This window comes from Arachis hypogaea, chromosome 12 (assembly GCF_003086295.3).
Source record: "Arachis hypogaea cultivar Tifrunner chromosome 12, arahy.Tifrunner.gnm2.J5K5, whole genome shotgun sequence".
NCBI classification, from domain to species: domain Eukaryota; kingdom Viridiplantae; phylum Streptophyta; class Magnoliopsida; order Fabales; family Fabaceae; genus Arachis; species Arachis hypogaea.
Window position 1 is genome coordinate 37,526,177 of NC_092047.1, and position 72,089 is coordinate 37,598,265.

At 39.2% G+C, this 72,089-nt stretch overlaps 2 non-coding genes across 2 annotated transcripts; one reads left to right on the forward strand and one right to left on the reverse strand.

Moving 5' to 3' along the window:
• Nucleotides 1–13,269: 13,269 nt before the first annotated feature.
• On the reverse strand, nucleotides 13,270–13,377 carry LOC112731614 (small nucleolar RNA R71). Its single transcript, XR_003167386.1, has one exon. It is a non-coding gene; the product is annotated as a small nucleolar RNA R71 (small nucleolar RNA).
• Nucleotides 13,378–28,706: 15,329 nt separating this feature from the next.
• LOC112731570 (small nucleolar RNA R71) lies at nucleotides 28,707–28,814 on the forward strand. The gene has a single exon (XR_003167343.1). It is a non-coding gene; the product is annotated as a small nucleolar RNA R71 (small nucleolar RNA).
• The last annotated feature ends 43,275 nt before the right edge of the window (nucleotides 28,815–72,089 follow it).

Here is a 72,089-nt window from a genome sequence, read left to right on the forward strand (position 1 = left end):
TGGTTTGTCTTTCATGTCGTTTGTTGGTTTGTCATTCATCAAAACCTACGAATACAAACTTCGCATACAAGCAACATGATTTACACTATCCGTGCCTTTACGGCGTCCCAATCAAACTGCATCTGGCCCATGTCCTCCTCAGCCTGTGCAAAACCATCTGGCTGATCGGACTTGGCTGGGAGCTGGAGAATGGTCTCTATGGCCTCCTCAGTGACCATAATTTGCTTTCCCCTCAGGTTCACTGCATCTAGGGTAGTAAGGTAGTAGTTGCAATAGAATTCCCGGACCCAAGATGCATTGACCTCTGTCAGTGGTCTCTCCAGAAAGAACCAGCCCCGTTGCTTGATTTGCTCAGTAGTGTATTGCTGGAGGGCTTCTGGAATCTTCAAGGTACGTTCCAGGTATAGATTTCTGGAGTTTGCAAAAGTCGGGTACTTCAGCTCACAGTACCGGTTTGCAAATTTTATAGGATCAGTCGAAGGAAGCAGCTGGTCAGCTTTTTCCTGCTGTGTAAAGTTCTTCTCCCGCCATGAGGAATCGTGCATTAGAGCAATGATAGACTGGGAGGAATCTCCTCTCTTGCGCTTGCCAGTAGCCTTGCCTTTGCCTTTCCTCTATGAGGCAGACATCCTGAAAAATAGAAAACCAAGAATGGATAAAAAAAATAGGAAAGCAAATAGGCAATTAAACAAAGGAAACTCAAAGCGGTAAGGGAGAAATAGAATAAGGAAAATGAGCAATTGAAATGTGATTGAATTAATGTTAAATAGAAAGAAAATAAGCAATATGCCATGGTTAAAAAGTTAGAGGAAAGTGAAAATAATCAGAAAAGAGATCAAAAGGGTTAGTATGGTTAGGATTTGAAAAAGAAATTAGTAAATTAAAATCAGTGAGTTAGTAAAGTATGGGTTAAAGTAAGTGGCATAGAGAAAAAATTCCATATAACAAGGATTCACAGGTAATAATAGAAGTACTCATAATCGAATAAAGAAAACAGGGTGATGCTGATTCGAATCGAAATAAAGAAATCAAAAATTGGAATTAGTGAATCACAAATGCAGGTTATGAACCAGGAAATCAAGGAGCATAAGAAAGTCTGCCATAGCATTCATGTAATGGTTTGGGTAAAGCAGAGTAAAACAGATTTCATAAATGCCAAACCAAAACATGAATGAAAACAAATTTAAAAAAATTTGGGCAGCATTCCGGCTAAAATTGGATTGTCCCGGAAAATAAACAGCAATCATATCAGTTCATATAAATTAAAAAAATCAAGCTGCATGTACATAGATATAAAATAAACATAAAAACTCAATGTAAACAGCAGCAACATACAAGAAAGCAGCATATGAATCAAGATTATAGCAGCAACAGATTTGCATATAGGATAAAACAGAAGTAAGAACAGTGCAAGTAAACAGACCTAGATCCACTAACCACAGCCTAAGCTACCTAACAACCTAAAAATTCACTACAACATGCAAGTCTAGCTATCCTAATCGTGAACATAAACGGGATAAAAAATACAGAAAAGTGACGAATGGATAAAAAAGATTGCGTGTTGCGGAACCTGGTAAGTGGAAGGGGTGGAACAGGGAAGAAGGTGGCTGCGGCGGCATCCGGCGCGGTGGTGGTGCACGGTGTCTCGGTGGCGGTTGAGGGGGGGCAGTGGCGGAGAGAGGTATTAGGGTTAGTGAGAGAGGAAAAGGATAGGGGAAGGGAGGGCGGTGGTTGTTGCTGGCTGAAGAGGGTGGGTGGTGGAGAGGGGGGCGCGGCTGGATGGCCGGCGGTGGAGGGCGGTGGTTGCGGTTAGCAGTGGTGGAGAGGGGGGGAGAGGAAGAAGGAAGAAGAGAGAAGGGGAGGGGGTGGTACGGCGGTGGCGTCTGGGCGACGGTGGCGTCGGGGTGGTGGCGTGGTGGCTGGCCGGCGGTGGCTGGGGGAAGAAGAATATAGAAGGAGAAGAGGGTTGGGGGTGAAGGGGGGCTCGCGACTGATAGGGTTCGCGGGCTGGGGGGTTATATTTTCAAATCCACGCGGCCGCGTGGGGCACGCGGTCGCGTGGTTGGGGTGAAAATGGGGGAGACGCGATCGCGTGGGTCGCGCGATCGCATGAGAGGGGGGAAAGAGGGGTGACGCGATCGCGTGGGTCGCGCGATCGCGTCGCTGGAATTCGTGCTAAACGCACGACTCCAGCGCCGTTTCAGTGCAACTCTCTGTCTTCTTTTGGGGTGATATGCAATCCATGCGACGCGATCGCGTCGCTCACGCGGTCGCGTGGGATTGGTAATTGTGCAAGTGACACGGTCGCATGGGGCATGCGATCGCGTGGGCCAATTTGTGTGAAACGTACAGGGCAGCACGATTCCAGCCTAACTTTCTGTTCGTTGGATCCTTACGCCGATATATATATCACGCGGCCGCGTGGGTCACGCGGTCGCATGGGTGGTGTTTTTCGAGATATGACGCGATCGCATGGGGCATGCGGTCGCGTCGTGCAACCTTTTTTTTTTAACTGAAAAATGCAGGATGCAGTGATTAACATGAATGCTATGCATGATTCCAGGTTAATGTTAAAATAAAAAAATAAATTGAAAACAATAAACAAGAAATAGATTGAGAAAGAAGCGACCATACCATGGTGGGTTGTCTCCCACCTAGAACTTTTAGTTGAAGTCTTTAAGTTGGACATTGGAAGAGTATCCTATTATGGTGGCTTATGTTTAAATTCGTCTAAAAATTTCCACCAGTGCTTGGAATGCCAATAACCTCCGGGGTCCCAAACTAGGCATGTAAAGCTTCTGAGCAGCTTCAAACAGATATTCAGCCTCCCGGGATGACGAATGTCAGAATATAATCCAGGATCCCAAGCTGTGTTTTTAGATCCGCCTCCGTTTTGATTTGTAAGTTTCCATTCGGGCGGGTTAAAAAGTAGAATCTCACCGTGGTGACCAAATGTTTTCCGTGATGCATGCAATTGAGCATGATACCAATCCGTGTACTTCGAGGTGAAGCGTGGAACCTTATTGAACCTGGTGCACCAGCTCTGAGTACGAGCCAATTCCTTCTTACTCTTAAAGCCGCAGAGAGCTCTAAGTTGGCCATCTATTTCAAGCAAACCATATTCAAGTGAATAAGTAAAATTATAAGTTAAGGATTGTACCCACTTGAAGCTTGTATTAGGTGGTAATGGCCTTGGGATAGGTGTTTTTGGTGGTTCTGCGAGTTCCTTTTCCTTGTGCTCTTCTGTGAATTCTTCCACTTCCTTGCAAAGGTCTTCAATTGTATCTGTATCCTGGTCAAAGTCTTCTATGTCTTCCTCATCACTCGAGTCATAGATTGGAGGTTGAGAGAAATCTACCTCCGCATCATCTTCATATTCACTTGGGGAAAATTCTTCGATCTCAGAGAATTCACTTGCGGACGCAAGCTCATCACTAGGAGAACTAGACTTGCGGCTATCATCATCAAGGAAATTTGCTTCTTGGATTATTCTGTATGATTCTTCGTAAACGACTTGCCTTGGAGATTGTACGGTATCCTCCTTAGCATCAACTGTAGCATCTTGGACGGAGTTTTCCTCAATTCTGGATTCCCAAGGAAGTTCAGCATCTCCTAGATCTTCAACCAACTCTTCTTCTTGGACAATGACAGCTTCTTCCACTTGTTCTAGTACGAATTCATTCTCTGTCTTGTCCACTGGAGTCTCTAGTATTTCTTTCATGCTACGGTCTTCATCGGGCTGTCCACATGGAGCTGTGGTTGATCCTTGTATATTTGAGCGCCTAGTGGCCCATTGAATTAGTGCTTGCTCCAGTTGTTGAATGGTTGTTTGAAATTTAATTACTGTTTCTTTTAGGCGATCCTTTGCTTCGCGGTTTGCCGGACTTGGACATGATACAAAGGAAAGTGGTGATGATTGGGAACGATTGGATTGGTATTGGGGTAAGGAAGGATCATATGATGGCGAATGGTGAAGAGAAGCTTGTGAGTGTGGTGGTTCGAGGTTATGTTGAAAGGATGGTTCATATGCACGGGGTGGGGCCTGTTGGTAGTTACAAGGTTGTCCACCATGTCTTTCAGCTGGGTATGCACAGTAGAATGGTCTTTGTCCAAGATATCTCGGAGGGTTGCTGCCAAAAGGGTTGATTAGATCCTCTTGGTTCCATCCATCCTTGATTGGTCTGACCTTGATGCACATTCCTGCTGTAACTTCTATTTCCTTTAACAATATTAAAACCAAACTCAAAGCGAGAGGGGTGAGAGTTCATAGTAGCAAATAAAGATAAAAAGGAAAAAACAAAAATAAATAAACAAGAAAAAGAAAAATATTTACAATAACCAATAATAAGGCACACGTTAGCAGTTCCCCGGCAACGGCGCCATTTTGACGTTGGGATCTTTGCCAGTAAAGAATGTCATAAAAATAGTCGCGTTGTAGATATAGTCTCTAAACTGACAAAAATCCCTTCGTACAAACATTTTGGGTGTCACAAGTAACAAACCCCTTAAAAATTGTTAACCAAGTATTCAAACCTCCGGTCGTCTTCTCAAGGAACTGCGAGGAAGTATGTTCTTATTATTGGTTATAAAGGTTGTAATCGGGGTTTAGAAAGTGAGAAGCAAGTAATTTAAATGACGAGTGAATTAAATGGCAATTAAAAATAAATAATAATGGTGAAACAACTTTTGGCAAGATAAGGGAAATTAGAAGTCCAACTTAGTTATCTCTCTCAACAATAATGAAAGTTGTATCTTAATTCCACTTGGTCAACCTTTACCGGGGCAAAGAAAAGTTAAGGGACTAATTAAATTGACCTTTGAATCCTAATTATTTCCTAAGAAAAGGTTGAGATTATTTAAGTTCAGCTCAATTAGCAAGATAACGATTATCAGTTATGTTGAGTTTAATAACTATTGAGTTACTGAATTCTTAACCAGGACCAAAAGGGGAAAAAGTAAAATTGCTAGAATAATAAAAATGTCATTAGATGGGAAGCAATGATAACTTAAATCAAAGAGAACAATCATGAACTGAAAATACCTCAATTATCATAAATTCAAATAGCAATCTGTGACATGGAATAATTCATAAATCAAATTATAATAATCAATTCAAATGTTGGAATAAATAAATGTAGAACTAAAATAAAAGAACATTAAAACCTGGATCCAGAGTTACTCCCAAAACAAGAAGAAGTCCAAAATCCTAAGAGAGAGAGAGAGAATCTCTCTCTAAACTAAATCTAAATCATGAAAACTAGAAATTGGCGAGCTCTCTTTTGAATGGGTGCATTCCCACACTTTATAACATCTAGTCTATGCTGTCTGTACTTGGATCTGGGCCAAAAAGGGCTTCAGAATTTGCTGGGGGCGTATTCTGTAAATTCTGATACGTGGCCTCTGTCACGCGTCCGCGTGGGTCACGCGGTCGCGTCATCTGGAGCTTTTCCTTGCCATGCGGTCGCGTCAGTCATGCGACCGTGTCATGTGCGTTCTGCTTAAGGTGCGCGGTCGCGTCAGTCGTGCGGCCGCGTCGCTACTGATTCGTGCTTGGCACGCGATCGCGTCATCCATGCGATCGCGTGAATACCAGTTTTCTTCAAAGCTCCGTTTTGCTTTCTCCTTCTATTTTTGTATGTTTCCTTTTCCATCCTTTAAGTCATTCTGCCTTAGAAAATCTGAAACTACTCAACACACTAATCACGGCATCGAATGGAAATAAAGGTAATTAAAATAATTAATTTTTAAAGCTTAGGAAACATGTTTTTCACAATATGACATAATAAGGAAGGGAAAGCAAAACCATGCAATTAATGTGAATAAGTAGGTGAAGAGTTGAATAAATCACTCTAATTAAGCACAAAAGAACTCATGAAATATGGGTTTATCAGAGATCCTTAACCCTGTTACTGGGAGCGATCTGCACCTTGGTCCTTTTTGTAAGGACAGCGTCTAGAGATATGTCCTGACAATCCGCAGCTGTAACATCCACTGAACCCAGCCATGCATGACTTTTCTGGATGGTATCTTCTACATCTCGAGCACCTTAACTCCTCTTGTTGAGCCCACGCCTGCTTACCTGCTCCTCTCTCCCTGTGATACTTGTCATGGTTAGTCTTTTCGATATGCCCTTGCCCTTGGAGTCGCTGAGGGGCACTTCTACCCATCTTGAAATTCCGGCCTCTTGATGGAACATACTTCCCATGAACTTTACCACTAGTACCGCCACGAACATCTCTCTCTAAAGTCGCCTCCTTGGCATAATCTTCAACAATCGTTGCCTTGTCCACTAATTCAGAGAATTTCCCAATCTCCAATGGAGCCACATCACACATGATATCTTTCCTCAACCCTACCTCATATTTGACACATTTTCATCCCTCATAGGACTTAGGAGTACCCTGACTTATTCTCGAGGACCTACAGAGTTCTTTAAACTTGTTACTGTATTCAGCTATAGTCATGGACCCTTACTTCAACTGTAAGAGCTCCAAATCTCTGGCCTCCCTTAATGATTCATGCCAGTACTTTTTATAGAAAGCTTCCTAGAATAATGTCCATGTAATGTCCACCTTCTGTAGGTGTAGCAGTCAGCACTCTCCTTGCCACCATTGTTGAGCTTCTCCCACTAGTTGATAAGCTGCATATTCCACGAACTGATTACTCGAGACTTGTTGAGTCTGTAATGCACCCTCCACAGTTTTGAACCAGTTGTCTGCTTCAGCAGGATTTATCGTTCCATTGAAAACTAGCGGGTCAGCTTTCAGAAAAACAGCTATAGTTCTCGAAACACTAACTAAGTTGTCCTCAGCACCTTCTTCATTTTCGCTTCCGGCTGATTTCCTTGTTTACCACAAAGCATGAGTAGCCATAACAGTGCCCACTTGAATAATGTTAGCTAAATTAATCATTGCCGCCATAACTTCAGCGTGATCATCTGTCGACGGGTTACCCTCATAATCTCTCTGTATACGTTACCGACCTTGTCCACGAGTAGCCATTAGAGTTCCTGTCTACACTAAACAATCGATATCAAGGCGATCAGTCTAAATATCAAAAGTCTAGTGCTTCAATTATCCCAAACAGGCACTCACAAACAAGCATGCTATTCATATATCAAGTAGAGAACCTAATAGCATCAAAGAAAAGACACACAGAGTATGCAAAGAAGCACAATCGGTCCATCCCTCAGGCTCACGAGGACGAACCGCTCTGATACCACTAAATGTAACACCCTAATTAGCCTAAGCCTTACCTCGCATCGTAAAGCAAAGGTTAATCAGAGGTTACGACAGTTCTAAGCTCATACATACATTATATATAGAAGAAATAATATAATTTAGAAGCCCGATGAAAGATATATCTCAAAAATAGGATTTCAAAAGCGCAAAGCGTACTAACGAAGCTACTAGCTTAAGGCACAAGAAACAGATAAGATACAACAAAATATAAGTATATAATATCATAGGAACTAGCCTCGACTCGCGGAGTTTAAGCCGACTAGCCATATACAAGTATATAGAACCATATTGAAAACTGATAGTTTAAAAACAGCTTATACAAGTTGTTCCCTCAAATACAAGCCTCTAGGCTAAACAAGATACAAAAGTGAGAGACATAAAAACAAAATAAACTAAAAAGACTCCAAAAGAAACCAAGATACTCCGCTCCTGTCACCATCCAAAGCAACTCACCGAGGTGGGTTGCGACTTGCATCTGAAAAACACAACAGAGATATGGTATGAGAACCGGAGGTTCTCAGTATGGTAACAGTACCTAGTGATGTAGGATATAAGACCCCGGAACGCCAAAGGCAATCCTAAGCTCCATATCCATCACAAGTTTCAAGCTTAAAGCATTCTAAAACAAGACAAGCATAATATAAACCTTATCATAATTAAACCGAGTAATCTATCTTAAAGAATTTCTACTCTAACCAAACACCACTATCCCACAGCCTTCACCAAGCTATCCCCCATGCGATTTGATGAGCGGATAATTTATACCCTTTTTGGCATTGTTTTTACATAATTTTTAGTATGTTTTAGTTACTTTTTATTATATTTTTATTATTTTTTATTCAAAAATCACATTTCTAGACTTTACTATGAGTTTGTGTACTTTTCTATGATTTCAGGTATTTTTTGGCTAAAATTGAGGGACCTGAGCAAAAATCTGATTCAGAGGCTGAAAAAGGACTACAGATGCTCTTGGATTTTGACCCTCCTACACTCGAAGTGGATTTTCTGGAGCTACGGAAACCCAATCGGTGCGCTCTTAATTTCATTGAAAATTAGACATCTTGGGCTTTCCAGCAATAAATAATAATCCATACTTTACCCGAGATTTGATGGCCCAAAATGGCATCCAAAGCCAGCCTAAAACTTTCTGGCGTAAAATACCCAAACTGGCACCCAAGCTGGCGTTTAACTCCAAGAACAGCCTATTTATGTGAAAGCTTCAATGCTCAGCCCAAGCACACACTAAGTGGGCTCCGAAAGTGGATTTCTGCACTATCTGCACTTAGTTACTCATTTTCTGTAACCCTAGGTTACTAGTTTAGTATAAAAACTACTTTTAGAGATTTATTTTACATCTTTTGATATCTTTGGATCACTTTTGATCTTTTGATCATCTTATGTAATTTTTCACATCGGAGATCCCTTTGGAGAGGCTGGCTTCACGGCCATGCCTAGCTTATTTTCACTTATGTATTTTCTACGGTGGAGTTTCTACACCCCATAGATTAAGGTGTGGAGCTCTGCTATTCTTCATGAATTAATGCAATTACTACTATTTTTCTCTCAATTCACACCTACTTCTTCTCTAAGATACTCACTCGTACTTCAATCTGGAGAATGATATAATCTGTGACACTCATCATTATTCTCAATTCTATGAACGCGTGCCTGACAACCACTTCCGTTCTATCTGAGCTCAACGTAGTCATTGGGCGATAGCTTGAGTGCGTATCTCTTAGGTATCTAATACACGGAACGAGTCCGTGAGATTATTATCTTTGTGGTATAGGCTAGAACCATTGGCAGCATTCCTGGGAACCGGAAAGTCTAAACCTTGTCTGTGGTATTCTGATGAGCGGATAATTTATACGCTTTTTGACATTGTTTTTAGTATGTTTTTAGTAGGATCTAGTTACTTTTAGGGATGTTTTCATTAGTTTTTATGTTAAATTCACATTTCTGGACTTTACTATGAGTTTGTGTGTTTTTCTGTGATTTCAGATATTTTCTGGCTGAAATTGAGGGACTTGAGCAGAAATCAGATTCAGAGGTTGAAGAAGGACTGCTGATGCTGTTGGATTCTGACCTCCCTGCACTCAAAGTGGATTTTCTGGAGCTACAGAACTCGAAATGGCGCGCTTCCAATTGCGTTGGAAAGTAGACATCCAGGGCTTTCCATAAATATATAATAGTCCATACTTTGGCCAAGAATAAATAACGTACATTGGCGTTCAACGCCAGCTCTCTGCCCAAATCTGGCGTCCAGCGCCAGAAAAGGAGCCAAAACCAGAGTTGAATGCCCAAACTGGCACACAAACTGGCGTTCAACTCCAAGAAGGACCTCTACACATGCAACACTCAAGCTCAGCCCAAGCACACACCAAGTGGGCCCCGGAAGTGGATTTATACATCAATTACTTACTCATGTAAACCCTAGTAGCTAGTTTATTATAAATAGGACCTTTTACTATTGTATTAGGCATCTTTGATCAGTTGTATGCGATCTTAGATCACAATTGAGGGCTGGCCTCTCGGCCATGCCTGGACTTTCACTTATGTATTTTTAACGGTAGAGTTTCTACACTCCATGGATTAAGGTGTGGAGCTCTGCTGTTCCTCAAAGATTAATGCAAAGTACTACTGTTTTCTATTCAATTCATCTTATTTCGCTTCTAAGATATCCATTCGCACCCAAGAACGTGATGAAGGTGATGATTATGTGTGACGCTCATCACCATTCTCCCCTATGAACACGTGCCTGACAAACACTTCCGTTCTACATGAAATAAGCTAGAATGAATATCTCTTAGATCTCTTAATTAGAATCTTCGTGGCGTAAGCTAGAATGATGGCGGCATTCAAGAGAATCCGAAAAGTCTAAACCTTGTCTGTGGTATTCCGAGTAGGATTCAATGATTGAATGACTGTTACGAGCTTCAAACTCGCGAGTGCTGGACGTTAGTGACAAACGCAAAAGGAGGGTGAATCCTATTCCAGCATGATCGAGAACCGACAGATGATTAGCCGTGCTGTGACAGAGCATGTGAGCATATTTTTCACTGAGAGGAGGGGATGTAGCCACTGACAACGGTGATGCCCTTGCATAAAGCCAGCCATGGAAAGGAGTAAGACTGATTGGATGAAGATAGCAGGAAAGCAGAGGTTCAGAGGAACGAAAGCATCTCCATTCGCTTATCTGAAATTCCTACCAATGATTTACATAAGTACCTCTATCCCTATTCTATTATATATTATTCAAAAACACCATTATCAATTTATATCTGCCTAACTGAGATTTGCAAGGTGACCATAGCTTGCTTCATACCAACAATCTCCATGGGATTCGACCCTTACTCACGTAAGGTATTACTTGGACGACCCAGTGCACTTGCTGGTTAGTTGTATCGAAGTTGTGAACCATGGTATTGGCACCATGTTCTTGGCGCCATTGCCAGGGAAAGAAAAGAGCCATGAATTTTACATAATCAAAGTGTAATTACGATTGCGCGTACCAAGTTGCTCACGTTGCCAGGGATTGTTTGAGCCTGGACATCACAATTTCGTGCACCAAGTTTTTGGCGCCGTTGCCGGGGATTGTTTGAGTTTGGACAACTGACGGTTCATCTTGTTGCTCAGATTGGGTAACTTTCTTTTCGTTTTCTTTTCAAAAAGTTTTCAAAAATCTTTCAAAAACTCTTCTTTTGTTTTCGAAAAAAATGTTTTCAAAAATTTTATTCAAAATTTTTAAAGAATGAATTCTAGTGTTTCATGACGCATGTGAAGCCTGGCTGGCTGTAAAGCCATGTCTAAATTCTTTTGGACTGAGGCTTCCAAACCATCAGAGGTAAGTTACATACTTGATAAATGATGAGCAGCAATTTGTTATCAAGAGCAATATACTCTGGTGTTACATGCTGAAGCTTGGCTGGCCATTGGCCATGTCTAGTGTTTTGGACTGGAGCTTTCTTTGAAAGCTTGGCTGGCTAGTGAGCCATGTCTAATTCCTGGACTGAAGCTTTAGACTAAGAATGCAAGATTCCTGGAATTCATGTTAAAAATTTTGGAATCCTTACTTTTTCTTTTTCATATAATTTTCTAAAAATACCAAAAAAAAAATTAGAAAATTATAAAAAACAAAAATATTTTTGTATTTCTTGTTTGAGTCTTGAGTCATATCATAAGTTTGGTGTCAATTGCATATGCATCTTACATTTTTTCGAAAACATCATGCATTCATAGTGTTCTTCATGATCTGCAAGTTGTTCTTGGTAAGTCTTCTTGTTTGATCTTGATGATTTTTTGTTTTGTGTCTTTTGGTGTTTTTCATATGCATTCTTGAATTCTTAGTGCGTAAGCATTAAAGAATTCTAAGTTTGGTGTCTTGCATGTTTTCTTTGCATTAAAAATTTTTCAAAAATATGTTCTTGATGTTCATCTTGACATTCACGGTGTTCTTGGTGTTCATCTTGACATTCATAGCATTCTTGCATACATTCATTGTTTTGATCTAAAAATTTCATGCATTGCATCATTTTTCTTGTTTTTCTCTTGCATCATAAAAATTCAAAAAAAAAATATCTTTCCCTTTTTCTCTCATCAAATTCGAAAATTTGAGTTGACTTTTTCAAAGATTTTTAAAATCAAGTTGTTTCTTATGAGTCAAATCAAATTTTCAATTTGAAAATCTTATCTTTTTCAAAATCTTTTTCAAAAATCAAATCTTTTTCAAAATTCTTAGTTATTTTCAAAAATTCCAAAAATATTTTTCAAAAATCTTTTTCTTATTTTTATATCAAATTTTTGAAAATAACATAATCAATTAATGTTTTGATTCAAAAATTTGAAGTTTGTTACTTGCTTGTTAAGAAAGATTCAAACTTTAAGTTCTAGAATCATATCTTGTGATTTCTTATGAATCAAGTCATTAATTGAGATTTTAAAAATCAAATCTTTTTCAAAACTAATTTCTAAAATATCTTCTTATCTCACCTTTTTCAAAAAGTTGGTTTCAAAATATCTTTTCTAACCTCCTAACTTCTTATCTTTTCAAAATTTGTTTCAACTAACTAACTAACTTTTTGTTTGATTCTTAACTTTTTCAAAACTACCTAACTAACTCTCTCTCTCTAATTTTTGAAAATATCTTCCCTCTTTTTCAAAAATTTCTTTTTAATTAACTAATTATTCTTATTTTTATTTTTGATTTTAAAAAATTTTTGAAAAATACTAACACTTTTCAAAAACCATTTTCGAAAATCACTAACTCTTTTTCAAAAATATTTTTCAAAAATTCTCCCTCTCCCATCTTATTCTATTCATTTATTCATTTACTAACATCTCATCTCACATCTCAACCCTCCTCACAGTTGTGTTTCTTCCATTACATTACATCCTTTATCTCCCTCTTTTCTTCCACTCACACAGGGATCCCTATACTGTGGTATAAAGGATCTCTATTATTATTATTATTTTTCTGTACCCTCTTCTTTGTCATATGAGCAGGAGCAAGGATAAGAACATTCTTGTGGAAGCAGATCCAGAACCTGAAAGGACTATGAAAAGGAAACTAAGAGAAGCTAAAATACAACAATCCAGAGATAACCTTTCAGAAATTTTTGAACAGGAAAAGGAGATGGCAGCCGAAAATAATAATAATGTAAGGAAGATGCTTGGTGACTTTACTGCACCTAATTCCAATTTACATGGAAGAAGCATCTCCATTCCTGCCATTGGAGCAAACAACTTTGAGCTGAAACCTCAATTAGTTTCTCTGATGCAGCAGAACTGCAAGTTTCATGGACTTCGATCTGAAGATCCTTTTCAGTTCTTAACTGAATTCTTGCAGATATGTGATACTGTTAAGACTAATGGAGTAGATCCTGAAGTCTACAGGCTCATACTTTTCCCTTTTGCTGTAAGAGACAGAGCTAGATTATGGTTGGATTCTCAACCCAAAGACAGCCTGAACTCTTGGGATAAGCTGGTCACGGCTTTCTTAGCCAAGTACTTTCCTCCTCAAAAGCTGAGCAAGCTTAGAGCTGATGTTCAAACCTTCAGACAGAAAGAAGGTGAATCCCTCTATGAAGCTTGGGAAAGATACAGACAGTTGACCAAAAAGTGTCCTTCTGACATGCTTTCAGAATGGACCATCCTGGATATATTCTATGATGGTTTATCTGAGCTATCAAAGATGTCACTGGACACTTCTGCAGGTGGATCCATTCACCTAAAGAAAACACCTGCAGAAGCTCAAGAACTCATTGACATGGTTGCTAATAACCAGTTCATGTACAATTCTGAATGGAATCCTGTGAGTAATGGGACGCCTATGAAGAAGGGAGTTCTTGAAGTTAATACTCTGAATGCCATATTGGCTCAGAATAAAATATTGACTCAGCAAGTCAATATGATTTCTCAGAGTCTGCATGGAATGCAAGCTGCATCCAACAGTACTCAAGAGGCTTCTTATGCAGAAGAAGCTTATGATCCTAAGAACCCTGCAATAGCAGAGGTAAATTATTTAGGTGAACTTTATGGAAACACCTATAACTCATCATGGAGAAATCATCCAAATTTCTCATGGAAGGATCAAAAGCCTCAACAAGGCTTTAATAATGGTGGAAGAAACAGGTTTAACAATAATAAACCTTTTCCATCATCCACTCAGCAACAGACAGAGAACTCTGAATGAAATACTTCTAATTTAGCAAATCTAGTCTCTGATCTATCTAAGGCCACTGTGAGTTTCATGAATGAAACAAGATCTTCCATTAGAAATCTGGAAGCACAAGTGGGCCAGCTGAGTAAAAGGATCACTGAAATCCCTCCCAGTACTCTCCCAAGCAATACAAAAGAGAACCCAAAAGGAGAGTGCAAGGCCATTGACATAAGCACCATGGCCGAACCTACAAGGGGAGTGGAGGACGTGAATCCCAAGGAGGAAGACCTCCTGGGACGTCCTGTGACCAATAAGGAGCTTCCCTCTGAGGAACCAAAGGAATCTGAGACTCATCTAGAGACCATAGAGATTCCATTGAACCTCCTTATGCCCTTCATGAGCTCTGATAAGTATTCCTCTTCTGAAGAGAATGAGGATGTTACTGAAGAGCAAACTGCCAAGTTTCTTGGTGCAATCATAAAGCTGAATGCCAAATTATTTGGCATTGATGCTTGGGAAGTTGAACCTCCCTTGTTCATCAATGAACTAAGTGATCTGGATCAACTGACATTGCCTCAGAAGAGACAGGATCCTGGAAAGTTCATAATACCTTGTACTATAGGCACCATGATCTTTAAGGCTCTGTGTGACCTTGGTTCAGGGATAAACCTCATGCCCCTCTCTGTAATAGAGAAACTGGGAATCTATGGGGTGCAAGCTGCTAAAATCTCATTAGAGATGGCAGACAATTCAAGAAAACAGGCATATGGACAAGTAGAGGACGTGTTAGTAAAGGTTGAAGGCCTTTACATCCCTGCTGATTTCATAGTCCTGGATACTGGAAAGGAAGAGGATGAATCCATCATCCTAGGAAGGCCTTTCTTGGCCACAGCAAGAGCTGTGATTGATGTTGACAGAGGTGAAATAGTCCTTCAATGGAATGAGGACTCCCTTGTGTTTAAAACTCAAGGATCTCCCTCTGCAACCATGGAGAGGAAGCAGAAAAAGCTTCTCTCAAAGCAGAGTCAACCCAAGCCCCCACAGTTAAACTCTAAGTTTGGTGTTGGGAGGCCACAACCAAACTCTAAGTTTGGTGTTGAACTCCCATATCCAAACTCTAAGTTTGGTGTTGGAGAGTCTCAATAATGCTCTGCATATCTGTGAGGCTCCATGAGAGCCCACTGTCAAGCTATTGACATTAAAGAAGCGCTTGTTGGGAGGCAACCCAATTTTTATTTATCTAACTATATTTTTCTTAATTATATGTCTTTGTAGGTTCATGATCATGTGGAGTCACAAAATAAATATAAAAATTGAAAACGGAATCAAAAACAGCAGAAGAAAAATCACACCCTGGAGGAGCATCTGTCTGGCGTTCAGCGCCAGAACAGAGCATGGTTCTGGCGCTGAATGCCCAAAATGGGCAGCTTCTGGGCGCTGAACGCCAGAACAGGCATGGTTCTGGCGTTCAACGCCAGAAATGGCACACAGATGGGCGTTGAACGCCCAAAATGGCCACCAACCTGGCGCTGAACGCCTAGAGTTATGTGCAAAGGCATTTTTACATGCCTAATGGGTGCAGGGATGTAAATCCTTGAACACCTCAGGATCTGTGGACCCCACAGGATCCACTCAGGACCTGTGGACCCCACAGGATCCCCACCTACCTCCACTCACTTCTTCTCACCACTTTCTTTCACACAACCCAATAAACACTCTTCCCCAAAAAAAAAACCCTTCACCAATCACCTCAAACTCTCTTTCCCATCACATCTTCACCACTCACATCCATCCATTCTTCCCCATAAACCTACCTCATAAACTCCACCTACCTTCAAAAATTCAAAACCAATTTCCCACCCAAACCCACCCATATGGCCGAAACCTTTCCCCCCTCCCTTCCCTATATAAAGACCTCCATTCTTCATCAAATTCACACAACACACCCCTCTACACTCCTCTTGGCCGAAACCACATTTCCCTCTCCCTCTCCATATTTCTTCTTCTTCTTCTTCTATTCTTTTGTTTATTGCTCGAGGGCGAGCAATATTCTAAGTTTGGTGTGGTAAAAGCATAACTTTTTTTTGTTTTTCCATTACCATTGATGGCATCTAAGACCGGAGAATCCTCTAGAAGAGGGAAAGGGAAGATAAAAGCTTCCACATCCGAGTCATGGGAGATGGAAAGGTTCATCTCCAAAGCCCATCAAGACCACTTCTATGATGTTGTGGCCAAGAAGAAGGTGATCCCTGAGGTCCCTTTTAAACTCAAAAGAAATGAGTATCCGGAGATCCGACATGAAATTCAAAGAAGAGGTTGGGAAGTTCTAACAAATCCCATCCAACAAGTCGGCATCCTAATGGTTCAAGAGTTCTATGCTAATGCATGGATCACCAAGAACCATGATCAAAGTAAGAACCCGGATCCAAAGAACTATGTTACAATGGTTCGGGGGAAATACTTAGATTTTAGTCCGGAGAATGTGAGGTTGGCGTTCAACTTGCCAAACATGGAAGAGAACGCATGCCCCTACACAAGGAGAGTCAACTTTGATCAAAGGTTGGACCAAGTCCTTATGGACATATGTGTAGAAGGAGCTCAATGGAAGATTGACTCCAAAGGCAAGCCGGTTCAACTAAGAAGATTGGACCTCAAGCCTGTAGCTAGAGGATGGTTGGAGTTCATTCAATGCTCAATCATTCCCACTAGCAACCGGTCTGAAGTTACTATAGACCGGGCCATCATGATCCATAGCATCATGATTGGAGAAGAGGTGGAAGTTCATGAGATTATACCTCAAGAACTCTACAAGGTGGCTGACAAGTCCTCCACTATGGCAAGGTTAGCCTTTCCTCACCTCATCTGCCACCTATGCAATTCGGCTGGAATTGACATAGAGGGAGATATCCTCATTAAAGAGGACAAGCCCATCACTAAGAAAAAGATGGAGCAAGCAAGAGAGCCCACTCATGGAGCTCAAGAGGCGTATGAAGCTCATCACCATGAGATCCCGGAGATGCCTCAAACGCACTTTCCTCCACAAAATTTTTGGGAGCAAATCAACATCTCCCTAGGAGAATTGAGTTCCAATATGGGACAACTAAGGGTGGAACATCAAGAGCACTCCATCATGCTTCATGAAATAAGAGAAGATCAAAAAGCAATGAGGGAGGAGCAACAAAGACAAGGAAGAGACATAGAAGAGCTCAAAGACATCATTGGCTCTTCAAGAAGGAAACGCCACCATCACTAAGGTGGATTCATTCCTTGTTCTTGCTTTCTCTGTTTTTCGTTTTCTATGTTATGTGCTTATCTATGTTTGTGTCTTCATTACATGATCATTAGTAGTAGTAACTATGTCTTAAAGTTATGAATGTCCTACGAATCCATCACCTCTCTTAAATGAAAAATGTTTTAATTCAAAAGAACAAGAAGTACATGAGTTTCGAATTTATCCTTGAACTTAGCTTAATTATATTGATGTGGTGGCAATGCTTCTTGTTTTCTGAATGTATGCTTGAACAGTGCATATGTCTTTTGAAGTTGTTGTTTAAGAATGTTAAATATGTTGGCTCTTGAAAGAATGATGACTAGGAAACATGTTATTTGATAATCTGAAAAATCATAAAAATGATTCTTGAAGCAAGAAAAAGCAGCAAAGAACAAAGCTTGCAAAAAAAAAAGGCGAAAAAAAATAGAAAAAGAAAAAGCAAGCAGAAAAATCCAAAAGCTCTTAAAACCAAGAGGCAAGAGCAAAAAGCCAATAACCCGTAAAACCAAAAGGCAAGGGCAAATAAAAAGGATCCCAAGGCTTTGAGCATCAGTGGATAGGAGGGCCTAAAGGAATAAAATCCTGGTCTAAGCGGCTAAACCAAGCTGTCCCTAACCATGTGCTTGTGGCGTGTAGGTGTCAAGTGAAAACTTGAGACTGAGCAGTTAAAGTCAAGGTCTAAAGCGAAAAAAGAGTGTGCTTAAGAACCCTAGACACCTCTAATTGGGGACTTTAACAAAGCTGAGTCACAATCTGAAAAGGTTCACCCAATTATGTGTCTGTGGCATTTATGTATCTGGTGGTAATACTGGAAAACAAAGTGCTTAGGGCCACGGCCAAGACTCATAAAGAAGCTGTGTTCAAGAATCATCATACTGAACTAGGAGAATCAATAACACTATCTGAACTCTGAGTTCCTATAGATGCCAATCATTCTGAACCTCAATGGATAAAGTGAGATGCCAAAACTATCCAAGAGGCAAAAAGCTATAAGTCCCGCTCATCTGATTGAAGCTCTGTTTCATTGATAGTTTGGAATTTATAGTATATTCTCTTCTTTTTATCCTATTTGATTTTTAGTTGCTTGGGGACAAGCAACAATTTAAGTTTGGTGTTGTGATGAGCGGATAATTTATACGCTTTTTGACATTGTTTTTAGTATGTTTTTAGTAGGATCTAGTTACTTTTAGGGATGTTTTCATTAGTTTTTATGTTAAATTCACATTTCTGGACTTTACTATGAGTTTGTGTGTTTTTCTGTGATTTCAGATATTTTCTGGCTGAAATTGAGGGACTTGAGCAGAAATCAGATTCAGAGGTTGAAGAAGGACTGCTGATGCTGTTGGATTCTGACCTCCCTGCACTCAAAGTGGATTTTCTGGAGCTACAGAACTCGAAATGGCACGCTTCCAATTGCGTTGGAAAGTAGACATCCAGGGCTTTCCATAAATATATAATAGTCCATACTTTGGCCAAGAATAAATAACGTACATTGGCGTTCAACGCCAGCTCTCTGCCCAAATCTGGCGTCCAGCGCCAGAAAAGGAGCCAAAACCAGAGTTGAATGCCCAAACTGGCACACAAACTGGCGTTCAACTCCAAGAAGGACCTCTACACGTGCAACACTCAAGCTCAGCCCAAGCACACACCAAGTGGGCCCCGGAAGTGGATTTATACATCAATTACTTACTCATGTAAACCCTAGTAGCTAGTTTATTATAAATAGGACCTTTTACTATTGTATTAGGCATCTTTGATCAGTTGTATGCGATCTTAGATCACAATTGAGGGCTGGCCTCTCGGCCATGCCTGGACTTTCACTTATGTATTTTTAACGGTAGAGTTTCTACACTCCATGGATTAAGGTGTGGAGCTCTGCTGTTCCTCAAAGATTAATGCAAAGTACTACTGTTTTCTATTCAATTCATCTTATTTCGCTTCTAAGATATCCATTCGCACCCAAGAACGTGATGAAGGTGATGATTATGTGTGACGCTCATCACCATTCTCCCCTATGAACACGTGCCTGACAAACACTTCCGTTCTACATGAAATAAGCTAGAATGAATATCTCTTAGATCTCTTAATCAGAATCTTCGTGGCGTAAGCTAGAATGATGGCGGAATTCAAGAAAATCCGGAAAGTCTAAACCTTGTCTGTGGTATTCCGAGTAGGATTCAATGATTGAATGACTGTGACGAGCTTCAAACTCGCGAGTGCTGGGCGTTAGTGACAAACGCAAAAGGAGGGTGAATCCTATTCCAGCATGATCGAGAACCGACAGATGATTAGCCGTGCTGTGACAGAGCATGTGAGCATATTTTTCACTGAGAGGAGGGGATGTAGCCACTGACAACGGTGATGCCCTTGCATAAAGCCAGCCATGGAAAGGAGTAAGACTGATTGGATGAAGATAGCAGGAAAGCAGAGGTTCAGAGGAACGAAAGCATCTCCATTCGCTTATCTGAAATTCCTACCAATGATTTACATAAGTACCTCTATCCCTATTCTATTATATATTATTCAAAAACACCATTATCAATTTATATCTGCCTAACTGAGATTTGCAAGGTGACCATAGCTTGCTTCATACCAACAATCTCCATGGGATTCGACCCTTACTCACGTAAGGTATTACTTGGACGACCCAGTGCACTTGCTGGTTAGTTGTATCGAAGTTGTGAACCATGGTATTGGCACCATGTTCTTGGTGCCATTGCCAGGGAAAGAAAAGAGCCATGAATTTTACATAATCAAAGTGTAATTACGATTGCGCGTACCAAGTTGCTCACGTTGCCAGGGATTGTTTGAGCCTGGACATCACAATTTCGTTCACCATATTCCGAGTAGGATCTGGGAAGGGATGACTGTGACAAGCTTCAAACCTGCGAATGTTGGGTGCAATGACAGTGTGCAAAAGTATCAATGGATCCTATTCCGACGCTAGCGGGAACCGACAGATGACTAGCCATGCGGTAGCTGTGCCTGGTATATTTCATCCGAGACGAGAAATCCAATAGTTGATTAGCCGTGCAGAAACCATAGAGGACCATTTTCACTGAGAGGATCTTACATCTTGCCATGGAAGGGAGCACACATGGTTGGAAGAAGGCAATAGGAAAACAGAGGTTCAGAAGCAACAAAGCATCTCCAAACGCTTATCTGAAATTCCCACCAATGAATTACATAAGTAACTTTATCTTATTTTCTGTTTTATTTATCTTTTAATTATCAAAATCTTATAACCATTTGAATCCGCCTGACTGAGATTTACAAGATGACCATAGCTTGCTTCAAGCTGACAATCTCTGTGGATTCGACCCTTACTCACGTAAGGTTTATAACTTGGACGACCCAGTGCACTTGCTGGTTAGCTGTGCGGAGATGTGAAAAGTGTGAATCACGATTTCCCACACCACGATCCCATCGCCACCACCTTACGAACCTCCTCAATCCCAGTAGAAAGCACAATTAATAAACAATGCAAGTAAAACACAAGTAGAAGCATATTAGACAAATAATTCAGATATTAAGTAAGCATGTTATTCGATTAGGCAAGCCATTACAAGTAAACAAAGCATACAAGCAGATAGAAATACATATGACGAATGCCTGCCCAACTGGCTGTGATATCACATTGTCGGTTCAACTGCCAACCCGACACATCTCCATGGAGACGTCGCCCTTAGGATTTCTCATATGGGAACCCCCGAGATATAGTGCCCGAATCACTGTCCAGGTACCGGCGCCTGCTCGCCTATGGTCCGAAGGGATGCGAGCGGGATACTCTTGCCACAGACCTCACATCTCAACGCAAGGGGGAAAAACCACCGCCCTTACGCCGCCGCCGCTACCTCGACAGGCGGGATCCAACCCCGTCCCTGCCGGGCGCATAGCATCTCATATTCTCAGTAAAAACAATATTTCAGTGGTTTCCAGAAAACAATTTCAGTATACATGGATCCATCATCTCAATCCGAGTCCTCAACTCATGTCAACCACTGTCCATAATAACTCAGTTTCCAATGTCAAAATTTCATCATTCCTTATCTCATATATCACTCATCCTCCACCCAACGTCAATTCATTCTCAGCACGTCAGAAACCTAGGCCTCCGTTTTTTAATTTATCATAAAACTGTGTTCTAGAAACCTTAAGTTACATCCCATGTTCTAATACTCAAAACTAGGCCCAAAAGTCTTATAATGGTGTTTTAGAAGCTTACAACCTTGTTGGGAAGGTAGAATAATTGAAAACAAATAAAATTTTGAGAAACAGGACGTGTGCGGCCGCACAAGGGTCTGTGCGTGTGCACACTCCTGAGAGTTTTGAAATGCGTCGATACGCACAGGTAGCAATTTTTACAAGGATCTGTGCACTAGCACAACCTGTGCCAGCGCCCCCAAAAGACTGACCTTCCCGACGTGTGCGTCCGCACAGGTTGAAATTCTTCCTTAGATATACGCGCGCACAAGCTGTGCTAGCGCTGCAAACAGAACGCATTTCCCTGCCTGTGCGTGTGCACAGGTGTGTGCATCCGCACAGGTCAAAATATTTGTAGGGTGTGCGTCTGCACGAGGGTGTGCGCTCGCACATATCAGATATCATGAAATTCTGCAACTTTGCAGAATTTCGGATTTTTAACACCAACTTTGAATGATCATAACTCCCTCTACAAAATTCCAATTTTCACAAACTTCATATCAATTTAAAGGGTTTTCAAAAATATTTAATTCTAAACAAATTTCAGTTAGTTTTGAAAATCGAGGCAAAAAGTTATGATTGCACAAAGTTCATCAAAAACCAACTTTTATCTAATAACCCAATTTGCCAATTTTTCCAACTTTCACATCTCAAATCAACCAAAACACTACCAAACCAATTAAAGCCCCTCCAAGATCCATTTTTCACCAAAAACTACCCTCTTGGGTCACAAACCACAATTTATACCAATCTCTCATCATACTTCATCATTTTTAACATCAATATCATCATATTACAATTATCAATAACTTTCCACCAACACATTCACCATTCATCATTATATCAACATCAATTTTCTATCATCAAACTCATTCATGCTTCTATGCCATAAACAATAATAGTCATTCACCCCAATTTATCATACATCATAATCTCAATATCATTATTTCTCAATCATAACCATATTAATTCAACATAGAGCATTGGTGCGCAGAAATCATGACGGTTCCATTCCTTGGTAACGGCGCTAAAAACTCAATACGCACGTTCATAATCTTAGTTCTTTGTCACAACTTCGCACAACTAACCAGCAAGTGCACTGGGTCATCCAAGTAATAAACTTTACGTGAGTAAGGGTCGATCCCACAGAGATTGTCGGCTTGAAGCAAGCTATGGTCACCTTGTAAATCTCAGTCAGGCGGATTCAATTGATTATGGAGATTTAGTAATTAAAAGATAAATAAAATATAAAATAGATATAGTGATACTTATGTAATTCATTGGTGAGAATTTCAGATAAGCGTATAGAGATGCGTTCATTCCTCCTGAACCTCTGCTTTCCTATTATCTTCATCCAATCATTCATACTCCTTTCTATGGCAAGCTGTATGTTAGGCATCACCGTTGTCAATGGCTACATCCTATCCTCTCAGTGAAAATGGTCCAATGCGCTGTCACTGCATGGCTAATCATCTGTCGGTTCTCGATCATACTGGAATAGGATCCATTGATCCTTTTGCGTCTGTCACTACGCCCAGCACTCGCAAGTTTGAAGCTCGTCGTAGCCATCCCTTCCCAGATCCTACTCGAAATACCACAGACAAGGTTTAGACTTTCCAGATCTCAAGAATGGCCGTCCATGGATTCTAACTTATACCACGAAGACTCTGATTAAGGAATCCCAGAGATATTCATTCAATCTAAGGTAGAACGGAAGTGGTTGTCAGGCACGCGTTCATAGTTGGGAATGATGATGATTGTCACGATCATCACATTCATATTGAGGTGCGAATGAATATCTTAGAATCGGAATAAGCTTGAATTGAATAGAAAAACAATAGTATTTTGTATTAATTCATGAGGAACAGCAGAGCTCCACACCTTAATCTATGGTGTGTAGAAACTCTACCGTTGAAAATACATAAGTGATAAAGGTTCAGGCATGGCTGAATGGCCAGCCCCCAAACGTGATCTAAAGATGAAACTGAAGATGTAAAGACAATAGTAAAAAGTTCTATTTATACTAAACTAGTTACTAGGGTTTACAGAAATAAGTAAATGATGCAGAAATTCACTTCCGGGGCCCACTTGGTGTGTGTTTGGGCTGAGCATTGAGCTTTACACGTGTAGAGACTTCTCTTGGAGTTGAACACCAGTTTGTAACCTGTTTCTGGTGTTTAACTCCAGAATGCAGCATGGAACTGGCGTTGAACGCCAGTTTGCGTCATCTAAACTCGGGCAAAGTATGGGCTATAATATATTGCTGCAGTCCTTCTTCAACCTCTGAATCTGATTTTTGCTCAAGTCCCTCAATTTCAGCCAGAAAATACCTGAAATCACAAAAAAACACACAAACTCATAGTAAAGTCTAGAAATGTGAATTTTATTTAAAAATTAATAAAAATATGCTAAAAACTAACTGAATTATACTGAAAACTATGTAAAAACAATGCCAAAAAGTGTATAAATTATCCGCTCATCACAACACCAAACTTAAATTGTTGCTTGTCCCCAAGCAACTGAAAATCAAATAGGATAAAAAGAAGAGAATATACTATAAATTCCAAAATATCAACGAAACTTAGCTCCAATCAGATGAGCGGGACTTGTAGCTTTTTGCCTCTTGAATAGTTTTGGCATCTCACTTTATCCATTGAAGTTCAGAATGATTGGCATCTATAGGAACTCAGAGTTCAGATAGTGTTATTGATTCTCCTAGTTCAGTATGTTGATTCTTGAACACAACTACTTTATGAGTCTTGGCCGTTGCCCTAAGCACTTTGTTTTCCAGTATTACCACCGGATACATAAATGCCATAGACACACAACTGGGTGAACCTTTTCTGATTGTGACTCAGCTTTGTTAAAGTCCCCAATTAGAGGTGTCCAGGGTTCTTAAGCACACTCTTTTTTTGCTTTGGACCTTGACTTTAACCGCTCAGTCTCAAGTTTTCACTTGACACCTTTACGCCACAAGCACATGGTTAGGGACAGCTTGGTTTAGCCCCTTAGGCCAGGATTTTATTCCTTTAGGCCCTCCTATCCACTGATGCTCAAAGCCTTAGATCCTTTTTATTTACCCTTACCTTTTAGTTTTAAGGGCTATTGGCTTTTTGCTCTTGCCTTTTGGTTTTAAGAGTTGGCTTTTTCTGCTTGCTTTTTCTTTTTCTATTTTCTTTTTTTTTCGCTATTTTTTTTCTATTTTTTTCTACAAGCTTTTGTATTCACTGTTTTTCTTGCTTCAAGAATCATTTTTATGATTTTTCAGATTATCAGATAACATTTCTCCTTTTCATCATTCTTTCAAGAGCCAACATATTTAACATTCATAAACATCAACTTCAAAAGACATATGCACTGTTCAAACATTCATTCAGAAAACAAAAAGTATTGTCACCACATTAAAATAATTAAATTAGTTTCAAGGATGAATTCGAAACCCTGTACTTCTTGTTCTTTTGTAATTAAAACATTTTTCATTTAAGAGAGGTGATGGATTCATAGGACATTCATAGCTTTAAGACATAGACACTTAAACACTAATGATCATATAATAAAGACACAAATATCAATAAAACATAAGGCTCAAAAATCGAAAAACAGTAGAATAAATAGACAAGGAGATTAAGGAATGAGTCCACCTTAGTGAGGGTGGCGTCTTCCTCTTCTTGAAGAACCAATGGTGCTTTTGAGCTCCTCTATATCTCTTCCTTGCCTTTGTTGCTCCTCCCTCATGGCTCTTTGATCTTCTCTAATCTCATGGAGGATAATGGAGTGCTCTTGGTGCTCCACCCTTAGTTGTCCCATATTGGAACTTAATTCTCCTAGGGAAGTGTTGATTTGCTCCCAATAGTTTTGTGGAGGAAAGTGCATCCCTTGAGGCATCTCAGGGATTTCATGGTGAAGAATTTCCTCATGCTCATGTTGAGGTCCATGATCTCTTATTTGCTCCATCTTTTTCTTAGTGATGGGCTTGTCCTCTTCAATGAGGATGTCTCCCTCTATGTCAATTCCAGCCGAATTGCAGAGGTGGCATATGAGGTGAGGAAAGGCTAACCTTGCCCAAGTGGAGGACTTGTCAGCCACCTTGTAAAGTTCTTGAGGTATAATCTCATGAACTTCCACCTCCTCTCCAATCATGATACTATGGATCATGATGGCTCGGTCTATAGTAACTTCAGACCGGTTACTAGTAGGAATGATTGAGCGTTGAATAAACTCTAACCATCCCCTAGCCACTGGTTTGAGGTCATGCCTTCTTAGTTGAACCGGCTTGCCTCTTGAGTCAATTTTCCATTGAGCTCCTTCCTCACATATGTCTATGAGGACTTGGTCCAACCTTTTATCAAAGTTGACCCTTCTTGTGTAAGGGCGTGCGTTCTCTTCCATCATTGGCAAGTTGAACGCCAGCCTTACATTTTCCGACTTGAAATCTAAGTATTTCCCCCGAACCATGGTAAGCCAATGCTTTGGATTCGGGTTCACACTTTAATCATGATTCCTAGTGATCCATGCATTTGCATAGAACTCTTGAACCATTAGGATCCCAACTTGTTGAATGGGGTTGGTGAGAACTTCCCAACCTCTTCTTTGGATCTCAAGTCGAATCTCCGGATACTCATTCTTTTTGAGCTTGAAAGGAACCTCAGGGATCACTTTCTTCTTAGCCAAAACTTCATAGAAGTGGTCTTGATAGACCTTTGAGATGAATCTCTCCATCTCCCATGACTCAGAGTTGGAAGCAATTGCCTTCCCTTTCCTCTTTCTAGAGCTTTCTCTGGCCTTAGGTGCCATAAATGGTTATGAAAAAACAAAAAGCTATGCTTTTACCACACCAAACTTAAAATGTTTGCTCGTCCCCGAGCAAAAGAAGAAAGAAAGTAGTAGAAGAAGAAGAAAATGGAGGAGATGGGGGAAGAAGATGTATTCGGCCAAGGAGAAAAAGAGAGGGTTGTGTTGTGTGAAAATGACGAAAGAGTGAGGGGTTTATATAGGAGTGAGGGGGTGTATGGTTCGGCCATTAGGGTTGGGTTTGGGAGGGAAAATATTTTGAATTTTGAAGGTAGGTGGGGTTTATGGGGAAGAGAGTATGGATGTGAGTAGTGAAGAGGTGATGGGAAAGAGTGATTGAGGTGATTGGTGAAGGGTATTTAGGGAAGAGAGTTATGAAAAGGTGTGAAGAGGAGAGAAGAAGATGTGGGGATCCTGTGGGGTCCACAGATCAAGTGGGGTCAAGGACTTAACATCCCTGCTCCAATTAGGCGTGTAAAACGCTCTTGCTGTGCAATCCTGGCGTTTAACGCCAGACTGCTACCTGTTTCTGGCATTAAACGCCCAAATGTAGCTTGTTTCTGGCATTTAACGCTAGGTAGATGCTTGTTTCTGGCGTTAAACACCAGCTTGGTGCCTGTTTCTGGCGTTAAACGCCAGACTGCTCTCCTCCAGGGTATGCTATTTTCAATGCTGTTTTTCATTCTATTTTTTTTATTTTCAGTAGTTTTTGTGACTTCACATGATCATCAACCTAATAACACGAAATAAAAAAAAGAAAATAAAATAGATATGCTTAAATAACATTGGGTTGCCTCCCAACAAGCGCTTCTTTAATGTCAATAGCTTGACAGTGAGCTCTCATGGAGCCTCACAGATAATCAGAGCAAGGTTGGAACCTCCCAACACCAAACTTAGAGTTTGAATGTGGGGGTTCAACACCAAACTTAGAGTTTGGTTGTGGCCTCCCAACACTAAACTTAGAATTTGACTGTGGGGGCTTTGGTTGACTCTGCAGTGAGAGAAGCTTTTCATGCTTCCTCTCCATGGTTACAGAAGGAGATCCTTGAGTCTTAAACACAAGGGTGTCCTCATTCAGTTGAAGGACCAATTCTCCTCTGTCCACATTAATCACAGCTCTTGCTGTGGCTAGGAAGGGTCTTCCAAGGATGATGGATTCATCTTCATCCTTCCCAGTGTCTAGGATTATGAAATCAGCAGGGATGTAAAGGCCTTCAACCTTTACTAACACGTCCTCTACTTGTCCATAAGCCTGTTTTCTTGACTTGTCTGCCATCTCTAATGAGATTCTAGCAGCTTGCACCTCAAAGATCCCAAGTTTCTCCATTACAGAGAGTGGCATTAATTTTATTCCTGACCCCAGGTCACACAGAGCCTTCTCAAAGGTCATGGTACCTATGGTACAGGGTATTAAGAATTTGCCTGGGTCCTATTTCTTTTGAGGTAATTTCTGCCTATCCAATGCATTTAGTTCATTGGTGAGCAAAGGAGGTTCATCTTCCCAAGTCTCATTACCAAATAATTTGGCATTCAGCTTCATGATTGCACCAAGGTATTTAGCAACTTGCTCTTCAGTAATGTCTTCATCCTCTTCAGAGGAAGAATACTCATCAGAGCTCATGAAGGGCAGAAGGAGGTTTAATGGAATCTCTATGGTCTCTAGATGAGCCTCAGATTCTTTTGGTTCCTCAAAGGGATACTCCTTATTGGTCACTGGACGTCCCAGGAGGTCTTCCTCACTAGGATTCACGTCCTCCCCCTCCCTTGTAGGTTCGGCCATGATGGTTAAATCAATGGCCTTACACTCTCTCTTTGGATTTTCTTCTGTATTGCTTGGGAGAGTACTAGGAGGAGTTTTAGTGACTCTTTTACTCAGCTGGCCCACTTGTGCCTCTAAATTTCTAATGGAGGACCTTGTTTCATTCATGAAACTTACAGTGGCCTTAGATAGATCAGAGACTATATTTGCTAAGCTAGATGGATTCTGCTCAGAATTCTCTGTCTGTTGCTGAGTGGATGATGGAAAAAGCTTGCTATTGCTAAACCTGTTTCTTCCACCATTATTAAAGCCTTGTTGAGGCTTTTTTTTATCCTTCCATGAGAAATTTGGAGGATTTCTCTATGAGGGATTATAGGTGTTTCCATAGGGTTCACCTATGTAATTCACCTCTGCTATTGCAGGGTTCTCAGGATCATAAGCTTCTTCTTCAGAAGATGCCTCTTTAGTACTGTTGGATGATTCCTTCAATCCATTCAGACTCTGAGATATCATATTGACTTACTGAGTCAATATTTTATTCTGAGCCAATATGGCATTCAGAGTATCAATTTCAAGAACTCCCTTCCTCTGAGGCGTCCCATTATTCACAAGATTCCTTTCAGAAGTGTACATGAACTGGTTATTTGCAACCATGTCAATGAGTTCTTGAGCTTCTGTAGGCGTTTTCTTTAGGTGAATGGATCCACCTGCAGAATGGTCCAATGACATCTTTGATAATTCAGACAGACCATCATAGAATATATCCAGGATGGTCCATTCTGAAAGCATGTCAGAAGGACACTTTTTGGTCAGTTCCTTGTATCTCTCCCAAGCTTCATAGAGGGATTCACCTTCCTTCTGTATGAAGGTTTGAACATCCACTCTAAGCTTGCTAAGCTTTTGAGGAGGAAAGAACTTGGCTAAGAAAGCCGTGACCAGCTTATCCCAAGAGTTCAGGCTATCCTTAGGTTGAGAATTCAACCATATTCTAGCTCTGTCTCCTACAGCAAACGGGAAAGCATGAGCCTGTAGACCTCGGAATTAACCTCATTGGTCTTAACAGTATCACAGATCTGCAAGAATTCAGTTAAGAACTGAAAGGGATCTTCGGATGGAAGTCCATAAAACTTGCAATTCTGTTGCATCAGAGAAACTAGTTGAGGTTTCAGCTCAAAATTGTTTGCTCCAATGGCAGGGATTGAGATGCTTCTTCCATGTAAATTGGAATTAGGTGCAGTAAAGTTACCAAGCATCTTCCTTGCATTGTTATTATTTTCGGCCATGTCTCCTTCTTTTTGGAAAATTTCTGTCAGATATTCTCTAGAGAGTTGTGCTTTAGCTTCCCTTAGCTTCCTCTTTAGAGTTCTTTCAGGTTCAGGATCAGCTTCAACAAGAATATTCTTGTCGTTGTTCCTGCTCATATGAAAAAGAAGAAAACATAAAATATGGAATCCTCTATGTCACAGTATAGAGATTTCTTTATGTGAGTAGAAGAAGATATGAATAGAAGATGGAGAATCCAAACACAAGGGTGAGGAATATGTTCAAATTCTTAGATGAAGAGGAGTGTTAGTAAATAAATAAATAAATAGAAGGAGGTGAGGGAGAAGAATTTTCGAAAATTAGATAAAATAAAATAAAAGTATTTTTGTTTTTAAATTAGAATTAAAATTAAAAATTCAAAAATTAAGAAAGGAAAAATTAAATCAAATTAAATTAAATTTAAAACAATTAGTTAATTTAAAAAGGAATTTTGAAAAAGATGAAGGTGATTTTCGAAAATTAGAGATAGAATTAGTTAGGTAGTTTTGAAAAAAAGATAAGAATCAAACAAAAAGATAAGATTGATTAAAAAAGATTTGAATCTTAATTTTTGAAAAGATAAGAGGTTAGAAAAGAAGTTGGAAAAGATTTTGAAATTGATTTTGAAAAGATGTGATTGAAACTTATTTTGAAAAAGATTTGAAAAAGAAATTTAAAAAGATTTGATTTTGAAAATAAAGTTGATTACTTGACTAACAAGAAACTAAAAGATATGATTTAAAATTTTAAAGATTGAACCTTTCTTACTAGGCAAGTAACAAACTTAAAATTTTAGAATCAATCACATTAAATGCTAATAAGATTTTCGAAAATTATGAAAAATATTTTTGAAAATTTCGAAAATTATGAAAGAAAAATGAGAAAGATTTTATTTTTGAAAAAGATTTGAAAAAGATAGAATTTTTAAATTGAAAATTTGATTTGACTTATAAGAAACAACTAGATTTTAAAAAGTTTGAAAAAGTCAACTCAAATTTTCAAATTTGATGAGAAGAAAAAGGAAAAGATATTTTTTTTTATTTTTGGATTTTTAATGATGAAAGAGAAAAACATCAAAAAGACTCAAAACATGAAAATTATGAATCAAAACAAGAAAAATATGCAAGAACACTTTGAATGCAAAGATGAACACCAAGAACACTTTGAAAATCATGATGAACATCAAGTATGTATTTTTGAAAAATTTTTAATAAAGAAAACATGCAAGACACCAAACTTAGAAATTTTTAATATTTAGATACTAAGAAATTGAAAATGCATATGAAAAACTAAAAAAGACATAAAACAAGAAAATATGAAGATCAAGTAAGAAGACTTGTCAAGAACAACTTGAAGATCATGAAGAACACATGCATGAGTTTTCAAAAAATGCACAAATTTTAAAAACATGCAATTGACACCAAACTTAAAATTTGACTCAAGACTCAAACAAGAAACACAAAAATTATTTTTGATTTTATGATTTTATAATTTTTTTTTTTTGGATTTTCACAAATTATTTTGGGAAAAACGAAAAAGAAATTTTTTTTTTGAATATTATTTTCGAAAATAAGAAATAAAAAGCTTAAAAATAAAATAAAATTACCTAATCTGAGCAACAAGATGAACCGTCAGTTGTCCAAACTCAAACAATCCCTGGCAACGGCGCCAAAAACTTGGTGCGCGGAAATCGTGACAGTTCCATTCCTTGGTAACGGCGCTAAAAACTCAATATGCACATTCATAATCTTAGTTCTTTGTCACAACTTCGCACAACTAACCAGCAAGTGCACTGGGTCGTCCAAGTAATAAACCTTACGTGAGTAAGGGTCGAACCCACGGAGATTGTCAGCTCGAAGCAAGCTATAGTCACCTTGTAAATCTCAGTCAGGCGGATTCAATTGATTATGGAGATTTAGTAATTAAAAGATAAATAAAATATAAAATAGAAATAGTGATACATATGTAATTCATTGGTGAGAATTTCAGATAAGCGTATAGAGATGCGTTCGTTCCTCCTGAACCTCTGCTTTCCTATTATCTTCATCCAATCATTCATACTCCTTTATATGGCAAGCTGAATGTTAGGCATCACCATTGTCAATGGTTACATCCTGTCCTCTCAGTGAAAATGGTCCAGTGCACTGTCACTGCATGGCTAATCATCTGTCAGTTCTCGATCATACTGGAATAGGATCCATTGATCCTTTTGCGTCTGTCACTACGCCCAGCACTCGGAGTTTGAAGCTCGTCGCAGCCATCCCTTCCCAGATCCTACTCGGAATACCACAGACAAGGTTTAGACTTTCCAGATCTCAAGAATGGCCGTCCATGGATTCTAACTTATACCACGAAGACTCTGATTAAGGAATCCCAGAGATATTCATTCAATCTAAGGTAGAACGGAAGTGGTTGTCAGGCACGCGTTCATAGTTGGGAATGATGATGACTGTCATGATCATCACATTCATATTGAGGTGCGAATGAATATCTTAGAATCGGAATAAGCTTGAATTGAATAGAAAAACAATAGTACTTTATATTAATTCATGAGGAACAGTAGAGCTCCACACCATAATCTATGGTGTGTAGAAACTCTACCGTTGAAAATACATAAGTGATGAAGGTTCAGGCATGGCCAAATGGCCAGCCCCCAAACGTGATCTAAAGATGAAACTGAAGATGTAAAGACAATAGTAAAAAGTTCTATTTATACTAAACTGGTTACTAGAGTTTACAGAAATAAGTAAATGATGCAGAAATCCACTTCTGGGGCCTACTTGGTGTGTGCTTGGGCTGAGCATTGAGCTTTACACGTGTAGAGGCTTCTCTTGGAGTTGAACGCCAGTTTGTAACCTGTTTCTGGCGTTTAACTCCACTTTGCAACCTGTTTCTGGCGTTTAACTCCAGAATGCAGCATGGAACTGGCGTTGAACGCCAGTTTGCATCGTCTAAACTCGGGCAAAGTATGGACTATTATATATTGCTGGAAAGCCCTGGATGTTTAATTTCCAACGCAATTAAGAGTGTGCCATTTGGAATTCTGTAGCTCCAGAAAATCCACTTTGAGTGCAGAGAGGTCAGAATCCAGCAGCATCTGCAGTCCTTCTTCAACCTCTGAATCTAATTTTTGCTCAAGTCCCTCAATTTCAGCCAGAAAATTCCTGAAATCACAGAAAAACACAAAAACTCATAGTAAAGTCCAGAAATGTGAATTTTATTTAAAAACTAATAAACATATGCTAAAAACTAACTGAATTATACTGAAAACTATGTAAAAACAATGCCAAAAAGCGTATAAATTATCCGCTCATCAAGCATCAACCAAACATCATCAACAACCACATAAATTCAACTCTATCCTATGGGTTACTAGCCTAAGTGTCCATGAATATTATATACTACATAGAGAAAACCGAAACCATACCTTGGCCGATTCCCAATATGTACCAAAATTCCAACTTAGCACAAAGAAGCTTCCAACCACAATCCAAGCTTTCAATAAACTCCACAAGCATCAATAATCACCAACAAGTGCCAAGATTCATGCTAATATCACATATAATTTACAATAATTCAACCTAGGGTTTCATATATACACAAAACCACAAGAGATCAAGTAGGCTCACCTTACCCCATGATGATTGGGACAAAACCCAATAATAATCAAATGCTAGAGTGTACCTAAATAATCAAAATCACGAGAACCATTCATTCACCATAGCCAAAAACCAAATCTGTAATGGAAGGGAGAACTAGGCAGGAAACTGGAAATTTCTCACCACTTTGTTCGGATGAAATCGAAGAGCTTGACAAGAGCTTCGCGTGGCAACTGACAGCACACGAATCGGAGCTCTGTATCTCAAGTCATGGGAGAAAGAAGATGAATATGAATAGTGCTTCTCGTAACCCTCTGATAAACCCATATTTCATGAGTTCTTTTCTGCTTAATTTGAGTGATTTATACAATCCTTCACCTACTTATTCACATTAATTGCATGGTTTTACTTTCCCTTCCTTATTATGTGATGTAAATGAAAAACATGTTTCCTAAGCTTTAAAATTAATTATTTTAATTACCTTTATTTCCATTCGATGCCGTGATTAGTGTGTTGAGTAGTTTCAGGTTTTCTAAGGCAGAATGACTTAAAGGATGGAAAAGGAAACATACAAAAATGGAAGGAGAAGGCAAAACGGAGCTTTGAAGGAAACTGATATTCACGCGATCGCTTGGACGACGCGATCGCGTGCCAAGCACGAATCAGCAGCGACGCGGCCGCATGACTGACGCGACCGCTCACCTTAAGCAGAACGCACATGACGCGGTCGCATGACTGACGCGACCGCGTGGTAAGGAAAAGCTCCAAACGACGCGACCACGTGACCCACGCGGACGCGTGACAGAGGCCACGTATCAGAATTTACAGAATACGCCCCCAGCAAATTCTGAAGCCCTTTTTGGCCCAGATCCAAGTACAGACAGCATAGACCAGAGGTTATAAAGTGTGGGAATGCATCCATTCAAGGGGAGCTCGCATATTTTATTTTTCAATGATTTAGATTTAGTTGAGAGGGAGATATTCTCTCTCTCTCTCTCTTAGGATTTAGGATTTCTTCTTGTTTTAAGAGTGACTCTCAATCCAGATTTTATATTTCTGTTTTAAACTCCCCTTTCACTTTATTTATTTATTTCAGTATCTGAGTTGGCTATTTACCTTTATAATTGAATCTATGAATTCTTCCATGTTGCATACTGTTATTTGAATTAATGATAATTGAGGTATTTTCAGTTTATGATTGTTCTCTTTGATTTAAGTTACCATTGCTTCCCATCTAAGGATATTCTTATTATTCCAGCAATTTTACTTTTTTCCTTTTTGGTCCTGGTTAAGAATTCAGTAACTCAACAGTTATTAACTCAACATAATTGATAATCGTTATCTTGCTAATTGAGTTGAACTTAAGTAATCCCAACCTTTTCTTAGGAAATAAATAGGATTCAAAGGTCAATTTAATTAGTCCCTTGACTTTCCTTTGCCCTAGTACAGGTTGATCAAGTGGAGTTTAGATTCAACTTTCATTATAGTTGAGAGAGATAAACTACGTTGGACCTCCAACTTCTCTTACCTTGCCAAAAGTCTGCTTTACAGTATTTATTTATTTTTATTGCCATTTATTTTACTTGTCATTCAAATTACTTGCTTCTCATCTTCTAAACCCCGATTACAACCTTTATAGCCAATAATAAGAACATACTCCCTCGCAGTTCCTTGAGAAGATGACCCGAGGTTTGAATACTCGGTTAACAATTTTTAAAGGGGTTTGTTACTTGTGACACCCAAAACGTTTGTACGAAGAGATTTTTGTCGGTTTAGAGACTATATCTACAACGCAACTGTTTCTATGAATCTCTTTACTGGTAAAAACCCCGCCGTCAAAATGGCGCCGTTGCCGGGGAACTGCTAACGTGTGCCTTATTATTGGTTATTGTAAATATTTTTCTTTTGCTTGTTTATTTATTTTTGTTTTTCCTTTTTATCTTTATTTGCTACTATGAACTCTCACCCCTTTCGCTTTGAGTTTGGTTTTAATATTGTTAAAGGAAATAGAAGTTACAGCAGGAATGTGCATCAAGGTCAGACCAATCAAGGATGGATGGAACCAAGAGGATCTAATCAACCCTTTTGGCAGCAACACCCTCTGAGATATCCTGGACAAAGACCATTCTACAATGCATACCCAGCTGAAAGACATGGTGGACAACCTTGTAACTACCAACAAGCCCCACCCCGTGCATATAAACCATCCTTTCAACATAACCTCGAACCACCACACTCACAAGCTTTTCTTCACCATTCGCCACCATATGATCCTTCCTTACCCAAATACCAATCCAATCACTCCCAATCACCACCACTTTTCTTTGTATCATGTCCAAGTCCAGCAACCCGAGAAGCAAAGGATCGCCTAAAGGAAACAGTAAGAAAATTTCAAACAACCATTCAACAACTGGAGCAAGTGCTAATTCAATGGGCTTCTAGGCGCTTAAATACACAAGGATCAACCACAGCTCCATGTGGACAGCCCAATGAAGAGCGTAGCATGAATGAGATATCAGAAACTCCAGTGGACATGACAGAGAATGAATTTGTACTAGAATAATTAGAAGAAGCTGTCTTTGTTCAAGAAGAAGAGTTGGTTGAAGATCTAGGAGATGCTGAACCTCCATAGGAATCCAGAATTGAGGAAAACTCCGTCCAGGATGCTACTGATGCCAGGGCATCTTGGCCAGTTTCACTGACCTTTTCTTTATTGTTTTTAGGTTAGTTTCATGCATTTCCTTAGGAAATAAGCTAGTTTTGGGGTAGATATTCACTTACACCTTGACTCAAGCATACATTGTGCATTTTACATTATTTTATGAGGATTTTGCATAAGTTTAGTGACAAATTGTATGTTGCATTGCCCATGACTTGGACTAGAACTTTGATGCACTCTATTGCTTGATTTCAGGACCAAAGGAAGCAAGGAAAGGGAGGAAACTTGCAAGGTTAATGAGAAAAGTGATTGCCAATGACACTCTCATAGCCATCATTGCCCACGTTAAGAGTCACGTTAACTAAGTTAACGTGAGCTCTAACGTGGAAAAGGGAAGTTGAGCCAACGTTAGTGACACTTAACATTATCACTAACGTTGGCAAACACTCATAAGTGGCCACGTTAGAGCCCACGTTAACCTAGTTAACGTGGCCTCTAACGTTAAAGGGGGAAAGAGAAGCCAACGTTAGTGACATTCAACATTGTCACTAACGTTGGCCTAAGGATGCAACACACCACGTTAACTCCCACGTTAACTTGGTTAACGTGGGAGCTAACGTAAGAAGTGAGAGTTATCACCAACGTTAGTGACACTCAATATTGTCACTAACGTTGGAAGCAACCACACAACCCCCCAAGGAGCCACGTTAACTTCCACGTTAACTTAGTTAACGTGGAAGCTAACGATGAGGAATGAATGATGATCCAACGTTAGTGACACTCAACATTGTCACTAACGTTGGGATGGCTAAGAATGGCCACGTTAGAAGCCACGTTAACCTAGTTAGCGTGGACTCTAACGTGAGATCTAGGGGCACATTGGAACGTTAGTGACAATGTTGAGTGTCACTAACATTCTTGAAGGTTGGCAAGGCCACGTTAGAAGCCACGTTAACCTAGTTAACGTGGAGCTTTAACGTGAAGCAAAAAGGGGCACACTGGAACGTTAGTGACAATGTTGAGTGTCACTAACGTTCTCGAAGTTTGGCAAGGCCACGTTAGAAGCCACGTTAACATAGTTAACGTGGGCTCTAACGTGAGGCAAAGGGGTGCATCGGAACGTTAGTGAAAATGTTAAGTGTCACTAACGTTCTCGAACTTATACTTTCACTAAATGTTAACACCCCTAACACCCTGAGCTGAAGTCTCTGCCCACTTAGCACTTTCTCTCTGCAAGTAAAGCCAAGCCCAAATGAAGAAAAGAACTGCTTCAAACTCAAGATCGAAAGGCCCAAGACTTGAAGAGCAAACTAGAAGCAGAGAAGAGTAGTATATATAGGAGTAGCTTTGAATTGTAAGGGAGTTCTGGAGGCTGGAAAAAGGGAACTACTCTCTGTATTTTACTTTCTCAACATTTTCTAGTTTTATGATGTATTCTCCATCTTTGTTTTCATTTTCAAGAGCTATGAACAACTAAACCCCTTTCATTGGGTTAGGGAGCTCTGTTGTAATTTGATGGATCAATACTAATTTTCATTATTCTTCTTCTATCTTTTCTCTTGATTTTACTTGAAAGCTTTCGATCTTCATCCAATTGAGTAGTTATCTTGGAAGATAAGCTATTCAAACTTGGATCTCTTTTGAACCTTGAAAGAGGAATGAAGAGATCAAGCTAGAAATGCTTTCTCATGCTGGACCAAATTGGGTTTGGATGGGTATGTGACTATAACCCTCTAAATACTTGATTTGGGAAATGCATGTGGTATAATCAGTGACCATATTTCATCTCTTCTCATGAGCAATTGACCAAGGAATTGGCTATTGATCAAGATTTGAGAGATTGAATTGCAAGAAATTGTAATTCAATCACTTAAGATTGCCAAGGAGATCAATGAGTACATTGATTGAGGAAGAGATGAAAATGAACTTGATCCGGAGAGTTGCAACATCTCCTAAGCCCAATGAACTCCCCATCTCTGATCTTACCCATTCTCTTTAATCTCTGCCATTTACTTTTATGAGCAAATCCCCCATTCCCATTTACAATTCTGCAATTTATTTTCAGTCATTTGCTTCCAGTTCTTTAATTCTAGCATTTACTTTTCTGTTATTTACATTCCAGCCATTTTATTTTCTGCAACTCTCAACCCAAATTCTGGATTTGCTCAACTAGAACATTCTTCTAATTAAAGTTGCTTGATCAATCAATCCCTGTGGGATTCGACCTCACTCTATTGTGAGTTTTTACTTGACGACAAATTCGGTACACTTGAAGGGAGATTTGTTGTGAGACAAGTTTTCCGTGCATCAGCTACAGTTGATGCTAAGGAGGATATTTCTCCAAGGAAAGTCGTTTATGAAAAATCAGACGTAATAATCCAAGAAGCAATTCCCCTTGATAATGATAGTCACAAGTCTAGCTCTCTTGGTGATGAACTTGCATCCGCAAGTGAATTCTCTGAGATCGAAGAATCTTCCCCAAGTGAATATAAAGATGATGCAGAGGTAGATTTCTCTCAACCTCCAATCCATAACTCAAGTGATGAGGAAGACATAGAAGACTTTGACCAGGACACAGATACAATTGAAGATCTTTGCAAAGAAGTGGAGGAATTCATAGAAGAGCACAAGGAAATGGAACTAGCAGAACGACCAAAAACACCTATCCTAAGGCCATTACCACTTAATACTAGCTTCAAGTGGGTACAATCCTTAACTTATAACTTTACTTATTCACTTGAATATGGTTTGCTTGAAATAGATGGCCAGCTTAGAGCTCTCTGCGGCTTTAAGAGTAAGAGGGAAATGGCTCGTACTCAGAGCTGGTGCACAAGGTTCAATAAGGTTCCACGCTTCACCTCAAAGTACACTGATTGGTATCATGCTCAATTACATGGATCACAGAGAACGTTTGGTCACCACGGTGAGATTCTACTTTTTAAACCGCCCGAATGGAGACATGTAGATCAAGACGGAGGCGGATTTAAAAGCAAGGCTTGGAATCCTGGAGTTTATTCCGACATTTGTCACCCCGGGAGCCTAACAATCTGTTTGAAGCTGCTCAGAAGCTTCACATGCCTAGTTTGGGACCCTGGAGGCTATTGGCATTCCAAACAGTGGTGGAGATTTTTAGACGAATTTAAACATAAGCCGCCATAACAGGACACTCCTCCAATGTCCAACTTAAGGACTTTAACTGAAAGTGCCAGGTGGGAGACAACCCACCATGGTATGGTCGCTTCTTTTTAAATTTATTTCTCGTTAATTGCTTTCATTTTTCCTTTTTTTCATTTTAATTTATTAAACCTGGAATCATGCATAGCATTCATGTTAATCATTGCATTCTGCATTTTTCATGCATATATAAAAAAAAGGGGTGCACGACGCGACCGCATGCCCCATGCGATCGCGTCATACTGCGAAAAACACCACCCACGCGACCGCGTGACCCACGCGGCCGCGTGATATACATATCGGCGTAAGAATCCAACGAACAGAAAGTTAGGCTGGAATTGTGCGGCCCTTGTGCGTTTCGCACAAATTGGCCCACACGATCGCATGCCCCATGCGATCGCGTCACTTGCACAATACAAATCCCACGCGACCGCGTGAGTGACGCGATCGCGTCGCATGGATTGCACATCACCCCAAAAAAGAGACAGAGAGTTGCGCTAAAACGGCGCTGGAGTCGTGCGTTTAGCAGGAACTCCAGCGACGCGATCGCGTCACCCTTCTTTCCCCCCTCTCATGCGATCGCGCGCCCCACGCGATCGCGTCACTCCCATTTTCGCCCCAACCACGCGACCGCGTGCCCCACGCAGCCGCGTGGATTTAAAAGTATAACCCCCCAGCCACGCGAACCCTATCAGTCGCGCAGCCCCCCACCCCCAACCCTCTTCTCCCTCTCTGCTCCTTCTTCCTCCTTCTCCCTCCAGCACCACCCAGCCGCCACCGCGCCACCACCCAAACGCCGCCGCCGTCCGAGACACCGCCGCCGCAACCCCCTCCCCTCCCTTCTTCTCCCTTCTTCCTCTCTCCTCTCCTCTCCACCACTGCCCTCCGCGACCACCGCCCACCACCGCCGGCCTTCCAGCCGCGCCTCCCCCTCCTCCGCCACCCACTCGCAACCCCCCTCCCTTCCTCTATCCCTAACCCTAAGTCCCTGCCCCCTTTCCCCCTCAGCCGCCACCGCAACGCCGTGCCCCGCCACCGCATCGGACGCCGCCGCAGCCACCTTCTTCCCCGTTCCACCCCTCCCGCCTACCAGGTTCCGCAAAACGCAACCCCCTTTTTATCCGTTTGTCGTTTTTCTGTAATTTTTTCCATTTTTGTTCATCATTAGGATATATAGATATGCATGCTGTAGTGGATTTTTAGGTTGTTAGGTAGCTTAGGCTGTGGTTAGTGGATCTAGGTCTATTTACTTGCACTGTTCCTGTTTCTATGTTTTATCATAACTGCAATTCTGCTGTTCCTGTGACCTCATTCATATGCTGTGATTTCTTGCAATTGCTGCTTGTTACTCTAAATTTTCCTGTTTCTATTCATTACTGGTAACTGCAGCTAGTTTTTAATTCATATGAACTACTATGATTGCTGTTTATTTTCTGGGACAATCCTATTTTAGCCGGAATGCTGCCCAAATTTTTTAAAATTGTTTTCATTCATGTTTTGGTTTGGCATTTCTGAACTCTGTTTTACTCTGCTTTACCCAAACCATTTCATGAATGCTATGGCAGACTTTCTTATCCTCTTTCATTTCCTGGTTTATAAACTGCATTTGTGTTTCACTGATTCCAATTTTTGCTTTCTTTATTTCTATTCGAATCAGCATCACCCTGTTTTCCTTGTTCGATTATGAGTACTTCTATTCTTACCTGTGAATCCTTGTTATATGGAATTTTTCTATGCCACTTACTTTAACCCGCACTTTACTAACTCACTAATTTTAATTTACTAATTTCTTTTTCAAATTCTAACCATACTAACCCTTTTGATCTCTTTTCTGTTTATTTTCACTTTCCTCTAACTTTCTAACCATGGCATATTGTTTATTTTTCCATTTAACATAAATTCAATCATATTTCATTTACTCATTTTCCTTATTCTATTTCTCCCTTGCTGCTTTGAGTTTCCTTTGTTTAATTGCCTAATTACTTTCCTATTTTTATCCATATCCTGATTTTCTGTTTTTCAGGATGTCTGCCTCACAAAGGAAAGGAAAAGGCAAAGCTACTGGCAAGCGCAAGAGAGGAGATTCCTCCCAGTCCATCATTGCTCTAATGCACGATTCTTCATGGCGGGAGAAGAACTTCACACAGCAGAAGAAAGCTGACCAGCTGCTCCCTGCAAATGATCCAATAAAATTTACAAACCAGTACTGTGAACTAAAGTACCCGGCTTTTGCAAACTCCAGAAATCTATACCTGGAACGAACTCTGAAGATTCCAGAAGCACTCCAGCAGTACACCACTGAGCAAATCAAGCAAAGGGGCTGGTTTTTTCTGGAGAGAACACTGACAGAGGTCAACGCATCTTGGGTCCACGAATTCTACTACAACTACTACCTCACCACCCTAGATGTCGTAAACCTGAGAGGAAAACAAATTCTGGTCACTGAAGAGGCCTTAGAGGACATTCTCCGGCTCCCAGCCAAGTCCGATCAGCCTGATGGTTATTCAAAGGCTGAGGAGGACATGCGTCAGATGCAGTTTGATTGGGATGCCGTAAAGGCACGGATAGATCTCGACCCGACAGTTCCTTGGGAGATGGGTCAGGACACCACCATGCCTAGAGGGATCAAGAGAGCATACTTAAACGATGAGGCTCGGTTATGGCATCAGATCTTGAGATCCCGATCCAGTCTGCACCAGCCGCACCACAGGCAGCGGTCCCACATCAGATTGAGGCTGCGGATCTTGAGATCCCGATCCAGTCAGCACCTCCTCCACAGCAGCCAGACCCTCAGCCCACCACCACCACTGAGACTCTAGCTACCATCCCTCCCAGTGATGACACTCCTTCACACCCGGCTTGATTGAGCATCGGGGACGATGCTTCCTTTTAAGTGTGGGGAGGTCGCCATCTCTGGCGTTTATTTTGGTGAACCACTACATACTTTTTCTTTTATTTTGGATATTTTGTTTTGTATTTTTCTTTTTACTGTTATTTTCTGAATACTTATACATTGCTCTTATGTATTTTTACTCTATTCTCTGCATTTTGCATCTTTAGTTCACATTTTAGCCATTTAGTTTATTTTAGTTATTTAGTTTAGTTTGTAATTCTGATTTATTAGTGGATTAATTAGTATAGTTTATCCTTTTTAGCATAAGATAGTATAGTTTAAATAGAAAAATATAAAAAGGAAGTAAGCTAGGAAATTGAACATAACAGACTTAAATCCATAAACCTTGTATATATAGCATTACATGATGTAGCTAAGCTGACAACATTTCATCAAGGAGGAACATTAAAACTTTAAAAGCTACCCTAAATAATTTTTTTTATGAGAATAATGGAAATTTTTAACTAAACCTGCATACAATATATAAATGATATATGATGCTTGAGTTAGAGAACACACAGCCTGTGAGTCTTGAGCTTAATTGTATGGTTGCATTCAAACCATAATTTCATTTCTGTGTGTTTCATTTCTTTTTATTCTGATGTTCTTTCCTTTGCTTTAATCTATATGTCCAATTATAGAATATAGAATAGATACATACCAAGAGAATGATTGAGGCCATCAATTGATTTCAGCTCACTTACCCCAAATTAGCCTACCTTTTACATCACCCTTGTTAGCCCCCTTGAGCCCTTTAAAAACCCCTTTATTCTATTTAGCCAAATTACTAGCCTTAAACAGAAAAATAAAAGAAAATCCCAAGTGAATCCTTGGTTAGCTTAAGATAGAAAATCATGAATAGAGTTAAATGTGGGAAACCTTTTGGAAACATGGATGATAGAAACAAAAGGTAGAGAAGTTAAAAGAAATAAAATAAATTTGGGAAGCATGCTCATGAGAAAATCAAAGTGATATAATTGCCATGTGCCTTGAAAAAAAAAAGTTATTTTTCAGCATTTAAATAAAAGGGGGATACAAAAGAATTTCCCCAATGCAAAATAAAAGCAATGCACATAGAAAAAAAAAAGTGAAACATGAGTATGTAACAATAAGTGGGATAATATGGGAAAATAGGTAAAGAGATTTTGTTTTACTAAATATGTATGTTAGGTGAGATCTTAGTCTAATTAAGGATTCACTTATTAGCTCACTTGACCCTATACATAAATCCTTACCCTTACCTTGACCCCATTACAACATCAATTAAAGACCTCATGACTTTTTGGTATGACTATATTCTATAATTGTTGATTGGTTAGATGAAGAACAAAGCTATAGAAAGCAAGAATAAAAAGAAAAATAGAGTGAATAAACCCAATAAACACTGAGTGACTAGAGAGTAAACACAAAATCCAGTGAGGGTTCTATAACTCATCAACATATATCTTTGCTTATATTTACTAATTGTTTTGCAAGTTTGTACAATGTTTTCTTTCCCATCTCATTTGCTAAAATGCTTTATTATTTAAGGGTTGGCTATACATATACATGACTCCTTGAGAATGTGAATTAACTTGACTACATGTAAGCATCATTCATCTAGGTAGTTGCATTTAAATTAGGTTGCATTGCATGACATTCCATCACTTTAACCTTAATTATTTACCTTGGATTTAGCATGAGGACATGCTAGTGTTTAAGTGTGGGGAGGTTGATAAACCCATATTTCATGAGTTCTTTTCTGCTTAATTTGAGTGATTTATACAATCCTTCACCTACTTATTCACATTAATTGCATGGTTTTACTTTCCCTTCCTTATTATGTGATGTAAATGAAAAACATGTTTCCTAAGCTTTAAAATTAATTATTTTAATTACCTTTATTTCCATTCGATGCCGTGATTAGTGTGTTGAGTAGTTTCAGGTTTTCTAAGGTAGAATTACTTAAAGGATGGAAAAGGAAACATACAAAAATGGAAGGAGAAGGCAAAACGGAGCTTTGAAGGAAACTGGTATTCACGCGATCGCATGGACAACGCGATCGCGTGCCAAGCACGAATCAGCAGCGACGCGGTCGCATGACTGACGTGACCGCGAACCTTAAGCAGAACGCACATGACGCGGTCGCATGACTGACGCGACCATGTGGTAAGGAAAAGCTCCAAACGGCGCGACCGCGTGACCCACGCGGACGCGTGACCCACGCGGACGCGTGACAGAGGCCACGTATCAGAATTTACAGAATACGCCCCCAGCGAATTCTGAAGCCCTTTTTGGCCCAGATCCAAGTACAGACAACATAGACCAGAGGTTATAAAGTGTGGGAATACATCCATTCAAGGGGAGCTTGCATATTTTATTTTTCAATGATTTAGATTTAGTTGAGAGGGAGATCTTCTCTCTCTCTCTCTCTTAGGATTTAGGATTTCTTCTTGTTTTAAGAGTGACTCTCAATCCAGGTTTTATATTTCTTTGTTTTAAACTCCCCTTTCACTTTATTTATTTATTTCAGTATCTGAGTTGGCTATTTACCTTTATAATTGAATCTATGAATTCTTCCATGTTGCAGACTGTTATTTGAATTAATGATAATTGAGGTATTTTCAGTTTATGATTGTTCTCTTTGATTTAAGTTACCATTGCTTCCCATCTAAGGATATTCTTATTATTCCAGCAATTTTACTTTTTCCCTTTTTGGTCCTGGTTAAGAATTCAGTAACTCAACAGTTATTAAACTAAACATAATTGATAATCGTTATCTTGCTAATTGAGTTGAACTTAAGTAATCCCAACCTTTTCTTAGGAAATAAATAGGATTCAAAGGTCAATTTAATTAGTCCCTTGACTTTCCTTTGCCCTAGTACAGGTTGATCAAGTGGAGTTTAGATTCAACTTTCATTATAGTTGAGAGAGATAACTACGTTGGACCTCCAACTTCTCTTACCTTGCCAAAAGTCTGCTTTATAGTATTTATTTATTTTTATTGCCATTTATTTTACTTGTCATTCAAATTACTTGCTTCTCATCTTCTAAACCCCGATTACAACCTTTATAGCCAATAATAAGAACATACTCCCTCGCAGTTCCTTGAGAAGACGACCCGAGGTTTGAATACTCGGTTAACAATTTCTAAAGGGGTTTGTTACTTGTGACACCCAAAACGTTTGTACGAAGGGATTTTTGTCGGTTTAGAGACTATATCTACAACGCAACTGTTTCTATGAATCTCTTTACTGGTAAAAATCCCGACGTCACCCTCACCTCTCTTCTCTCACTCAACGTTGCTGCTGCTGGTTTGGTGTTTAAGTGGTTGAAATGGTCACTTAAAGGGACTTATATAGTGTTGGGCTTGGGTCCAACTTGGGCCCGTTCCAACCCGTTAGCGTTTTTAGCCCGTTTGGCCCAACTTCGGGCCAAACCTTTAAAATTAATGCCCGATTTTCCATTTCTAACATTTTTCTAAGGTTTTCGCCGGTTTTCACTTTTTCTCATGTGGTACCGGGCAGACTTGAACCGATTCAATTGGTTCAACTTCCGGTTCACAGTTTTTCGTAGAAAGCACATTTAATGACTCAGAAAGACCTACTGAGTCCAAAAATCACCTTTAAATCCTCAAATTCTCTCTCTAACTTTTCGAAGCCTAATTTGGGCAATTAATCACTTAATTAACTGGTTGATTAGTTGCGGTTCTTACATTGAACACCAGCCAGGAGAAATTGGTTGGGTGTTCAACGCCCCCAAGGAGCAACAAGTTTGGCATTGAACGCCAGCCAGGGAGCACTAGCTAGGCGTTCAACACCCTGAAGAGGGAGAAAAGCTGGCGTTGAACACCAGCCAGGGAGCACTGGCTAGGCATTCAACGCCCTAAAAGGAGTAGCAAACTAGTGTTGAACGCCAGCTAAGAGGTACTGTCTGGGCGTTCAACGCCCAAGAGGAGCACACAGCTGGCGTTGAATGCCAGAATAGGGGCATTCTGGGCGTTCAATGCCCAACAAAGGTTGGAGAGGTTTTTGACTTTTTCAAAACACATCTTTTTCAAATCTTATCTTTTTAATCATATCTTTTAAACAAGATTCTTTCAAACATCATCTTTCAATTTCAAATTTCTTTCAAATTTCTTTCAAATTTAAAATCTTTTTAAATCTTTCTCAATTTTTTTCAAATTATTTTTGAAATTTCATATCTTTTGCAATTCTTTTTCAAATCTTTTATTAAACTTGAAAATCTTTTTCATAACTTCTATCTTATCTTTTATACCTTTTTCTTATCTTTGATGACTAAACAAATTTTAAAACTTATCTTTTTTTCTATCTTTTACCAAAGTGTGAATCATATCTTCTTTATCTTTTATCTAATTAATTTTGAAAACCCACCCTCCACTCCCTATATATAATAATCACCCCACACACTCCTTCATCCACATCCCATTCGAATCCCTCTACTCTTCTTCGCCTTCTTTTTTTTCTTTTTTTGCTCAGGGACGAGCAAATTTTTTAAGTTTGGTGTAGCAAGAGCCTTGCTTTCTCACTCCATTTGAGTTCTATAGCTCCAAAAAGTGGAAAACCCACTTCAAGAAGCAAGAAAGAAGACAACCCAATAGCTGTTTTCAAACCTTTCAAATTTTACACCAAGCAGCATGAAGAACATTATTACAAAATAATGTCCAAGAGGACAGTGATCCCGGAAGCCAGATTCAAACTAGAAGAAGATGAGTACCCAGAGATCCAAGAGCAAATTTAAAAGAGAGAATGGGAAGCCCTGGCAATGTTGGATTAACAATGTCCATGAATTCTATGCAAATCTGCAGATGGCAGATAAGCAAAAGAAAGATGGACAAAGGTTCCATGCTTTTCGCACCATGGTCAGGGGTAAGACTCTCTATTTTCATCTTTACAATGTGAGAGAGATCTTTAAATTACCTCCACAAAGGGATGATCCAAAATCCTTTAATAGGAGAGTGGTAGCTAATCCCAAACTAGATCAGATTCTAGAAGACATATGTCTACCTGGAACTCAGTGGATCAATAACACAAAAGGTCAACCAAATTAACTGAGAAGATTGGATCTCAAACCAGTCACTAGGGGTTGGCTGGATTTCATTGGGCATTCCATACTCCCTACTAGCAACCGTTCTGAAGTCACCATCAGAAGGGCTCTGATGATTCACTACATCATGATGGGGAATGAGGTGAAAGTCCACCAAGTAATCCCCATTGAGCTGTACAAGGTTGCAAATAGGATGTCAACTCAAGCCAAGTTGGCCTATCCAAACCTTATCTTTCGCTTGTGCAAGTAAGCTAGAGTCCTGATTAACAGAGACTCATGGATCCCAGCAGATAGCCCAATCACCAAGAAAGTGATGGAAAGCGCCAGACTACCAGATGATCATCCCAAAAGGAAGACACTTAAGCCTCTTCAAACACAAGAGATCCCTCCAATTGAATAGTGGACCCAGCTGGAAGCATCTACTGCACAATTACAAACCACCCTGGATCAATTAAGAGAGGAGAAAAAAGACCAAACTAGCATGCTTTGCAAACTGGTCAAGGAACAAGAGAAGCAGGGGCGTGAACTAGAAGAGCTGAAGCGCTAGAAATTTCCCTGAGGAGCCTAACGCCAACCTTGACTAAGGTGGTTGAGTTCCACCCCCTTATTTCTGTGCCTATTTTAATTGTTATTTCTTATGTTTAAATTTACATGATCACTAGTATCATTTAAGTCTTTATTTAAGTTTATGTCTTTTAAATTTAAGAATTGCATGAGCATTATTAGGATTTAAGTTTCTATCTTCCTTCTTCCAATTAGGTATAAATATTCCTCTTATCATCTCATTAAACTTGAATAAAATTTTGATTTTTTTAAAAGCAGTAAAGATGCATGAATTTTGAGTTATATCATAAGAATAGTTCAATTATGTTGATGTGATGGCATTGCTTTCACCTTCTAAATGCATGAATGAATAGTACATACTTGATGTTGGAGTTAAGAATGTTGGCTTTTGAAAGAATAATGAAAAAAGAGAAGTATTATTGGTAATCTGAAAAATCCAAAAATTGATTCTTAAAGTAAGAAAAAACAGCAATAAAAGAAAAAAAAAATATATATATATATATATATATAGGCGGGAAAAAAAGAAGGAAAAGAAAAAGAAAAAGCCAATAGCTCTTTAAACCAAAAGGCAAGAGCAAAAAGCCAATAGCTCTTTAAACTAAAAGGCAAAAGCAAAGATCCAAGGCTTTGAGCATCAATGGTTAGGAGGGCCTAAAAGAAACAAAATCTTAGCCTAAATAGTTCAAATGAGCTGCTTCCCTAACTATATGCTTGTGGTGTGAAGGTGTCAAGTGAAAAGCTTGAGATTGAGCAGTTAAAGTCGTGATCCAAAGCAAAAGAGTGTGCTTAAGAACTCAAGACACCACTGGCTGGGGATTCTAGCAAAGCTGAATCACAATCCGAAAGGGTTCACCCAGTTAAGTGTCTGTAGCGTTAATAAGAAGCTGTGTTCAAGAATAAAAAAGAACTGAACTAGGAGAGTCAATAATATCATCTAGATTCTAAGTTCCTAAAAATGCCAATCATTCTGAGCTCCAAAGGAAAGTGAGATGCCAAAACTATTCAGAAGTGAAAAGCCCCTAGCCCCTAGCCCCGCTCATCCAATTGAAACTGACCTTCATTGAAAACTCTAAGATTTATTGTATCTTTCTCTTATTTTTAATCCTATTTTGTTTCTGATTGCTTGGGGACAAACAATAGTTTAAGTTTGGTGTTCTGATGAGCGGATATTTTATACGCTTTTTGGCATCATTTTCATATAGTTTTTGTTATGTTTTGTTTAAGTTTTATTATGTTTTCATAGGTTTTAGCGTAAAATTCATATTTTTGGATTCTACTTTGAATTGTTGTGTTTTATGATGATTTCAAGAAAATTCTGGCTGAAATTGAGGAGTTTTGGCAAAGTTTGATTCAGAGACAAAGAAAAGACTGCAGATGCTGTCAGATTCTGACCTCCATGCACTTGAAGGAGCATTTCTAGAGCTACGAAAGTCCAAATGGCGCGTTCTGAATGGCTATGGAAAGCTAACATCTAGGGCTTTCCAGAAATATATAATAGTCTATGCTTTGCTTTGGAAAGGAAGGCCCAAAACTGGTATTCAACGCCTACTACCAACCCTATTCCTGGCGTCCAACGCCCACAAGGGAGCAGCTGGCATCCAATGCCCATTCTGGAGTCTAAAGCTGGTGTCTAACGCTCCAGAGGGAGTACCAACTCGTGGCTTCACTCAAGCTCAGCCCAAACACTCACCAAGTGGGCCCGGAAAGTGGATTTTCGCACTACAAGACTAGTTTATCTTATTTCTGTAATTCTTAGATATCAGATTAGTATATATAGGAAGAGATCACCCTTCTTTAGGATCTTCTTCCCCTACTTTACATTCAAATAGTACCTTTTGTAAGCTATGATTCGCTAACCTCCTAGGTTAAGGTTAGGAGCTCTGCTGATTCTTATGGATTAATAATATCACTATTCTATTTCAACTTATGCTTGATTCCATTCTAAGATGTATCTTCGTTCTTCATCCTAATGAATTGGGAGTGTAACTTGACCATCATCCCTATTTCACATGGGTTCTTGCAAGTCCTTGACAGGATAGTACTGAACCACAAGCTTGATTATACATCTCTTAGATGGCTAATCCACGACTTTTTTGGGTACTTGGAGACATCAGTGCAGCCGAGGTACGGGGCGATTAGGGCCTTTGTGGTATAGGCTAAAATCCGAGGAGCAGCATTCTCTGATCCGGAAGATCCGACCTTGTCTGTGGCACTTTGAGTAGGATCACCAAGGGAATAGACTGCTAGAGCATCACCCTCGTTCAGATTGGATGACCGCTGACCCGGCATTTGATCTGAAGTAGAGGAGATTAATGACCGCTGACCCAGCGTTAATCATCTACAACCTACCATGGAATGAATCATCAGAAGTTGGAGTAGATGGTGAGAAAAGTTGATCCAGAAGGAAGAAGCATCTCCGAAGCCTTAACCGTTCTCTCATCACTGATTCCACATCTATCTAGTAACGTTATTTATTTATCTATTTTATTCATTTTTCAGAACAACTATCATATTTTCTATCCGCTTGACTAAGATTTACAAGGTAGCCATTGCTTGTTCAAACCAACAATCCTCGTGGAATCGACCCTCTCTCACCTGAGGTATTACTTGGACGACCCGGTGCACTTGCCGATCTATCTTTGCGAATATTGCCGAGTCAATTTCGTGCACCTGTCACCATAAGATCCGTTATAAGGAGTCACCATAAAAACAAACCATGTCAAAGTGTTTTTCTTTTAGATCACGGTTAGAACTCATGACCATAGAATATTTTAGGTACGATCTTTTAATGTGACTAAAAGAAACTATGACCTAAATCTAACATATTGAGGTTCAATTTTTAATGTTACGATTTTTATTGTTCCCACAATGATTAACGGACTGAGCACACAAGAGTTAATTGATTATTCTAACTAGACAATTACAAATTAGGGTTTCAGCAATATCAAATAGAAAAAACAGAAGATTAAATGAAGGCAATTTATAAACTATTGAAAAAATAGTATAAATGGAATGATAAGGTTCGGAGGTGTCTAAAACTTTAAGAAAAATACTTTTCACTATCTACCTTGATCATGCAAAGATGTATCTTATGGCAAACCTAAATTAACCAAACCCCAATCCCGTGGTAACCCGGTTTCTTGACTAAGTAGGATTAACTCTTGATAATCATCATGTGTTTGTGGTCAATGATTAGGATAGGTAGCCTTAGCTCTCAATTGCTTGCCAAGAGGTTTTCTTGCATTTTAAGTTTCCTTTCCTTGCATTTAATTGCTTTGACTTTTATTGCTTTGACTTTTAATTCCTTGCATGTTTATTTAATTGCTTTGATGTTTAATTCCTTGCATGTTTATTTTCATACTCTTAGTTGAGAAATTGGGTATTTGGATGGAATTGAGTTTTGGATGTCCATTCCGCATTGTGTGAGATTAGTTAATTGGTTTGGTTTCCATTGACGCTAGTCTTTCACTAAGTAATTAGTGAGTTGACTAGGACTTATGGATTGAGATCAATTACGCTTTTTGACTAATTCTCAAGGAGGGTTGATTGATTTGGATTGATTCCACATAATTGCCATGTTTGTGGTCCACAACTAGGATAGGAAACCTAGATTACCCACTTCTTACCAAGAGTCCTTTAATTGCTTTCTTTTCAATTCCTTGCTATTTACATTTCTTGCTCTCTTGCTTTCATTCCTAATCCCCCGTGCTCTCTCTCATATAGCCAATAATTGTACATTTCATTGTAACTCCTAGGGAAGAACGACCTGGGAGTCTAATACTCTCGATTTATATTTGATTTGAATTGTGATAACATTTGATTGATGGCCAATTTGTTGGGTTAGGACTATACTTACAACGCCAATTCCATTTTGATAATCAAAATTCCTAACCTATGCAATTTGGTCGTCGTCAGTTACATTACATATCAAATTACTGGTGGCGGTTGGAAGGTTCAAAGGATTTAGAATGGGGATATTTAGTTAGACTGAAGATCCTTAGTTAGTCGCCTATTTTCATTTCTCATGGTTTAGTATATTTATATGCTTTGATTATGAATTGGGAGTTCTAGGATTGCCTTCGGCTTTCCTAGGATATTACATGTTAGATATTTGGCACTGTTACCATGCTGAGAACCTTCGGTTCTCACCAATGCAGATTTTGTGGTTTTCAGATGCAGGACGTGGGGCTCCTCGCTGAGGCATGCTGGAGACTTCTATTCTAGCGAAGATCCTTAGCTCTCAAGACTTTATTTTGGTTTTATGTAATTTCTTAGATACTTATTATCTCCATTGTATATATATATACATATTGTATTAACTCGTCTTAGAGGTTATTTTGGAGAAACAAGTTCTGTAACTTGTCTTTTGGGTTTATTTTGGGATTTCCTACTTTATATATATATATATGTAAACTTCTATTCTCGGACCAGTTATCTTCGCAAACCGAGTCTTGAGCTTTAATATTTGTATTTTGGCACTTTCTTGTATATCCTCTCGCGTTAGCTTATCCTTTATCTGTTACATTTATGTTATAGATCGGAGTGTTGTGCTTTTCGATTTAACGGTTTTGATTTACCCCTTTTTCTTCAAAGGCTCCTAGTTATAAACATTTTTCACACTACTATATATACTAAATTTTATTTTTAGAGGTTGTAATACCTCGCTACCTCTGTTTTATGACATAAGCATAAGACTCTATGTGGTAGGGTGTTACAAAACCAATTATCGGCCTTAGTGGGGTTGTTTGAACCTCTGAAAGTCGGTGGGTGAACTTTTAGAAATGAAGCCAAGGTCATTGGAGGAACTCCCAAGTTATTACCATTTCTGTCTCCATTTCCATTTCCATCCCCATTTTTGTTTCTGTTTCCCGCCAGTTGACCCAATCTCTGCACAGCTTGCAAAGTTGCAGCAGCATTCGCTTCCATGGTATTAGCCATGTTGGCCATCGCCACCATGAACTCGGCACGGTTATCGGCTGGTCAGTCATTCTCATTTACTCCTGATGAACCACTATTTTATGGTTTATCTTGTGCTCAATTGAGTGGTTTTTATCAATTCTTTACACACTTATTCATATGATTTGCATGGTTTTACAATTCCCTTCCTGATTTTGTGCTATGATTGGAAACATGTTTCTTTGGTCTTAAATTTTCTATGTTTAATCCTCTCTTATTACCATTCGATGCCGTGATATGTGTGTTAAGTGTTTTCAGAGATTACAGGGCAAGAATAGCTTAGAGGATGGAAAAGAAGCATGCAAAAGTGGAAGGAATACAAGAAACTGAAGGAACTGCTAAAGCTGTCCAGCCTGACCTCTTGGTAGTAAATCGACCATAACTTGAGCTACAAAGGTTCAAATGACGCGGTTCGAGTTGCGTTATAAAGCTAACGTCCGGGGCTTTGCAACGATATATAATTTACCATAGCTTCCCCGAAGCCAGACGATGCGAACGAGTGGATCACACGGACGCGTGACCTGGCAAAAACCCAATCCACGCTAACGCGTGGACGACGCTTCCGCGTGACTTTGCAGTGACCTGTATGTACCAGAAATCATTGAGGGCGATTTCTGGGCTGTTTTTGACCCAGTTTTTGGCCCAGAAAGCACATATTAGAGGCTATAAAGTGGGAGAATCCATCCATTCAAAAAAAATATAACACAACTTTCATATACACAATTTTAGGTTTTAGATGTAGTTTTAGAGAGAGAGGCTCTCTCCTCTCTCTTAGGATTTAGGATTAGGATTAGGATTTAGGATTTCTATTATGATTAGGCTACTTCTCTTCATTCCAGGTTCAATATTCCTTTAATTTACTTTCTACTTTTATTTATTCTATTACTTTAATTGTTATGTATCTTTCCAAATTGGCTAATGAATCTTTTCAAGTTAAGATTTAAATATTCTATTTAATATAATTCGAGGTATTTCAGATGTATGATTGTTTTATTCTATTTATGATACTTTCAATTTAATTTATATTTTTTTCCTTTTGGTTTTGGTTAAGTAATTAGTAACTCTTGAGTTATCAGACTCAGCAGTTGATTGAAAATTGGAATTCTCGCTGATTGATTTGGATCACTCTAAAGCTAGTCTTTCCACAGGAGTTGACTAGGACTTGAGGATTAAATTGATTGGTCCACTTGACTTTCCTTTATTTAGTAAGGGTTAATTAAGTGGGAGCGATAAACAATTCTCATCACACCTGATAAGGATAACTAGGATAGGATTTCCAGTTCTTATACCTCACCAAGAGTTTTTTTTTATAATTATTAATTTATTTTTCTTGCTATTTACATTACTTGTTCACTATTCCAAAAACCCAAAAACATACCTTTTCCATAACCAATAATAAATCACACCTCCCTGCAATTCCTTGAGAAGACGACCCGAGGTTTAAATACTTCGGTTATAAATTTTGTTGGGTTTTGTTACTTGTGACAACCAAAGTTTTTGTACGAAAGGATTCTCTGTTGGTTTAGAAACTATACTTATAACGCGATTATTTTTATAAAAATTCTTTACTAGCAGTTAAACATGTTTCGTCAAAATGGCGCCGTTGCCTGGGAATTGCAAACGTGTGCCTTATTATTGGTTATTGTAAATATTTTTCTTGTTTGTTTTCTTTGCTTTGATCTAAAAATTATAATTTTGGTGTCATTTTATTATTTTTCTCTTTCCTCATTAAATTCAAAAATATCTTTTCTCTTTATTTTAATTGATTTTTTCAAAAATTACAAAAAAAATATTCAGATTTTTATTTTAAAATTTTTATCTTATCTTATCTTAGTTTTAAATTTCAAAATTCAAATCTTTTTCAAAATCTTATCTTATCTTATTTCAAAATCAAATTTCAAATTTCAATATTTAAATTTCAAAATTTAAACCTTTTTCAAATCTTTATCTTATATTGTTGTCAGTGTTTCTAGTTTTAGGAGTTTATTTTCATTAATTTTTTTATTAGTTTTTGATTTTATTTTCTTTTGCTACTATGAATTCTCACACCTCTGGTTTCAAGTTTGGTTCCAATGTTGTTGTAAGGAATGGAAGCTATAATGGGAACAGGCATCAAGGTTGGAATAATCAAAGATGGGAGGAGCCCCAAGGATTTGATCAACCCTCTTGGCAACAACCCCCTCCAATGCACTATAACCAACAACCATCCTATGATGCATACCAAGACAATAGTTATGGTGGACCCTTCGTGACAACCAACCTCCACTAAATTACTATGGTCAAGAGCCATTCCAGGGAGCGTACCAAGATGATGAATATGGTGGACCCCCTTGTAGTTACCAACAAGCCCCACCATATGCTTATGAACCACCTCCCCAACATACCTTTGAACCACCAAACTCACAAGCCCCTTTACACCATTCACCTCCATATCCTTATCCACCATATGAGCCACACCCAGAACCACCACCTCAATATTCACCATCTCCATATCCGTATCAAGAAGAACCACCTCCGTATCATGAGCCCTTTCTCCCAACAAATGAACCCTCCTATCCACCCCAACCTCCATTGGATAACAACACACTCATCTCTAATATCATTGGTCTCACCTCTACACTCCAAAATCTTATATCCCGCATGGACCAACCCTCTACCTCCAATATTCAACCCTCAAGTTTCAGTGTGCTTCCTTTTCAACCACATAATAATCTTTCCATCCTATCACCACCCTCCATGGAAGAGCACCCACATCCATCAATCCAAGAGCAAGATGATTCCAGTTATGCTATTGATATAGAACAAGAAAGAAGGAATCATCTTCGCGAATCCATACTTCATAAGAAGCTAAAGGAGGCCCTACAGATGAAGGTAGTGGAGACCCTTAAAGTCGAAGGAGAGGTTGAAGAATTAGTGAAGGAACATCAAGGAGGAGTCTGATTTTGTCTTAGAGCAAGAGGAGGCCCAAAATGTGGAGATAGGAGAGACCCTTGTAGATGAAGGAATAGTTGAAAGGAGTTATCATGGAAAGAAAATCATCAAGGATGAGTACGACTTTATACTAAAACAACTGGACAAAGTAGTAATTATTGAAGAGGAAGAAGTGGTTGAAGACTTAGGAGATGCTGAACCTCCATGGGAAAGTCCAGTCATAGAACCTCCTTCCAAGACGTCTGAATTTGATGTTGAAGAGGGTGTACAACCTCCAAGGCATATCATGGCTAAAGACTTTGAAGAGGTTGATCAAGAGATGGAGATTAAAGAAGAAGAAGCACAACCTCCCATGCCCTTGGTGAGTAATGAAGAAGATATTGAATTGGAAGAAAGCTACCAAGAGGAAGAGGTTGAAATTGAAGAAGCTTGCAAAGAGGTGGAAGTTATCAAGGAAGAGCACAAGGGAATGGAGCTTGAAATCATCTTCCCTAAGCTGTTGGAGACCTCTCCCCCAAAGCCATTACAATCCAATACAACATTCAAGTGGGTAAAATCCTTATCCTTGACCTTTACTTTCCCACTTTAATATGGTTTACTTGAGACAGATGGGCAACTTAGAGCTCTTTGTGGCTATAAGAGTAAGAGGGAGATGGTCAGTGGTTGGCAATACAATCCTAGGTTCATTGTGGTAGGAAGCTCACGGCTGAATTATCATGGTTGGAAGAATACTAAATGGTGTGGGTCTAGGAAGCTATTTGGATGCCTCCGTGAGAATTCCGACTGTTCACCACCCAAGTGAAAAAATAATGATCAATAAGAAGACGGGTGGAAAAGCAAGGTTTGGGACCCCGGAATTCATTCTGGCAATCAACACTCATGGGGCCTTATCACTTGCTTTAACTTGCTTGAAGGCTCTTTACGCCTAGTTTGGGATCTAGGAGGCTATTGGAATTGCAAACATTGGTGGAGATTCCTGGATGAGTTCAAGCACAAGCCACCATGACAAGGAGCTCCCTGAATGTCCAACTTAAGGACTTTAACTAAAAGTGCTAGGTGGGAGACAACCCACCATGGTATGATCATTCTTTTTCAGTCTTGGTTTTATTTTATTTTGTTTTATTCTTAGTTTTATTTTATTCTATTTTTTTCTTAGTGTTCATGCATATAGCCTGCATTTGCATTTACATACTGCATATATATAAAAAAAAAAGAGAGGCACGACGCGCTAGCGTCGCTGACGCGTCCGCGTCATAGTGCATTAGAAACCAATAAAAAGAGAAGCAGAGAGTCACGCAAAAGCGTGGCTGGAAGCGTGCCTTAGGCACCAATATGCCCACGCGATCGCGTCGCTGACGTGCTCGCATCATTTGCGAAATAGCCTCCCCACGCGTCCGCGTCACCCACACGACCGCGTGGCCCTGCAAAATCGACGTAAATGGATGTATGGCAGGAAGTTATAGTGGAGTAGGGCTGGAATGATGCTGGAAGCACAAGCCCTACCACACGACCACGTGCCCACGCGGCCGCATCGTTTTCAAAATATGGCCATTCACGCGATCGCGTCACCCACGCGTCTGCGTCACATGCGACGCACAGTTTATTCAGATTAGTGCCAGAATTCCTATCTTTTCTTTTCCAATCCTACTTATCTTTCTATTATCATTCTTTCTTCTTTCTTCTATCTTTTCTTATTTCTTTCTTCTTCCTTTCTTACTTTCTTCTTCTTCATCTCTTTAACTTCTCATCTTTCTTCACTTTTATTTACATACTTTCATTCACTGCATTTTAATTTCATGCTTATTTTTATTTTCTTTTCTAACTTTTTTATTTTTCCATTGGTGTTAAATTTTCTTATTCAACCGTTACATCTTTTCTTGAATTATTCTGGTGCTTCATGACTTGTTTTATTCTGATTGGGTATTATTATTCATAAGTCAATGCTATTCTTTTATGATACTTGCAGTCCATTTGCATTGATATACACTTATACTATCTCGCATTACCCACACTCTCTTCCCATTGTTGCAATTTTTACACTATTGATATGTCGTCTGCTTCTACTGCTTTCTCACTTGCATGTTGTAGCTACCATGTAATTGAGACCCTTATTATTTGGCATTAACCTACCCATACTTTATTTGTTTTCTATCTTTATTTCTGGGTTACTTTTCTTCTTTTCCTCTTCTTTCAAGATGGCCACCAAAGAAGGGAAAGGGAAAGCTTCTAAATGGGGAGACAAACAAGTCCATCTGCACAATCCTTGGAGAAAAGCGTCAGTTGGAGCCACCCATCCACTTGCACATCTCAGCATGCACCGAGGACGGTGAAATCTTTAAGTGTGGGGAGGTCGATACCGACTTCCAGGGGTTAATTACCTTCTTTTCAACACCAATGTTTTATTTTCTTTGTTTGTTCATTATTGCATTTGCATGTTTGATTGCATATTTGTTTTTTATTACATATTTGTTTGATTTTGTGCATATTTTACCACCACTTGGTTAAAGTAATATTTTCTTTTCCAAGAAATTATTTTATAATATTTCACTAATTTGAATTAAAATTTTTGTTAAACTTGTTTGAAGAAATATTATACTAGAACATGGTTTAGAGCTCGAACACACAAAACCTGTGAGATTTTTTGAGCTTATTTGATTGGTTGCATTTTATCAACCAATATTTTATTTTTGGTGTGTGTTTTTCTCTCTAAAATTGTGATCTTTGTCTTGCTTAATTCTATATTTCCATTGTTTAATGTATGCATGCACTTATGTGATTGAGGCCTTGTTTCACTAAGCTTACATACCCATATGGCCTTACCCTTTCATTATCCTTTGCAAACCAATTTGAGCCTATTTTACCCCTTTTATTCTTTACTTTAGCACATCATTAACTCTAAGTGGAAAACAATAATGTCCCTAATTTGAATCCTTAGTTAGCTTAGACTAGTGAGAGTGCTTATGATTTAAGTGTGGGGAAATTGGGTTTGGAAACATTTGGTTTGAGAATTGAGTATGTTAGAATTTTCTGAAAATGTGAAAGAATGTTGAGAATATATTCATGCATTCAATACCTTAATCATATGCCTTGAGAAAAGCAAAAGAAAGAAAAATTATGAAAAAAAAGAAGAAAAAAATAAAAAAGAAAAAGAAAAGAGAAAAAAGAGCAAATAAGTAAAAGGGGACAAAATTCCCCAAAGTAAATGGTGAAAGCAATGCATATGTACTGTACTCAAAATCGGATGCATGAATATATGGAAAACATGGTTAATGGATAGTTAGATGTGGTATTATGATTACATGGATTGTCTAAAGTTAGGTAGAAAGTTTAAGTTAATTAAAGATTCAAATTTTAGTCCACTTGGCCAAATACAATCCTACCTTGACCCTAACCCCATTACAACCCTTAAAAGACCTCTTGATATATATATTTGTGCATTAATTCTTTGTTGGTTGGTAGAAGAAAATCAAGCCTTAGAAAGCAAGGTTAGTAGAGAATTGAGAGAGTCGAACCTTAAACACCTGAGCGATTAGAGTGCATACACTTCCAGTGAGGGTTCGATGCTCGATTCTTTGTTCCCGGCTTTCATGAGCTATTTTCTTTTGCAAGTTTACTTGTACTTTATTTTGTGATTTAAATTAGTAAAATCCAGTTCATATTTGTTCTTAAAAGAATTGTTTACTTTTAACCAAGTAGGTAGAAACATTTTGCATGTAGTTGCATTCATATAGATAGGTTGCATTTCATACTTTCTACCATTCCTCTTCACTCCTTTATAGCTTCTCTTGAGCTTAGCATGAGGACATGCTAATGTTTAAGAGTGGGGAGATTGATAAACCACTATTTTATGGTATATCTTGTACTCAATTGAGTGGTTTTTATCAATTCTTTACACACTTATTCATATGATTTGCATGGTTTTACAATTTCCTTTCTGATTTTGTGCTATGATTGGAAACATGTTTCTTTGGTCATAAATATGCTATGTTTAATCCTCTCTTATTACCATTCGATGCTGTGATATGTGTGTTAAGTGTTTTCAGAGATTACAGGGCAGGAATGGCTTAGAGGATGGAAAAGAAACATGCAAAAGTGGAAGGAATACAAGAAACTGAAGGAACTGCTAAAGTTGTCCAGCCTGACCTCTTGGTACTAAATCGACCATAACTTGAGCTACAAAGGTCCAAATGATATGGTTCTAGTTGCGTTGGAAAGCTAACATCCGGGGCTTCGCAACGATATATAATTTGTCATAGCTTCCCTGAAGCGAGGTGACTCAAACGCGTGGATCACACAGACATGTGACCTGGCAAAAACCCAATCCACGCTAACGCGTGGACGACACTTTCGCGTGACTTTGCAGCGACCTGTACGTACCAGAAATTGCTGGGAGCGATTTCTGGGCTGTTTTTGACCTAGTTTTCAGCCCAAAAAGCACAGATTAGAGGCTATAAAGTTGGAGAATCTATCCATTCAAAAAAAATATAACACAACTTTCATATACACAATTTTAGGTTTTAGATGTAGTTTTAGAGAGAGAGAGAGGCTCTCTCCTCTCTCTTAAGATTTAGGATTAGGATTAGAATTTAGGATTTCTATTATGATTAGGCTACTTCTCTTCATTCCAGGTTCAATATTCCTTTAATTTACTTTCTACTTTTATTTATTCTATTACTTTAATTGTTATTTATCTTTCCAAATAGGCTTATGAATCTTTTCATGTTAAGATTTGAATATTCTATTTAATATAATTCGATGTATTTCAGATTTATGATTGTTTTATTCGATTTATGATGCTTTCAATTTAATTTAGATTTTTCTCCTTTTGGTTTTGGTTAAGTAATTGATAACACTTGAGTTATCAGACTCAGCAGTTGATTGAAAATTGGAATTCTCGTTGATTGATTTGGATCGCTCTAAAGCTAGTCTTTCCACAGGAGTTTACTAGGACTTGAGGATCAAATTGATTGGTCCACTTGACTTTCCTTTATTTAGTAAGGGTTAACTAAGTGGGAGCGATAAACAATTCTCATCACACCTGATAAGGATAACTAGGATAGGATTTCCAGTTCTTATACCTCACCAAGAGTTTTCTTTATAATTATTAATTTATTTTTCTTGCTATTTACGTTACTTGTTCACTATTCCAAAAACCCAAAAACATACCTTTTTCCATAACCAATAATAAATCACACCTCCCTGCAATTTCTTGAGAAGACGACCCGAGGTTTAAATACTTCGGTTATAAATTTTGTTGGGTTTTGTTACTTGTGACAACCAAAGTTTTTGTAAGAAAGGATTCTCTGTTGGTTTAGAAACTATACTTACAATGCGATATCAAGGTGATCAGTCTTAATATCAAAAGCCTAGTGCTCTAATTATCCCAAAAAGGCACTCAAAAATAAGCATGTTGTACATATATCAAGCAGATAACCTAAATAGCATGAAATAAAAAGACACAGAGTATGCAATGAAGCACAATCGGTCCATCCCTTAGGCTAACGAGGACGAACCACTCTGATACCACTAAATGTAACACCCTAATTATCCTAAGCCTTACCTCATACCGTAAAGCAAAGGTTAATCAAAGGTTACAACAATCCTAAGGCTTATACATAAAAATATATATAGAAAGGAATTAATAATTCTAGAAGTCTAATGAAGAAATAAGCTCAAAAACCCAGAATCAAAAAGCGCAATGCGTTCACGCGAAGCTACAAACTTAAAGCACAAGATAAGGATACAAGATAACAAGATATAAGTATATAAGAGAGTATAATAGTCATAAGGAACTAGCCTCAGCCCGCGGAGTTTAGGCCGACTAGTCAATATACAGACATACAGAGTTTTGAAGGTTAAAACAGCTTATACAATCTATCTCTCTACAAAGTAAGCCTCTAAGGCAATCATAAATACAAAAGTGAGAGAAAATAAGCAGAAATATCCAAAAAGACTCCAAAATATGATAAGAATCCTCCGCTCTGTCAGTATCACATAACTCACTAAGGTAGGTTACGACCTATATCTGAAAAACAACAACAAAGTATGGAATGAGAACCGGATGTTCGCAGTATGGTAACAGTACCCAATAATGTAAGATGTAAGACCCCGAGATGCCAGAGGCAATCCTAGAGCTTCATACCAAACAAATATCCCAGCTTAGCAAAATAAATAACGTAAACCATAAACAATAAACAAGGTCATCTAAACTTAGGAGATTTCTAACTAGTACTACTAATCACACCACTATATCCCACAGCCTTCACCAACCTAGCCTCCGTGCGATCCCATCGCCACCGCCTACCGAACCTCCTCAATCCCAGTAGAAAACACAAGTAATGCATACAAGGAAAGTACAAGTAAAGTACATGTACAACAAATAGAACAATTAGCAACTAACATGTGATTCATTTAGGCATAACATAAATTACGTAAAGCAAACAAACAGGTAGAAGATGCATATGATGAATGCCTTTCCTATTGGCTTGTGATATCACTTGTCGATCTATAAATGCCAACCCGACACATACTTTTGGATGTAGCTTTTCTGCCACTCCCACGGGTATAGTGCCGGGCACACTCTATTGACCCACGGATATAGTGTCGGGCATACTCTCTATTGACCCACGAATATAGTTCCGGGCACACTCGCATGCGTAACCCAAGGATATAGTGCCTGGCACACTCTTGCAGCATAAAAGGTTATTAATCATAATCCAATCCCAGAGAAATAGTGCCCTGCACACTATCGTACTTAACCCAAAGATATAGTTCCTGGCACACTCTCAACATCCAACAAGATCCTCATTCCTTTTTAAGTTCTCAACTCATCATAACCATTATCAGTTTCCAATTTTATCGGATGTACCATCAACTATCATCACCTCTCAAGTCCTCTTAGTCATCTCCAATATAGAATTTTGTCTGCTCACCCACAACTTCAGAAACCTAAGTCTTCGTCTTCTAAACTCATAACCAAGAATTCCCCTTTTTATTTACTTATTATTCTCTCCCTTGATTCAAAGCCTAAAATACTAGCAAAAATGTTTTAGACAAGTATTACGGAAGTTTGCAAGCTTGCTGGGAAGGTAAAACAGACAAAAATAAGATTTTTATTGAAAAATAAGGCAGTGTGCGTACGTATAGGGTTGTATGTACACACGCACAGAAGGATTTTCAAGAAGTGTGCGTACGCATAGAAGCGTGCGTACGCATAGAAGGTAAAAGTTTTCATTTTAAACAGCGCACAGATACATGCAATTGATAAGATGAGCTATTTGCACGGGTTAGGAACTTGATTATCCAAAATGGAATTGGCGTTGTAAGTATAGTCCTAACCCAACAAGTTGGCCATCAATAAAATTGGAAACTCACAAGATGTGTCACAATTCAAAACTAATTCAAAACCGAGAGTGTTTGACTCTCGGGTCGTCTCCCAAGGAGTACTTTAGAACAATGAGTGTGCAAATTCGGTTGTAGTGATCAAGGGATTGTGAATGAAGAAATAAACATATAAAATAATAAAAGAACATGCAAAATGGTAATGATTGAACTAATGAAGAAATTAAAGAACCGGCTATGTAATATAAACAAGTAAAGTATAAAAGAGATTAACATAGAAGTGTATGAAAGATTGAAAGCATAAAAAGAGTCTTGGCTTGGAGTGAGCTAAGGGTCCTTTCCTTGTTGGTACCACAACTATGACAATCATGATGGATTAGTCTCACTTGATCAACCCTCACATCGGAAAGTAAGTTAAAGAGCATAAGTGTTCTCAACCCACAAATCCTAAATTGCTTGCTAATTGCCTTAGCAACAAATTAGCGTTAGTGGGAACAAGAATAATTAACAATCCAAGAATTGAAACTAAATGTTGGATATTCCAACTCTAGAAACCCAATTGCTCACTTTACCCAAGCCAAGAGCCAAAAATTTAGCCTAAAACCATGCTTGACATTTTGTCAAACACTTGGTGGGAAAAAACCTTAAACATGGAGAAAATGAGAAAAGGCTTGAAACTAAAAGCAACAATTGATCTCAATCAACAAGAATAACACAACAAAGCATGAAACAAATATCAAACATCAAATTCATCCACAAGAAATTGAAATTATAAGAGAGAAGCAAAATTGAACTATGGTGCACGAAATTACAATCACACTTTTGTAACTCCACACAACTAACCAGCAAGTGCACTGGGTCGTCCAAGTAATACCTTACGTGAGTAAGGGTCGATCCCACGGAGATTGTCGGCTTGAAGCAAGCTATGGTTATCTTGTAACTCTTAGTCAAGATATCAGTAATTCTCATATTTAATTGTAAAAAGTAAAAGAACATGAAATAAATACTTGTTATGCAGTAATGAAGAACAGGTTGAGGCTTTGGAGATTCTTTGTCTTCTGAACCTCTGCTTTCCTACTGTCTTCTTCTTCATGCACGCAAGACTCCTTCCATGGCAAGTTTTATGTTGGGCATCACCGTTGTTAATGGCTACATCCCGTCCTCTCAGTGAAAATGTTCCAAATGCGCTGTCACCGCACGGCTAATCATCTGTCGGTTCTCGATCATGTCGGAAGGATCCATTGATCCTTTTGCGTCTGTCACTACGCCCAACACTCACGAGTTTGAAGCTCGTCACAGTCATCCCTTCCCAGATCCTACTTAGAATACCACAGACAAGGTTTAGACATTCCGGATCTCAGGAATGACCGCCAATGATTCTAGCTTATACCACAGACTCTGATTTGAATCATGAGGCTAAGAGATATGCATTCAATCTAAGGTAGAATGGAGGTGGTTGTCAGGCACGCGTTCATAGGTGAGAATGATGATGAGTGTCACGGATCATCACATTCATCAAGTTGAAGTGCGAATGAATATCTTAGAATGGAAGCAAGCGTAATAGAATGGAAAACAGTAGTAATTACATTAATTCATGAAGAACAGCAGAGCTCCTCCCCCCCAACAATGGGGTTTAGAGACTCATGCCGTAGAGAATACAATATGAAACGTGTAAAGTGTCATGAGGTACAATATGAATCACTAAAAGTAGTATTTATAGTAAACTAGTGACCTAGGGTTACAGAAAATGAGTAAGCTAGGGTGTTTAATGTAAAATTCCACTTCTAGGGCCCACTTGGCGTGTGCTTGGGCTGAGCATTGAAGCGTTCATGTGTAGAGGCATTTCTTGGAGTTAAACGCCAGCTTTTATGCCAGTTTGGGCGTTTAACTCCAGCTTTTGTGCCAGTTCTGGAGTTAAACGCCAGAATTCTTGAGGTGACTTGGAACGCCTGTTTGGGCCATCAAATCTTGGGAAAAGTATGAACTATTATATATTGCTGGAATGCCCAGAATGTCTACTTTCCAACGTAATTGAGAGCGCGCCAATTGAGCTTCTGTAGCTCCAGAAAATCTACTTCGAGTGCAGGAAGGTCAGAATCCAACAGCATCTGCAGTCCTTTTTCAGCCTCTGAATCAGATTTTTGCTCAGGTCCCTCAATTTCAGCCAGAAAATATCTGAAATCACAGAAAAACACAGAAACTCATAGTAAAGCCCAGAAAAGTGATTTTTATTTAAAAACTAATAAAAACATAATAAAAACTAACTAAAATGTACTAAAAACAATGCCAAAAAGCGTATAAATTATCCGCTCATCACAATACCAAACTTAAATTGTTGCTTGTCCCCAAGCAAATAAAAATAAAATAGGATAAAAAGAAGAGAATATACAATGAATTCCAAAAACATCTATGAAGATCAGCATTAATTAGATGAGCGGGGCTTTTAGCTTTTTGCCTCTGAACAGTTTTGGCATCTCACTTTATCCTTTGAAGTTCAGAATGATTGGCTTCTATAGGAACTCAGAATCCAGATAGTGTTATTGATTCTCCTAGTTAAGTATGTTGATTCTTGAACACAGCTACTTTATGAGTCTTGGCCGTGACCCTAAGCACTTTGTTTTCCAGTATTACCACCAGATACATAAATGCCATAGACACATAACTGGGTGAACCTTTTCAGATTGTGACTCAGCTTTGCTAGAGTCCCCAATTAGAGGTGTCCAGAGCTCTTAAGCACACTCTTTTTGCTTTGGACCACGACTTTAACCGCTCAGTCTCAAGTTTTCACTTGACACCTTCACGCCACAAGCACATGGTTAGGGACAGCTTGGTTTAGCCTACTTAAGCCAGGATTTTATTCCTGTGGGCCCTCCTATCCACTGATGCTCAAAGCCTTGGATCCTTTTTATCACCCTTGCCTTTTGGTTTAAAGGGGTATTGGCTTTTTCTGCTTGCTTTTCTCTTTCTTTTTTTTTTTTTTTGCAAGCCTTCTATTCACTGCTTTTTCTTGCTTCAAGAATCAATTTTATGATTTTTCAGATTATCAAATAAAATTTCTCCTTTTTCTTTCATTCTTTCAAGAGGCAACAATTTTAACATTCATAAATAATCAAATTAAAAAATATGCACTGTTCAAGCATTCATGCAGAAAGACAATAGTATTGCCACCACATCAAAATAATTAAACTGTTTTAAAATTCAAAATTCATGTATTTCTTTTTCTTTTTCAATTAAGAACATTTTTCTTTTAAGAAAGGTGATGGATTCATAGGACATTCATAGCTTTAAGACATAAACTTTAATTTTATTGATTATGGAATAAAAATAAGACTCAAAAATAAATATAAAGGCAGACCCATAATAATAGAAGACAGAAAATTAAAAGCAGAAAAATAAATGACTCTTAAAATAGACTCTTAATAATAAAGGTTATCATAGAGTTAGGACTCAACAACCTTGATTTTGAGAAGTGGATGCTCCCTCTTTTTGTGGGGTGCTTGGTCCTTCAAGGGAGAGCTTCTGGCGCTTCAGCTCCTGTAGCTCACGCCCCTGCTTCTCCTGTTCTTTCAGCAGCTTGCAGAGCATGCAGTTTTGATTCTGCTGTTCTTCCTTAAGTTGTTCCATAGCTTCCTGCAGCTTGGTAACAGATGCTTCTAAGCGGATCCAGTAGTCAATTTCAGAAATTTCTGGGAGGAACTCCTGCGCCCTCTTTTTGATGGAGTTGTCTTGCACTTGTCCTTCCATTGACTTCTTGGTGATTGGGTGTTCAATTGGGATGAATTCATCTACTCCCATCCTCATCCCAGCATCTTTACATAGCAGAGAAATTAAGCTTGGGTAGGCCAGTTTGGCTTCAGTGGAGTTCTTGTTTGCAATTGTGTAAATCTTACAAGAAATCAGATGATGAATCTCCACTTCTTTTCCAAGCATAATACAATGAATCATCACTGCTCTTTTGACAGTGACCTCAGAGCAGTTGCTAGTAGGCAATATAGAATGCCCAATGAAGTCCAGCCAGCCTCTTGCAACTGGTTTGAGATCTCCTCTCTTGAGTTGGTTTAGGACACCTTTGGAATTGGTTATCCACTTAGTTCCAAGGAGGCATATGTCCTCTAGAACTTGATCCAACCCCTTATCTACTCTCACCATTCTCCTATTAAAGGATTCAGGATCATCTTGTAGTTGAGGTAGTTTGAAGACCTCTCTTATTTTGTCCAGATGGAAGTAAATAATTCTTCCTCTGACCATAGTTCTGTAGGTATGAAAGGTGGTTCCAGTCATTCTCTGCTTATCTGTCAGCCACAGATTTGAGTAGAATTCCTGAACCATGTTTCTTCCAACCTTTGTCTCAGGATTGGCTAGAATTTCCCATCCTTTGTTTCAAATTTGCACTTGGATCTCCGGATATTCATCTTCTTTCAGATTGAATTTAACTTCCGGGATCACTGACCTCAGACCCATTATTTTGTAGTAATGGTCTACATGTTCCTTGGTTAGGAACCTCTCTTGATTCCAAAGACTCTTTGGAGTATTCTCTTTCTTGCCTTTTGATTTGGTTTGTTTTCCCTTAGGTGCCATGATCTTGATGAGTCTTAGCTCAGTGATCACAAAAAAGCACACCAAACTTAGAGGTTTGCTTGCCCTCAAGCAAAAGAAAGGAAAGGGGAGAGAGAGGAGAAGAGGTAAATTCGAATGGTGTAGAGGAGGGAATGGCCGAAACTATTTTTATAGGAGGAGGGGATGGTTTTCGAAAAATTGGAGAGAGATATGAAAAGATATGGAAAGAATTTGAGAAGATATTTGAGTTTTTGAAGAAGATTTGGAAAGGATTTGAAAGAAATTTGAAAAATAATTTAGAAAATTATTGAATGATGAAAATTGAGGTTGAATGATGAAAGTTTGAAACATGTTTATGCAGAAAATTATGAGTCAAAACATGAAAATTTGAAAAAAATTTGAAGTCGGAAACAAAATCTCCTCCTCTTGCCTTTCTAGCGTTAAACGCCCAGAATGGTATCCATTCTGGCATTTAACGCCCAGTTGTTGGCCATTATGGGCGTTTAACGCCCAGCCAGGTACCCTGGCTGGCGTTAAACGCCAGAAACTCCTTTATCACTGGGCGTTTTGCTGAACGCCCAGGATACTGCAATTCTGGCGTTAAACGCCCAAAATGGTACCTTTACTGGTGTGCCCAAAATGCCCCCTTACTGGCGTTTTCTTGCCAGCAAGCTCCTTTTCTCTGCTTTTTGCACTGAATCCTTCTGTAACTCTGTGAATTCCTTCATTTTTTATGATTAACCTTTAATGAAAATGTATATCAAGCCTCTACAAGTATTAATTTAAAATAAATAACTTGCTAATGGCTGGGTTGCCTCCCAGCAAGCGCTTCTTTATTGTCTTTAGCTGGACTTTTACTGAGCTTCATTCAAGCCTCAGTTTTGAGCATTCTTGCTCAAAATTGCTTTCAAGATAATGTTTGATTCTCTGTCCATTGACAATGAACTTTTTGTCAGAATCAATATCTTGAAGCTCAACATATCCGTATGGTGACACTCCTGTAATCACATATGGTCCCCTCCACCGGGATTTTAATTTCCCAGGGAATAATCTGAGCCTAGAGTTGAATAGTAGAACTTTTTGTCCTGGCTCAAAGACTCTGGATGACAATTTCTTGTCATGCCATTTTTTTGCTTTTTCCTTATAAATTTTTGCATTTTCAAAAGCATTGAGTCTGAACTCTTCCAGCTCATTTAGCTGGAGCAATCTTTTCTCACCACTAACTTAGCATCCATGTTTAGGAATCTGGTTACCCAGTAGGCTTTATGTTCCAGTTCCACGGGCAGATGATAAGCCTTGCCATACACAAGCTGGTATGGAGAGGTTCCTATAGGGGTCTTGAATGCTGTTCTGTATGCCCACAGAGCATCATCCAAGCTCTTTGCCCAATCCTTTCTACTGACAATTACAGTCCGTTCCAGGATTCTCTTTAGTTCTCTATTAGAGACTTCAGCCTGCCCATTTGTCTGTGGATGATGCGGAGTTGCTACTTTGTGGCTAATTTCATATCGAACCATAGCAGAGTAAAGCTGTTTATTGCAGAAATGGGTTCCCCCATCACTGATTAGTACTCTGGGAACACCAAATCTGCTGAAAATATGTTTCTAGAAGAACTTCAGCACAGTCTTGGTATCATTAGTGGGTGTGGCAATTGCTTCCACCCATTTAGATACGTAGTCTACTGCCACCAGAATGTAAGTGTTTGAGTATGATGGTGGGAAAGGACCCATGAAGTCAATACCCCATACATCAAACAACTCAATCTCTAGGATCCCTTGTTGAGGCATGGCATAACCATGAGGCAAGTTACTAGCTCTTTGGCAACTGTCACAGTTACGTACAAACTCTCGGGCATATCTATAGAGAGTAGGCCAATAGAAGCCACATTTGAGGACTTTAGTGGCTGTTCGCTCACTTCCGAAATGTCCTCCATACTGTGATCCATGGCAATGCCACAGGATCTTCTGTGCCTCCTCTCTAGGGATGCATCTGCGGATCACTCCGTCAGCGCATCTCTTAAAGAGATATGGTTCATCCCATAAGTAGTACTTTACATCAGAAATTAGTTTTTTCTTTTGCATCCTGCTGTACTCCTGGGGTATGAACCTCACAGCTTTATAATTTGCAATGTCTGCAAACCATGGTGCCTCCTGAATGGCAAAGAGTTGCTCATATGGAAAGGTCTCAGAGATCTCAGTGGAAGGGAGGGACGCCCCAGCCACTAGTTCTAACCGGGACAGGTGATCAGCTACCTGGTTCTCTGTCCCTTTTCTGTCTCTTATTTCTATATCAAACTCTTGCAGAAGCAACACCCATCTTATGAGCCTGGGTTTTGAATCCTACTTTGTGAGTAGATATTTAAGAGAAGCATGGTCAGTGTACACAATCACTTTTGATCCTACTAAATAGGATCTAAACTTGTCAATGGCATAAACCACTGCAAGCAGCTCCTTTTCTATGGTTGTGTAATTCTTCTGTGCGTCATTTAGAACACGACTGGCATAGTAAATGATGTGCAAAAGCTTGTTATGCCTTTGTCCCAACACTGCACTAATGGCATGGTCACTGGCATCACACATTAATTCGAATGGTAATGTCCAGTCAGGTACAGAGATGATTGGTGCTGTGACCAGCTTGGCTTTCATGGTTTCAAACACTTGCAGACACTCTGTGTCAAACACAAATAGCGTGTCAGCAGCTAGCAGGTTGCTAAGAGGTTTTGCAATTTTTGAAAAATCTTTTATGAACCTCCTATAGAATCCTGCATGCCCCAGAAAGCTTCTAATTGTCTTAACATTGGCAGGTGGTGGTAATTTCTCAATTACCTCTACCTTGGCTTGATCCACCTCTATTCCCTTGTTTGAAATTTTGTGCCCAAGGACAATTCCTTCAATCACCATAAAGTGACATTTTTTCCCAGTTTAAGACCAGGTTAGTCTCTTGGCACCTTTTTAAGACAAGTGCTAGATGATCAAGACAGGAGCTGAATGAGTCTCCAAATACTGAGAAGTCATCCATGAAGACTTCCAGGAACTTCTCCACCATATCAGAGAAGATAGAGAGCATGCACCTCTGAAAGGTTGCAGGTGCATTGCACAGACCAAAAGGCATTCTTCTGTAAGCAAATACTCCAGATGGACATGTGAATGCTGTTTTCTCTTGGTCTTGAGGATCCACTGCAATTTGGTTGTAGCCTGAATAGAAATCCAAAAAGCAGTAATATTCATGGCCTGCTAGTCTCTCTAGCATCTGGTCTATGAATGGTAAAGGAAAATGATCCTTTCTGGTGGCTGTATTGAGCCTTCTGTAGTCAATACACATACGCCACCCTGTAACTGTTCTTGTGGGAATCAGTTCATTCTTTTCATTATGAACCACTGTCATGCCTCCCTTCTTGGGGACAACTTGGACAGGGCTCACCCAGGGGCTATCAGAAATAGGATAAATAATCCCAGCCTCTAGTAACTTAGTGACCTCTTTCTGCACCACTTCCTTCATGGCTGGATTTAGCCGCCTCTGTGGTTGAACCACTGGCTTAGCATCATCCTCCAATAGGATCTTGTGCATACATCTTGCTGGGCTAATGCCCTTAAGATCACTTATGGACCACCCAAGAGCTGTCTTGTGTGTCTTTAGCACTTGAATTAGTGCTTTCTCTTCCTGTGGATTTAAAGCAGAGCTTATGATCACTGGAAAAGTGTCACCCTCTCCCAGAAATGCATATTTCAGGGATGGTGGTAGTGGTTTGAGCTCGGGTTTAGGAGGTTTCTCCTCTTCCTGAGGGATTTTCAGAGGTTCTTTTATTTCCTCTGATTCCTCCAGATCAGGCTGAACATCTTTAAAGATGTCCTCTAGCTCTGATTCATGACTTTCAGTCATATTGATCTCTTCAACCAAAGAGTCAATAATATCAGTGCTCATGCAGTCATTTGATGTGTCTGGATGCTGCATAGCTTTGACAACATTAACTTGAACTCATCCTCATTGACTCTCAGGGTCACTTTCCCTTTTTGTACATTAATAAGAGTTCGTCCAGTTGCTAGGAAAGGTCTTCCTAGAATGAGAGTTGCACTCTTGTGCTCCTCCATTTTCAGCACTACAAAATCAGTGGAAAAGTCAAATGGCCCAACCTTGACAATCATGTCCTCAATGATGCCTGATGGATATTTAATGGAGCCATCAGCAAGTTGAAGACATATCCGGGTTGGTTTGACTTCTTCAATCAAGCCAAGCTTTCTAATAGTAGATGCAGGTATTAGGTTAATACTTGCTCCAAGGTCACATAGGGCTGTCTTGGTACAAGCACCCTCTAATGTGCATGGTATCATAAAGCTTCCTGGATCTTGAAACTTCTCTGGTAAGCTTTTCAGAATGACTGCACTGCACTCTTCAGTGAGAAACACTTTTTCAGTTTCTCTCCAATCCTTCTTATGACTTAAGATCTCTTTCATGAACTTAACATAAGAGGGTATTTGCTCAAGAGCCTCTGCAAACGGGATCTTTATTTCAAGAGTCCTGAGATAGTCTGCAAAGTGGGCAAATTGTTTATCCTGTTCCGCTTGGTGGAGCTTCTGAGGATAAGGCATCTTGGCTTTATATTCTTCAACCTTAGTTACTGCAGGTTTATTCCCTACAGAAGTGGTTGGAGAAGCCTTCTTAGAAGGGTTACTATCAGCACTTGCAGGTGTCTGATCCCTCATTGGCATTTGAACGCCAGGAATGGGGGCTGAATGGGCGTTTAACGCCAGGTTCCCACCCTTTTCTGGCGTTTGAACGACAGATTTGGGCATTCATTGGGCGTTTAACGCCAGTTTTTCCCCCCTTTTCTAGCGTTTGAATGCCAGAGTTATTCCTCTCTGGGATCTTAATGTCCTCAGAGGGATTTTGGGCAGTGGTTTGGTCATCCTCTGTCATTTGTTCCTTTCTTGACTTTTTGCTACTTTGAGCTGAGTTATTCAATGTCTTTCTGCTCCTTAGTTGGACAGCTTGGCATTCTTCTGTTATCTGTTTAGATAGCTGCTGTCTTGTCTGATTCAATTGTGCTTCTATATTCTTGTTAGCATTTTTAGTGTCTTGGAGCATCTCTTTGAATTCTGCTAATTGTTTTGTCATAAGGAGTAATTGCTGATTAAGTTCAACAATCT